The sequence below is a fragment of the Nicotiana tabacum genome, chromosome 20 (genome assembly GCF_000715075.1).
Source record: "Nicotiana tabacum cultivar K326 chromosome 20, ASM71507v2, whole genome shotgun sequence".
NCBI classification, from domain to species: domain Eukaryota; kingdom Viridiplantae; phylum Streptophyta; class Magnoliopsida; order Solanales; family Solanaceae; genus Nicotiana; species Nicotiana tabacum.
The window spans coordinates 35,011,310-35,083,398 of NC_134099.1; the positions used below are offsets into that span (position 1 = coordinate 35,011,310).

The 72,089-nt window shown below is 39.4% G+C and overlaps 3 protein-coding genes across 3 annotated transcripts; all 3 read left to right on the forward strand.

The window, feature by feature from the left end:
- The first annotated feature begins 22,476 nt into the window (after positions 1 to 22,476).
- On the forward strand, positions 22,477 to 25,392 carry LOC142174338 (uncharacterized). Its single transcript, XM_075240116.1, has 4 exons — positions 22,477 to 23,381; positions 23,487 to 23,568; positions 23,672 to 23,674; positions 25,096 to 25,392. The coding sequence occupies exons 1-4, from the start codon at positions 22,477 to 22,479 to the stop codon at positions 25,390 to 25,392; spliced, it is 1,287 nt and encodes a 428-aa protein (XP_075096217.1).
- A 15-nt stretch (positions 25,393 to 25,407) lies between these two features.
- Positions 25,408 to 27,019, forward strand: LOC107782049 (uncharacterized). Its single transcript, XM_075240117.1, has 2 exons — positions 25,408 to 26,424; positions 26,498 to 27,019. Exons 1-2 carry the CDS (start codon positions 25,408 to 25,410, stop codon positions 27,017 to 27,019), a joined length of 1,539 nt encoding a protein of 512 aa, XP_075096218.1.
- A 192-nt stretch (positions 27,020 to 27,211) lies between these two features.
- On the forward strand, positions 27,212 to 28,399 carry LOC142174339 (uncharacterized). The gene is made up of 2 exons (XM_075240118.1): positions 27,212 to 27,595; positions 27,941 to 28,399. Exons 1-2 carry the CDS (start codon positions 27,212 to 27,214, stop codon positions 28,397 to 28,399), a joined length of 843 nt encoding a protein of 280 aa, XP_075096219.1.
- The last annotated feature ends 43,690 nt before the right edge of the window (positions 28,400 to 72,089 follow it).

Sequence of the window (72,089 nt, forward strand, 5' to 3'; positions counted from 1 at the left end):
ACTAATTGCACTAGACACAAAAACAAATCATGTATGCCATGATCGTTCTAATCTACATAAGGATTTGCCGAAGATTTATTTAATAAATTTCTTGGGAACCTTAATATGCTTTAGAACAATTTAAATCCTTCAAGGATTTTCATTATATACATATCAAATGTATTGTCAGACTAAAATCTGAAATGACTCCATTCACCACAAGAGAACATGTCTCCATGTAATTAATACCTGGATATTTATGAAAATCTTGTGCCATAAGTCGTCTTTATGTCTATCGACTTGATTTTTCATTTCACTTTTTGCAGAATGGACTATCCGTCCAATTTCATATTTTTCAGGTGAAGTCAATTTTCATTGCGAATTTTATATTTGGCCAATAATTTATCTATTCAAAGTCTATGACAGATTTGAGCTCAAGATCCTCGTCAATATTAATAATATTGAATGCTACATTATATCAACAATATCGTCGACGATCATTTTATATCGGTTCCATCATCACTCAATAAAGACATAACTTGTCGAGATCTCATTATTTTCAGATACCTGAGCCTCTCCCATGAGGTCTTATAAAGTGTTATGTCGTGGTGCTCTTATAGAGTACTTGCCTCCTTAGTGTGACCATCTTTATCATTTGCTCATCTCCTTCTTCAAGGAGTTTTATCTTTGGAACTGATTAGTCTATTACGTTTCATACGTTCCATAGACTATGTCCATCATGGAGTTTATTATATTTGGAGCATTAGCAGATGAAATATAACATTTAGCTTTTGGGTCAGCAAATGCACCTGGCAATATTTTACAAATAAATTATCACTTGAACTTCAAGTTCACATTTTCTTGTATGAGGATCTAGGTGCACTCATAATAATTCATTCCATATTTTACTTTTCCAGCTGCCCATTTTCTCCCCCTAATGCTGGGATCACCAACACATTTCCCAACCTTCTTTGGGAACCCATCTTTATGCATTGTGGTGGGATAATTAAATCGTATAGCACATACATATCTCTAGATGGATATTATTTGGTTCCTGACCCTAAATCAATTGTGATAGGGAGAATTTATCATAACTTGTTGGCAAGATGCGTACAAGTGCTGTTGTATCTTAAATAATACACCTCATACTAAATTTCTATTTGAGAGTTTTGTTCTCATAACTAATGGTTTAGCTTAATTGGAGGCATACAATTTTTATTAAACCAACTTGGATTTAAACCAGCATTATCAAGATAAATTATTATAATTTATATTCTGGAACTATGCTCTAATAATTTGAGCAAGTAATCTTGCAAAAACCAAACTGCAAGTTGATAGCAAACACACATGTGACCATACAATAGATGCATCTATTAAAATTATATAATGGTAAACGGTCCACATGGCAGGTGATTGGGCAGCTACATCACCTTTTATTCGTTCTAGATATCAAAGGACTCAATCCAATCTTAACTGGTATATCATGAGAAAAAACAGCACAAGAGAATTCTTAAAGAATCTTCTATTTCTTCAATATATGCGAATGTAAATTCTTAATTAATTTTCACATCAATAAACCGGGATGGCCAACCGGTCATGCCAACTAATATTTGTTTCAGCAAACCTCTTATTTACTTGTGGCATGTGGTTCTATCATCATGCTTATACATGTGTAGTACAAATAGAAGAAAATTCGGGTAACCTTTCATATTTATCTAGTATGATTATATTAATATAATGTGATGACCCAAAAGTTCATCACTTGTATTAAAAATAAATTCTATATTTCGAGGCCTTAGAAGCCTCTTTCTTCCTCACCTCAATTTGCATGCACAGTTCGGGCGTATATCCGGAACGCTTTTATGTGGAAATGTGATGAAAATGTTAATTTGACCTTTAAAACTGAATTTAAGTTGGCTTCGACCAATATTTTGGGTAAACAGAGCCGAACCTGTGATTTGACGTCCGAAGGGTCCGCAGGAAAATATGGGACTTGAGCGTATGCCCGGAATCGAATTCCAAGGTCCCATTCCCGAGAAATGAATTTTTGAAAGAAATTGTTTTACTGAAAATATAAGAGATTTTTGAAATTTGATTATATTTGAAATTTATGGTATTGGGCCCATATTTTGGTTCCGGAACCCGGTATAGATTCAATATGACATTTAAGATACGCCTGTGAAATTTGGTAAGAAACGGAAGTCGTTTGATGTGATTCAGACCCACAGTTGTGAAATTTGATACTTTGAAAGATTTCAAATTTTTCTTAGATTTATATGCTACATTCGTTGTTTAAGATGTTATTTTGGCAATTTGATCGCACGAGTAAGTCCGTAGGATGCTTTTGAGGTTGTGTTCATGTTTGGTTTGGAGCCCCGAGGACTTGGATGAGTTTTGGATAGGCAGTGGAGTGTTTTTGGACTTAGAAAACCTTGTGTTTTTGTTGTTTGTTGGTGTCCAGGTTTTTGTGCTATGCGATGGCATAGGTAGGTTTGCGATCGCATAGAGTAGTCTCAGGGGGCCCTATTTTTGTGCTATGCAATCGCATAGAAACTTCCGCGATCGCATAGAGTTAATTCTAGGGGTCACCATTTGTTCTATGTGAACGCAAGGCTTCTCACGCTATCGCACTGAGTTAACTAGGTTTTCCTCTATGAGATCGCACTCCCTGCCCCGCGATTTCAATGCCTATCCCCTCATACCCTATGCAAACGCATTCAATTGTGTGTGAACGCATAAGTTCCCTGTCCAGTTATTTTAAAACAGTAGCAAAACGGGATTTCTTCCAAACTTCACAACTTTTTCACTTAAACTCAAACTTGGGCGATTTTTGAAGACGGATTTCACCAGAAAACCATAGGTATGTGTTCTTAGACTTGTTTTCTTCAATTTTCATTAATATCCATTAGATTTCTCGGCCTAAATCATGTCCTTAAGGGTAGAAAATTGGGGATTTAGGTAGAGTTAGGGCTTTTTAAATAATTGGAATTTAGACCTTATTTTGGGGTCGAATTCCGAAACTAATTACATATTCAGGCTCATGGTTGATTGGGCGATCGGATTTTGGTCTAAACCTTGTGTTTTGACCAAGCGGGCCCGGGGTCGATTTTTGACTTTTTGGGGGAAAATAATAGAAAACCTATAATTAAGTGTTGCGTATGAATTCTTTAGCATTTATTGATGTTGTTCAATTAATTTGGACTAGATACAAGTAATGTGGAGGCGAGTTATAAAGGAAAAGAGGTGTTTGAGGCTTGAGTTGGCCGTGGAAGTTTGAGATAAGTGTTTGGTCTAACCTTAGCTTGAGGGATTAGGAGTTGTGTCTTATTTTCTATGTGTTAATTGTAGATTACGACGTATAGGCATGGTGAAGAATATCTATACGTCGGTGTCAAGCATGCCCGTGAGTCTTGTATTGTAATTGTTGTGACTCCGTTGTGGTTTATTGTGCTTCATATAAGGATTATCATTATTGTTTCCTTGCCGGAATGTTGTTGTTATATTATTGTTCCCTTGCCGAGATGTTGTTTTGATATTGTTGTTCCCTTGCCGAGATGTCGTTGTAATATTATTGTTCCCTTGCCAGGATATTGTTATTATGCTATTGTTCCCTTGTCGGGATTCTTTTATGATTGGTGTTGATAAATGAAATGGGAGCGGGTTGCACGTCTGCAACGGTAATATATGAAATGGGAGTGGGTTGCACGCTTGCAACGGTAATACATGAAATGGGAGAAGGTTGCATGCCTGCAACGATAATATATGAAATGGGATCGGGTTGCACGCCTGCAACGGTATTACCTGTGTACTTGTTTTCTTATTTCCTTATCTTTTGCTGGTAATTGATTTATGGTGTTCCTTACATTTCTCTACTGTTATTCTGTGGTTATTTGTTACTCCCAACAGCATGTTTCCCCTGCCCAACTTTAGCTGTAATTATCTCCTTTTATTTCTGATGTATATGATTTAACTGCACAGGTTTATTTGGTAGTCTGGTCCTAGCCTCGTCATTACTTCACCGAGGTTAGGCTAGGCACTTACCAGCACATAGGGTTGGTTGTGCTGATACTACATTCAGCGCTGTGTGTAGATATTGATACCGGAGAATTTGTACCGCAGTGAGGGTGCTGTCTTATTCCACTCAAGCAATCTGAGGTAGACCTGCAGACGTCCGCGGACCTTGGCGTCTCCTTCTATCTTTTCTCTTTCTGTTTTTACTTATTCAGAGATAGACTTATGTATTTCCATTCAGCCCTTATTTGTAGTATTCTTGGATAGTCCGTGACTTGTGACACCAAATTCTAGGTAGTATTGTACTTCAGATTATGTAACAGTGTTTGGCTGAATTATTAAGTTTTCGTCTTCCGCATTTCTGGTTATTTAATTTATTTTGTTGTTTAATCATTTATTAATTTAAATTGTTGAACAGGTTAAATAAAAATGGTAATGATTTTATAATATTTGGCTTGCCTAGCTTCCACGAGTAGGCACTATCACGACTCCCGAGGGTGGAAAATCCGGGTTATGACAAGTTGGTAGCAGAGCACTAGGTTACATAGGTCTCACAATTCACGGACAAGCTTAGTAGAGTCTGAGGGATCGTTACGAAGATGTCTGTATTTATCCTAGAGGCTACAGAGTTAGGAAAAAGTTCACATCTATTCTTTCCTGTTGTGCGGTTTGGTTTCTCAATGCTGATTGAATTTCTACTCTGTTATTTCGCAGATAGCGAGAACACGCGCTTCCTCATCCACTGATCAGCAGCCTGAGCCCCTAGCAGCAGCTCCCATGAGGGGCAGAGGGCGAGGCTGAGGCCGTGCTAGAGGCCGAGGTAAGGGCGGAGCTCAGCCTAGAGGAGCAGCACCAGTGGCGGAGCCTCAGGTTGAGTATGATGATGAGGTTCCGACCCAGGCAGTTTCGGTGGGCCCAGCTCAGGTCCCATAGGGGGTTCATTGCTACCCAATATACCAGGATGCTCTGGTCCGTCTAGTGGGCCTTATGGAGAGTGTCACCCGGGCAGGCTTGCTTCCTGTAGCACCAGCCGTCTCTTAGGCTAGAGGAGGAGCCTAGACTCCTGCTACTCGCACTCCGGAGCAGATGGCACCCCAGTTTCAGACTCCAGCAGCTCAGCCAGTTGGAGCAGTTCAGCCGGGTATGGTAGCTTAGACCGATAATGGAGTAGCTATGTTTGTTGATGCCTTGTGGAGATTGGACAGGTTCACCAAGATCTTCACTACCATTTTCAGAGGTGCATCTTCTGAGGATCCCTAGGATTATTTAGACAGCTGTCATGAGGTTCTCAGGAACATGGGGATAATAAAGACCAATGGGGTCGACTTTGCTACTTTTCGCTTATCTGGATCCGCCAAGACTTGGTGGAGGGATTATTGTTTGGCTACCCAACTTTGACTTGGAATTAGTTTTCTCAGCTATTTTTGGAGAAGTTTCTTCCTATCACTCAGATAGAGATCTATCAGAGGTAGTTTGAGCGTCTCCAGCAGGGTTCTATGACTATTACTCAGTACGAGACCAGATTTATTGATTTGGCCTGTCATGCTCTTTTTATACTTCCCATTGAGAGAGAGAGAGTGAGGAGGTTCATTGAAGGACTCGTTTAGCCTATTCGACTTCAGATGGCTAAGAAGATAGAGAGCAAGATTTCTTTTTAGGATGCGGCCAATGTGGCTAGGAGGGTTGAGATGGTTCTATCACAGGGAGGTGGTCAGGGGTCTGACAAGAGCCCTCGTCATTCAGGCAGATTCAGTGTTGCCTCGTCTAGAGGCAGGGATTCATATGGTAGAGGCCATCCTCCTAGGCCTTTTCAGTCAGCACTTCAGGTTTCTTACGGTGCTTTACGTGGCTGTGGTTCTCATATGCAGTATTCTGATCAGCAGTCGTACAGTGCACCACCAGCTCCTATCAATGCACCACCACTTCAGAGTTTTCAAGGTCTTCAGCCCCAGCAGCCGAGAGCTTGTTTTACTTGTGGCGACACGAGGCATATTGCTAGATTTTATCCTCGAGCACCGAGCAGTTCTCAGCACCAGGGTTCTTGTGCCATGGTTTAGGCACCGAGTGCTCTACCGCCTGCCCAGCCAGCTATAGGTGGGGGTAGAGGTGCTATAGGTGGAGGTAGAGGTACTAGAGGTGGAGGTCAGACCACTAGAGATAGAGGCCAGCCATCAGTAGGTCGTCCTAGAGATGTAGTTTAGAGTGGTGGGGCCCAGCCCCGATGTTATGCTCTTCCAGCCAGACCTGAGGTTGAGGCTTCCGATGCAGTTATCACAGGTACTATTTTGGTTTGTAGTAGAGATGCTTCATTTCTATTTGATCCAGGATCTATGTACTCCTATGTGTCATCTTATTTTGCACCATATCTGGTCATGCCTAGTGATTCCTTGAGTGCTCCTGTATATGTGTCTACACCGGTAGGTGATTGTATTGTGGTAGATCATGTCTATCATTCTTGTATAGTTGTGATTGGGGGTCTTGAGACCCGAGTAGACTTGTTACTTCTGGACATGGTTGATTTTGATGTCATATTGGGGATGGACTAGTTATCACCTTATCATGCGATCTTGGACTGTCATGCCAAGACTGTGACCTTAACCTTGCTGGGGTTGCCTCGTTTAGAGTGGAGAGGGACTTCTAGTCATTCTACCCGTAGTGTTATCTCATATATGAAGGCCTGACATATGATCGAGAAGTGGTGTTTGGCTTATTTAACATATGTTCGTGATTCTAGTGTCGAGGTTCCTTTTATTGATTATGTGCCTGTTGTTCGTGAGTTTCCTGAGGTATTTTTTTCAGACCTTCCGGGTATGCCATCCAACAGGGATATTGACTTCTGCATTGATTTGGCTCCAAGCACTCAGCCCATTTCTATCCCGCCATATCGATGGCCCCGCCTGAGTTGAAAAAATTAAAGGAGCAATTGCAAGACTTACTTGAGAAAGGCTTCATTAGACCTAGTGTCTCGCCTTAGGGTGTGTCGGTGTTGTTTGTTAAGAAGAAGGATGGATTGATGCGAATGTGTATAGATTACCGGCAATTGAACAAGGTTACAATAAAGAATAAGTATCCATTGCCGAGGATTGATGATTTGTTTGATCAGCTTCAAGGTGTCAAGGTATTTTCAAAGATTGACTTGAGATCGGGCTACCATCAGCTGAGGATTAGGGCATCCGATGTCCCTAAGATAGCTTTCCACACTCGGTACGGGTATTATGAGTTCTTGGTGATGTCCTTCGGGTTGACAAATGCCCCAACAGCTTTTATGGATTTGATGAACCGAGTGTTCAGGCCTTACTTGGATTCATTCGTGATAGTCTTCATTGATGATATTTTGATTTATTCCCGCAGCCGGGAGGAGCATGAGTAACATCTGAGAATGGTTCTTCAGACTTTGAGAGATAGTCAGTTGTATGCTAAGTTTTCGAAGTGTGAGTTTTGGTTGAGTTCAGTTGCATTCTTGGGTCATATTGTATCAGCAGAGGGTATTCAGGTAGATCCGAAGAAGATATAGGCAGTCAAGAACTGGCATAGACCTGCATCAGCTATAGAGATCTGGAGTTTCTTGGGTTTGGCAGGCTATTATCGTCGGTTTGTGGAGGGCTTTTCATCTATTGCAGCCCAGATGACCAGGTTGACCCAGAAGGGTGCCCAGTTCAGATGGTCGGACGAGTGTGAGGTGAGCTTTCAGAAGCTCAAGACAGCTTTACGACAATGCTGGTGTTGGTTTTGCCCACATGTTCAGGGCCATAAACAGTTTATTGTGATGCATCTCGTATTGGACTTGGTGCGATGTTGATGCAGGATGGCAAGGTCATTATTTATGCTTTGCGCCAGTTAAAGATTCATGAGAAGAACTATCAAGTCCATGATTTGGAGTTAGCAGCCATTGTTCACGTGTTGAAGATTTGGAGGCATTATCTATATGGCGTGTCATGTGTGGTGTTCACGGACCACAAAAGTTTGCAATACTTGTTCAAGCAGAAGGAGTTAATTTTGAGGTAGAGGAGGTGGTTGGAGATATTGAAAGACTATGATATCACCATCGTATATCATCCGGGGAAGGCCAATGTGGTGGCCGATGCTTTGAGTAGGAAGTCAGCTAGTATGGGTAGTCTTGCATATATTCTGGTCGGTGAGAGACCGCTTGCTTTGGATGTTCAGGCTTTGGCCAATCAGTTCGTGAGGTTGGATGTTTCGGACCCCAGCCGTGTATTGGCTTGCACAGTCGCTCGTGCTTCTTTATTAGAGCGTATCCAAGATCGGTAGTATGATGATCCTCATTTGTGTGTCCTTAGAGACATGGTGTAGCACAGTGGTGCCAAGCGCATCACATTAGGAGATGATGGGGTTTTGAGGCTACAGGGTCGAGTTGGTGTGCCTAATGTGTATGGACTCCAAGAGTTGACTTTAGAGGAGGCCCATAGTTCCCGATACTCTATTCATCCGGGCGCCGCTAAGATGTATCAGGATTTGCGGCAGCATTATTGGTCGAGAAGGATGAAGAAGAATATTGTCGCATATGTGGCTTGGTGTTTGAATTGTCAGTATGTTAAGTATGAGTATTAGAGACCTGGTGGTTTGTTTCAGAGGATTGAGCTTCCCGTATGGAAGTGGGAGCGTATCACTATGGACTTTGTTGTTGGACTCCCATGGACTCAGATAAAGTTCGATGTAGTGTGGGCTATTGTTGATAGGTTGACCAAGTCAGCACATTTCATTCCTGTGGCAGTCTCCTATTTTTTCGAGAGGTTAGTTGAGATCTATATCAAGGTACGCAGTTTACCTCGCATTTTTGGAGAGCATTTCAGCGTGAGTTGGGCATGCGGGTTGAGTTAAGTATAGTGTTTCATCCTCAAACGGACGAGCAGTCCGAGTGGACTATTCAGATTTTGGAGGATATGCTCTGAGCTTGTGTTATTGACTTTGGAGGCTCGTAGGATCAGTTTTTGCCTTTAGAAGAGGTTGCCTACAACAACAGCTACCAGTCGAGTATCCAAATAGCTCCTTATAAGGCTTTATATGGTAGGCAATGTCGGTCGTCGGTTGGATGGTTTGAGCCAGGAGAGGCTCGGTTGTTGGGTACAGATCCAGTACAGGATGCCTTGGACAAGGTCAGGATCATTCAGGATATGCTTCGTACAACTCAGTCCAAGCAAAAGAGTTATGCCGACCATAAGGTTCGTGATGTGGCATTCATGGTTGGCGAGCGGGTGTTGCTTCGAGTGTCGCCTATGAAGGGCGTGATGAGATTTGGGAAGAAGCACAAGCTTAGCCCTAGGTTCGTTGGCCCGTTTGAGATTCTTGATCGACCGGGAGATATGGCTTGCAGACTAGCGTTGCCGCCGAGCTTATCAGCCGTGCATCCAGTGTTTCATATGTCCATGCTTTGGAAGTATCACAACGATCCATCCCACGTGTTAGACTTCAGCACCGTCCAGTTGGACAAGGACTTGTCCTACGAGGAGGAGTCGGTAGCTATTTTAGACCGGCAGGTTCGTCAGTTGATCGAAGAGTTTCCCTTCTGTCTGTGTTCAATGGGGAGGTCAACCTGCTGAGGCATCAACCTGGGAGTCCAAATACGACATGCGGAGCCGTTATCCCCATCTTTTCCCCGACTCAGGTACTTCCTTCTTATGTCCGTTCGAGAAAGAACGATTATTTTAGAGGTGGAGAATGTAATGACCCAAAAGGTCATCACTTGTATTAAAAATAAATTCTGTGTTCCGAGGCCTTAGAAGCCTTCTTCTTCATTACCTCGATTTGCGTGCGCGGTTCGGGCGTATATAATGCTTTTATGTGGAAATGTGATAAGAATATTAATTTGAACTTTAAAATTGAATTTAAGTTGACTTCGATCAACATTTTGAGTAAAAGGACCAGGACCTGTGATTTGATGGTCCCGGAGGGTCCGTAGGAAAATATGGGACTTGGGCATATGCCCGTAATTGAATTACGAGGTACCAAGCCCGAGAAATAAATGTTTGAAAGAAATTGTTTTACTGAAAATATAAGAGATTTTGGAAATTTGATTATATTTGAAATTTATGGTATTGGTCCTGTATTTTGGTTTCGGAGCCAGGTACAGGTTCAAAATGACATTTAAGAAGTGCCTGTGAAATTTGGTAAGAAATGGAAGTCGTTTGATGTGATTCAGACCCGTAGTTGTGAAATTTGATACTTTGAAAGTTTTGAGATTTTTTCTTAGATTTCTATGCTAAATTCGTTGTTTAAGATGTTATTTTGGTGATTTGATCGAACGAGTAAGTCCGTAGGATGATTTTGAGGTTGTGTTAATGTTTGGTTTGGAGCCCCAAGGGCTCGGGTGAGTTTCGGATAGGCGTCAAAGTGTTTTTAGACTTAGAAAATTTGGTATTTTTGTTGTTTGCTGGTGTCCAGGTGTTTGTGATATGTGATCGCAATAGTGTAGTCTCAGGGGGCCCTATTTTTGTGCTATGCGATCGCATGGAAACTTCCGTGATCGCATAGAGTTAATTCTGGGGGTCACCATTTGTTCTATGCGACCACAAGGCTTCTCACGCTTTCGCACTGAGTTAACTAGGCCTGGGGGAAGAAAACCTATTTTCCTCTATGCGATCGCACTCCCTGCACCGCGATCGCAATGCCCATCCTCCCTTACCCTATGCGAACGCATTCTATTTTGTGTGAACGCATAGGTTCCCTGTCCAGTTATTTTAAAACAGTAGCAAAATAGGATTTCTTCAAAATTTCATAACTTTTTCACTTAAACTCGAACTTGGGCGATTTTTGAAGAGGGATTTCACCAACCATAGGTATGTGTTCTTAGACTTGTTTTCTTCAATTTCCATTAACACCCATTAGATTTCTAGGCCTAAATCATGTTCTTAAGGGTAGAAAATTGGGGATTTGGGTAGAGTTGGGGCTTTTTAAATAATTGAAATTTAGACCTCATTTTGGGGGTCGGATTCCAAAACTAATTACATATTTGGGCTCGTGGGTGATCGGATTTTGGTCTGAACCTTGTGTTTTGACCAAGCGGGCACAGGGTCAATTTTTGACTTTTTGGGGAAAATGATAGAAAACCTATAATTAAGCGTAGGGTATGAATTCTTTAGCATTTATTGATGTTGTTCAATTAATTTGGACTAGATACAAGTAATTTGGAGGCGAGTTCTAAAGGAAAAGCGGTGTTTGAAGCTTGAGTTGGCCGTGGAAGTTTGAGGTAAGTGTTTGGTCTAACCTTAGCTTGAGGGATTAGGAGTTGTGTCTTATTTGCTATGTGCTAATTGTGGAGTACGACATATAGGCATGGTGACGAGTATCTATACGTCGGTATCAAGCATACCCGTGAGTCTTGTATTGTAATTGTTGTGACTCCGTTGTAGTTTATTGTGCTTCATATGAGGATTATCATTATTGTTCCCTTGTCGGGGTGTTGTTGTTATATTATTGTTCCCTTGTCGGGATATTGTTATTATGCTATTGTTCATTTGCCGAGATTCTTTTATGATTGGTGTTGATAAATGAAATGGGAGCGGGTTGTTTTGATATTATTGTTCCCTTGCCGGGATGTCGTTGTAATATTATTGTTCCCTTGCCAGGATATTATTATACTATTGTTCCCTTGCCGAGATTCTTTTATGATTGGTGTTGATAAATGAAATGGAAGCGGGTTGCACGCCTGCAACGGTAATATATGAAATGGGAGTGGGTTACACGCTTGCAACGGTAATACATGAAATGGGAGCGGGTTGCACGGTTGCAACGGTACAATATGAAATGGGATCGGGTTGCACGCCTTCAACGGTATTACATGTGTACTTATTTTCTTATTTCCTTATCTTTTGCTGGTAATTGATTTATGGTGTTCCTTACATTTCTCTACTGTTATTCTGTTGTTATCTGTTACTCCCCACAACATGTTTCCCCTGCCCAACTTTAGCTGTAATTATCTGCTTTTATTTTTGCTGTATATGATTTAACTGCACATGTTTATTTGGTAGTCTGGTCCTAGCCTCGTCACTACTTCGCCGAGGTTAGGATAGGCACTTACCAGCACATGGGGTCAATTGTGCTGATACTACATTCTTCACTGTGTGTAGATACTGATACCGGAGCATTTGGACCGTAGTGAGGGTGTTGTCTTCAATCCACTCAGGCGACCCGAGGTAGTCCTGCAGACGTCCGTGGGCCTTGGCGTCTCCTCCTATCTTTTCTCTTTCTGTTTTTACTTATTCAGAGACAGACTTATATATTTCCATTCAGACTTTAGTTGTAGTATTCTTAGATAGTCCGTGACTTGTTATACCAAATTCTGGGTAGTATTGTACTTCAGATTATGTAGCAGTGTTTGGATAAATTATTAAGTTTTCGTCTTCCGCATTTCTGGTTATTTAATTTATTTTGTTGTTTAATCATTTATTATTTTAAATTGTTGAACATGTTAAATAAAAAGGTAATGATTTTATAATATTTAGCTTGCCTAGCTTTCACGAGTAGGCGCCATCACGACTCCCGAGGGTCGAAAACCCGGATCGTGACATATAAAAATATTCAATCTTCCTTTCATTTATAGTCCCAATATGCCAACCACTTTGGCTAATACATTTGAAACTCAAAAAGTTTCTTTTGAGACTTACTAGAATATCAATGTCATGCACAATTTCACTCATCTGGGTAGTAACAAATTAGTTCTTCCAGAGCTCTTAATTAATTTTGTACTACAAGACTTTTTTCTCGCCATCTATATGGTAAATGTCTCCCTCATGGAGAAAAAATTAATATTATAGTCATGGTCAACCATCATAAGCAAAATCAGTTCTTGTTTTACTTTTGCCTTTAATAACTTTTTATAAGGCATGTCAAAATATTTTTGGTGTTCAATGACATATATATGTAACCACACATTAATATTCATTATCTTTCTTTCTCTCAAACCTCCCTTAGAGGTGAGTTGTGGTATGTATTCAATCATGCATTGCACATCTTTATTCATTACTTTTATTACGTATTGTTACATTCACTTCAGTAATGAATCTGCATTCTCATTGCTTATCACAAGTCACATTCTCTTCAAAGAATGGAGTATAATTACCGCGACGTGCTTTATAAATTTTTCATACCAATTTGATGGTAAATATTTCCTTCACCTTTTGAAGGATTACTTCGAGGACCCTTATTATTCTCTTTTTATAGTTACCATAGTGATGACAATTATTATTTCGTCGCTTTTTATGCCCTAGTACATTCATACAGTCATGAAAGATTATTTTCATTAGTCATCATTAGATCATCAATATGATGCATTGGGACTCAAACCCAATGCCTTACCTATCGCGCCCCTTTTTTCCCCTCCTCGCGGAGAGAGGTCTGGGTTTCGACATTCACGTGGTGTAATGACTCATTTCCTTGTAGGGAATTGGGTATTTGAAGAGTCTCCACCTAACAGATTATGGTGCATTAGGGCACCTAGAGTGATTAACCCTTGGGTTGGTTTGCATCACCAGATAATAGGGTAAGGGCTCAAGATAACTTCGAGGGGAAGGTGTTAGGCACCCCTCTTGATCCATAATTGTGGGTCCCGAACGAACTTATATTTACAAATTAGTCCATACAAATAGTTGAATCAAAGAAGTTGCAAGTAAAGCACTTTGGATAATTCAAGTAGTAAGAACAAGTTGTAGAATATAAAAGTTTTGAATAGAGAAAGGATTAGGTAAAGAGGGGTTCTAGGTTGATTGTCCTATAGGATCATCCCACGCAATGTCCGATAAACACTCCTCGGCGAGGGGCTACACGTGACATTAGCGCGTAGTCATCATATCCCATGTCTACCTTTCCCATCCCTTAATTGGTCATGCAAAGCGAACGTTTGGTCACTGATTCCTATTGCGTGCTGCTACCCGTCCCTTCTTAATAGTCCCGGGGGGAGTTAGGACCTCTTCCTATAGGTGGTTCTAGACGTACCCCTAAGGTTTTAAAGGCAAAGATCTAAGGCGACAGTCAAAAAGCATCTAGTACTTTCACATAATGGGAGCAAGTAAAAGGCTCATAGTTTCCTCCGCAAACAAACATACAGGCAGCACGACTCAAACACAAGTAAGGTCTTTATTAATCAAAGTCCTAAAGCAGGATTTCTAAGTGATTATGCAGAAAGAGACCACTTTCAGATCCAGAAGTTATAACCTAGCAGTTGCCTGGGGATTCTTTTTAAAGTTATTAGAATCAGAGACGTTGAATAACAGAAACAGCTTCAAAGAAATGCAGGTTTTGAAAATGCCCTAAGGATTACCTATATGCAGTACTGTGTCTAGGTTAATGCAAAAACAAACAAGTTTTCGAAATAGGCCCTTTTAATACCTATAGGCAGGATATCTCATGAGATTAAAGCAATTTTGAAAGGACTAGTTTTAGAAATGTCATCGCTTAGTAAGGCTAGTTTTAAGAAGTAAACAAGGCAAAATGAAATGGATTTATTAAGCTAATTGGATTTTCAGACATAATTGCGAATAGAAATCCCTATAGGCATGGTATCTAGGCATATTACTGGTTTTAGTCAATTTACAGTAACATATGAAAGACTGATTAAATTTGAATCAGAATTAAGTCCTATAGGCATGGCATCTATACTTGAACATATTAAGACATGATTGTTGAAAAACCTATAAGCATGATTTCTAACATGACAAAAATGCAGAACCTTAAGAACATGATTTCTACTTGATGCAAATGACATTACAAGTGAAAAATCTATAGGCATGATGGCTATTATGCAAACGAAATCAGATTCAACAAGAGTAAAACCCTATGAACATGTTTTCTATTGAGTAAAGCAGACAGATTTGAAAGTAAAATCCTAAGAGCAGGATTTCTACACATATTACCCCATAAAGTACACATTTACCCACCCTTCTTACTAAGTACCCCAAATATCTATTTACAAATTATTACAGGCTAATGAATGAATTACATAAGTAGAAATAGAAATCAAGAAGCTATTCTATAGGGAGCCTGCAATTAGGCCCAAGTTTCCCAAAGCCTCCAATGGTCTCACAAGCCTCATTTCCATAGACAAATCAGAGTCTAGGTGCATCAAAGTTCCCTAAAGGTCTCAAGGACCCCAGAAAATGCTTACACCTAGACTTAGCAACCAAGAATTGAACCAGTGCAATATGAAAAGCCAGCCTCAATATGCCAAAGTTCAAAGGGTTCTCAAGAGGATCCCAAGGTCGTATACATACTAGAGGGGAAGAACTTATTAACTAAGAGTAAAGTGAAAATGTAGGACACATGTTGAAAGAAGTTTATCAAAGACTGGACTTAGAAGTATATTTTGAAAACAGTCAGTAAGGTAATGGAGATTGTTTGAAAAGGTTGGAGTGATAAACAAAATTAAGAACTCAAGATAGGATCACACACAGAACCCAATGAGTTCAATAGTCACACAATGGGTCAAAGAGCTTGGGGATACACAGGCATTTGACTGCAAACATATAACCCTGGCTAGGGTATTTGGACTGGTTTGGACATGCTCAGCAACAATTGAAACTGGCATAATCACAAACTAATCAAGGAGAATATAAACACATAGGGGGACAGGGATTTGGGACTCATAAGAATGGTAACCACATAGTAGGTTCAAAAACAATTGTCCAGGCATGCTTGAATCATACAAGAGAATACATGAATTTGAAGGGAGTGGAGTCATACTAGCATGCATAACTACAAACTTCACAACAGAACCACAAGTAAAAGTAGGCTAGAAGTAAAAGAAACTGAAACAAGAAGATAAACATGTTGTTGTTAAGGCTTTAAATTAAACTAGGACATACCAGCGAAGGTAGAAGTAAGCAGAATGAAAGAATCCAAAGAGCACGGATGATTAGCCTTGGCTTGCAGCCGGCTAATAGTAGCAAAATAACGCAAGGAAGAAGGGAGAACAGAGATTTTAAATTAGAGAGGAGTTTTTGAAAGCCAAGTGTCTGTGTCTTGTTTGTGAAAGACTTAGAGTATTTATAGTTGAAAGTAGGTAGTCATATAAGGTAAAAATCATAGTAATATACTAATTTAAGAACTTAGAATTAGTCAATTAGAGAATCAAGGAAGTACTTCCTTAAGTTAAGGGAATTAAGATCAAACAGAAAGATTCAGTACCATATAAAGCAGGAAGAAGAATCAGTGCATGATTAAATAAGGAAGGGGTCAAGGTTCAGTAGGCATAGAGTAGTCAATTAGGACCAAATTCAAAAAAACCCAATTAAGGAAAGACTAAGTAAAACAAAGTACCATAGTAAATAAGGTAATGAAATCAGTTAATTCAAACAGGTGAGTAGAATTATAGGGCTTTGAAGGAAAATCTTTCAATTACCAACAGTTAAGGAAAATCAGAATCAATCATGGGGAGTCATGATTCTTCATATTTTCAACATATAAACTGAGACGAATGAACAGAAGTAGCAAACAAACAAGGTCAATCATATAGGCAGAAAGAAACAAGAGATGAGCAAACACAATCATATAGAGGTGATATAAGTAAAGCTAAAGATTCAGCAGAACATATTCGAAGTATAGTGACCACGAGAGATTAACAAGAACCAGGTAAACAGGCTAACACACAGAAACAAAGTAAAGAAAATCATGCTAACACACATAGAAACAAAGTAAAGAAAATCATGCTAACACACATAAAAACAAAGTAAAGAAAATCATGCTGACACACATAGAAACAAAGTAAAGAAAATCATGCTAAAACACGTAGAAACAAAGTAAGGAAATCTTTAAAAAAATAAGGGCTTTTAACAGGGTCAAGTTAAAAGTAGTAGGAACATAAAATCGGTCAAAATATACGAGGGAAAAAGGTTTAATCAGTTAAAACAGGTGTAGAAAGAACTCCGAGAAAACCCTAATTTTCAAAGAAAGTAAAAGCGGTTAAGAGTAGAGGATCTTTCAGAAGAAAGCTCGAGAATAAGCAAATCATAGAAGGAAACAGGCTTAAAGCATGAAAATAACATAGATCTGAGAGATTCAGCAGAGAGTTAGGGTTTCAAAAGGACACCCAAGTAGAAATCGAAAGAACTTGTTGTAACTTCACAAATCGTAATACATATGGTGTGATTTTGCCCAAATTACGGAGGGATAGAAATGAGTTGAGTGCCCGGCAACAGATCAATTCCAAAATCAATATCTCTATCAGGCGGCATGCTTGGAAGATCAGCTGGAAACACATCGGGAAAATCCCGTACTACTAGGACTTAATCAACTAAAGGGGTATCAATACTGACATATCTCACATAAGCTAAATACGTATCACACCCCTTCTCAACCATACGTTGAGCCTTAAGAAAAGAAATAACTCTACTGGGAGTGTGATCTAAAGTACCCCTCCACTCAACACACGATATAGCAGGCATAGCCAGCGTCACGGCTTTGGCGTGACAATCAAGAATAGCATAATGGGGCAACAACCAGTCCATGCCCAGGATAATATCAAAGTCAACCATGCTGAGTAACAATAAATCGGCTCTGGTCTCGAAACCACTAAGAGCAACCAAACACGACCGATAAATGCGGTCCACAACAAGGGAATCTCCCACAGGAGTAGAAATATAAACAGAGGAACTCAAAGAATCCCGGGGTACACCCAAATGTGGAGCAAAATAAGAAGATACATAAGAGTAAGTGGAGCCTGGATCGAATCGATGCATCTCTGTGACAAACCAGTATAATACCTGTGATGATAAAATTGGAGGCAACAGCCTCGGTACGGGCAGGAAGGGCATAGTATCTAGCTTGGCCTCCCCCTCTAGGGCGACCTCTACCTCCCCAACCTCTACCTATAGCTGGCTGAGCAGGTGGGGTAGCAACTGGGGCTATAACCATGGCCTGAGAACTCTGCGGGGCACGCTGTGGCTGATAAGTCTGTGGAGGTGCACCCCTCCCAAGTCTGGGGCAATCCCTTACCATATGGCGTGTGTCACCACACTCAAAACAAGCTCTAGGAGGATGTGGTGGCTGTGACTGGCTAAGGCCAGGTCTGCTGGACTGACCTTTGAAAGCACCCCGCGCAGGAGGCGCGCTAGAAACCGGAGGTGTATAATAAGTCTCCTGAGGCCTAGGAGGAGTTGGAATACCACTGGCTGCTGGAAGAGTTGAATGAACAGGGCGAATCATATAACCCCTGCCATGACGACCTGTAGCTGGGGCACGAGCACTAGAATAATGGCCCGACTCTCGATACCTCTTAGCCTCCCTCTCCTCTCTATCCCTAGCATGCATACCATCAATCCTCCTAGCAATGCTCACCACCTGCTGATAAGAAATATCCATCTCCAACTCATGAGCCATGCTAGACCTGATGCTGGGAATAAGCCCCTCAATAAACTGGCAAACCCTCGAGCGAACAGTAGAAACCAAGGCTGGGGCATATCTAGCCAAGCTAGTGTAACGGACAGCATACTCCGAGACAGTCATAGTACTCTGGCGCAAATGTCCAAACTTTGTGCGTTAGGCGTCCCTGAGGCTCTGAGGGACATACTCTCTCAGGAACATATCTAAAAACTAAGTCCAAGTCAGGTAAGCAGCCTTATCCGGACTGTCTAACTCATAGGAGCACCACCACTCATAGGCGGCTCCTCAAAGCTGAAAGGTAGTGAATGAAACCTCGCTCGATCCTGATATACCCATGGTACGAAGAAAATAGTAGCACTCATCTAGAAATCCTAGATCATCATCTGATGCTAGACCACTGAATACAGGAGGCTTGTACTTCTTGAACCTCTCAAGCCTCACCTGCTCATCCTCGGAAATTGCTGCCCTATCATCGGGCTGATCTGGAACTGCAGGTTGTACATGAATAATCTCTAGAACCTGAACAACATGTACTCGCTGCTCAGGACGCGAGACTCTAATAAACCGGCTTGTGATTCATGACTCTTATGAACCTAGAGCTCTGATACCAACTTGTCACGACCCCAGTTCACCCTCCATGAACTATCGTGACGGCACATATTCTCTACGACTAGGTAAGCCTAACAAATACAAAAAAAGAACAATTGCAAAAAGAAAGTAATTAAAAATCGAAATAACAAAATGAAACAGTGTTTAGGATGCCGCTTGGCATATAACAGTACAAGAATCTCAACCAAAACACTCCCAAAATACGGAACCCCATGAAACACATGCTAAGAGTTTACATAAAAAGCTCTAATTCCAGAAAATTCTATTAACAAGGAAAAACACAAAAGGGCTATACTAGTACTGAGAATAGAAAGGGACTCTTGGGTCTGCGGACACGGCAGATATACCTCGAAGTCTCTAAGAAAGCACCTCACCTCAAGCGTGATAAGACTGAGTGGAAGTACCTGGATCTGCACATGAAAAACATGCGCAAAAAGGGCATGAGTACACCACAACGGTACTCAGTAAGTGCCAAACCTAACCTCGGTCGGGTAGTGACGAGGAAAGTCAGGGCCCTACTGAGATTAAATGAAATATAAGGTATAACAGCATAGAATGAGACAGTATAACTAAGTGCAACATGAAGAAATAACACAGAATAGAAAGAGCAACGGCAGCTATAACATAGACAAAATAATCACAGAAAGGAGTACAGCTCAACTCATAGTTAACAATCGGGGATCTCCCAGGATACCGTCCTGTAGTCCTCAAATATAAATATCTAGTGGATCTCCCGAGTGCTTTCCCGTAGTCCAACTTATAATGCGCGGGGATCTACCGAAAATCCGATCCGTAGTCCCAAATGTAAATATCCAGTACATGGGAAATTTATCGAGTGTAGTCCCATAATTCCAATGTAAATGTGCAGGGGGATTTACCGGAATACAAATTTGTAGTCCCAATGTAAACACGCAGGGGGATCTCCCGGGATACCGTCTCGTAGTCCAAAGTAAACACACAACAACAACAAGAAGAATAGACAATTCAATTTAAATTCCATACCAAGGTAAAACAGGTATTTCAAGCCTAGCATGTTGCACATAATCCAAATAAGGTAGTTTGAGCAAGTAAAACAATTAAGTCAACTAGACATGCTTCCCTAAACTAGCAACAGGCTTGAATTGCAAGTAGTATAAACAGAAAAAGAAACACAATTATAATTACTTAATAAAAACCGGATTTTTCGAGAATTAGCACAAGTACGCACTCGTCACCTTATGTACAATGCATTTCAAATATCAATAATACCATATTCTAAGGGGAGTTCTCCCCCCTCCCCCACCACAAGGTTAGACAAGCCACTTATCTCGAACCGGCTCCAAAGTCAACCTGAAACCACGTTCTTGCCACGAGTACTCGACTCCAAATGGCCCAAATCTATTCAATTCAAGTGCATAATATAAATAACACTTCAAGTAACTGATTCTACAAATAAATTCTAAGCTAATACGGGAAATTAGGTAAAATGACCAAAATGCGCCTCGGACCCACGTCTCAGAATCGGGTAAAATTTACATTCTCAGAATCCTCATACTCTCACGAGTCTAACCATACCAAAATTATCCAAATCCAATTTCAAATTCCCAATCGAAACTCAAAATTTAGGTCTAAGAACTTTCTCCAAATTTTCCCCCAATTTTTATCCCAAATCCGAAATTAAATGACAAAACTAAGATTAGATTATAGGAAACTAGAAAGGAATTAGGAATCGTTACGCACTGATTTCCCCTTCAAAATCCTCCCAAAATCGCCCTCTCCCGAGCTCCAAATCAATTTTCCAACTTTTGAAACCAAACCCTTAAAAATCTTATTTTCTGTCCAGCAAATCCGCATCTGCGGTCCAATTTACGCTTCTGCGAACCGCTTCTGTGGTCAAGGTAACCGCTTTTGCGGTTTCCACTTAAATCCCCTTCGCCGCACCGATGACCTAGAATCCGAATCTGCGGTCCCGCAGGTGCGGTACAGCTTCCGCTTCTACGGTTTCAGCTCTTCTTCCTCTTGGCCGCTTCTGCCTCTTGATTCCGCATCTGTGGGAGTCGCACCTGCAGCCTCTCGAACGCAGATATGGTTATGACAACATCCATAACTTTAGCTGCAACTCCAAATTCCAAATCTTTCCGTCAACCATTCGAAATTACCCCGAGGTCCCCGGGACCTCAACCAAAAGCACAAACAAGTCTAATACCACTGTTTAAACTTATACGAATCTTTAAAACACCTCAAACAACATCGAATCAACCAATTAGCATCGGATTCAAGCCTAAGAACTTCAAAAACTCTCAATTTACGCTTTTGATCAAAAAGTCTATCAAACCCCGTCTGAATGACTTGAAATTTTGCACACACGTCACATTCAACACTATGGAGTTATTTCAACTTCCGGAATTCCATTCCGGCCACGATATCAAAATCTCACTATGGAACCGGAAACTTCAAAAATTCAACTTTCGGCATTTCAAGCCTAAATTAGTTATGGATCTCCAAAACACAATCCGAACATGCCCCTAGGCTCGAAATCACCCAACGAAGCTAATGGAACCGTCGAAATTTCATTCTGAGGTCGTCTTCACACTGCTCCGACTACGGTCCAAATTCTACAACTTAAACTCTTATTTAGAGACTAAGTGTCCCAAAACTCTCCGAAACTCCAAATAAATCCTCCCGGCAACTCACAATAGCAGAAACAAATACGGGAAATACACTTAATAGGGGATCGGGGCGTTAATTCTTAAAATGACCGGCCGGATCGTTACATTTACATTACTGAAATTTGGGATAGAGAGATAGAGAGAGACGTAGAGAGAATTCTCAATTCTTTGCAACAACATCCAATCCAAATAAACAATGTTTTTTGAAAACCCAAATTCGAATTCAAAGCTTCAAAGCTTTTTAATGGTTGTCAATGATGGAATTGCTGCTCTCTTGTGCAAGATACGTGGGGGAGGAGGGGGAGATATGTTAGAGTAGATTTAGGACACTAATTATTATCATTAATTCCCTTAAAATGTACATAAATGGTAATTGGGTATATAAAATATAATTATAGTAAAATTTGAGTAAAGAGGATAATATAATTTCATATAGTGTATAAGAATGTAAAATCCCCTAAATAATTATGGCCTTATAAGGGATATGTAAGAGGTAGGAATTAATAGGAATTTTTGTGGAAAGCCATCAGTGCATTTTGCACTTTCAGTTTATACAAATTATTAAACTATGAATCTATGAATGATTCTTTTATTGCAAGCACTCGAAGGGAGAGGAGGCGCTAGAGTAAAAATAGGTCATGTGGTAAGAAGAAAGGGTTCCAACTTTCAGTAACAGAAATCCAAGTTACAATAAAATTTCTTTTCTTTTTTCTATGAAACTTTGCTTTACTAAACCTTATATAACCACATAAGGAATGGAGTAAGAAATTCTTTTTTCTACGAAACTTTGCTTTACTAAACCTTATATAACCACATAAGGAATGGAATAAGAAAAGTTTTTAGTTGGAGAGAACTTATAATACGAACCCCACAAATCAAAGAACACTCGTAAAGAAAATTCATGGCCTCCAGTATTGCTTCTGATCCCGTCTCGGCGTTACCAGATGACATACTCCACCGCATAATCCTTTATCCTCTAACTCTGAAACAGAGAGCAATAGCATCTCTTGTTTCCAAAAGCTGGCGTCGCATGATAGCATCGTTCAATGACTGCAACTTTGCACAAACACATTCTACAAACAGTTACTGTGCATTCTGCTATCGTTATTTCAGTCTTGTATGCTGTGAGATTTGCTTTGGCCTCCACCCTGTTTTCAAACTTACTGCTGACGACAGTTTCATAGAATTCTATTTGTTCGTACCTCGTACTCATGCTTCTTTCAATTTGTCTCCTGCTATTTTAGAGTCAAGATTATTAACTTTCCTACATTTAAAAGGTTACATATTTGAGGAGAAAAACTTTGAGGAGTTGCCTTCATTGAAAGAGATATATTTTGATTACGTTTCTATCTCTCCTACAAATTTGTCCAAGTTTATCAGCGGGTGCCCTTCTATTGTGGAGTTAATTTTGAAAGATTGTTACAATGACAAATATTGCCTATCTCCTATCTCACTGTCGGATATGAATGAACTTAAAAAAGTTCATGTGAGTGGGACTGATATTGAGTCAATCGAAATAAAAACTCGAAATATGCTGGAGTTTCACTTGTTTAGTTTAACATCAGCATTAAAACTTGATTTACGTGCTTGTAGTAAGCTACAGGCCCTGAAAATAGATTGTGAATACATTCCCATCGGATTTCCTAAAGAGATTTCCTCAGCATTCCCGCGTCTTAATTCCTTATTTCTTCGTTTATGCAAAAGATTGAATAAAATCAAGCTTTTGAGTCCTGAACTGGAGAATTTGAACTTAAGTGACATGGTTGACTTGGATGATGCTATCATTGTTACTCCCAATTTACGTTCGTTCAAGCTAATAAATATTTAAAAAGTCCTAAGCTCGTGTCCAGTGGTTGGTTCAAGCCTAATGGAAGTTGAGATTGTATTAAAGCATGTTCATGCAATCAATAGGTTGCTTCAGTTGAGAAATTTTGCTAAAAATTTGGGCGAAAATTTGACCTTCTCTTTGACAACTAATGCAACTGAATCAAAGGTACGAACATGGCTAAATGATAAACCAATTGCTAAACTAGATATTCAATTTCCTCTTAGGTTTGACAATTCTTGTTGAATATAATTTGTCGTTGTCTATGAAGGAGGTGAGATTTGATTCGGGCAATCACGGAAGCAACATTCAACCACTTTGTATCAAACATATAAATTTGAAGATACTCTTTTCAGGGGTACCAAGATATGGAACTCTAATTGATGAATTATTTAGTTACTTCATCCGCATACCTTGCTAGTGGGAGTAAGTTCAGAGGCACACATTAAATATAACTTTATACAGGTATGCTTTAATGTTATGACTTCATTCTTCACCTTAATATTTTTCTATCTTCTTTTTTTCCATATTTTCCAATTTATGTATGAACTTGAAATAGGTCCTATTTTGCTAGATCTAGTTTTAATGATGCAAATAATATACATGTGCAGGAAATCAATTACAAGAAGTCAAGAAGATACCACAAGAATGATGGAGTCAATCATGATGAATAAGGGAAGAAATCAATTAGCAAAGATTACCATACAATAAGCAAATCTGGACAACTAAGGAAAGGACTCACAAATGTGGACGGAATCCAATCAGCAAATTAATCAGCAAAGAGCAACGTTGGAGAGAATCAAGCAAGCCTTAAGTTAAGGCACAAATCAGGGGCAGCATCCCGGAAGATCGAAAGTTATGAGAAGATTGGTACGCGACTAAGTTTGGAAAGATAAACAATCAAGGAGCAAGTCTTCACTCGTATCTCTACTGAAGGAAGGAAATCAAGGAGAAGCAACAGCTTACTATCTTATTCTTGGAAAGAATCAATTTCTTTCCAAGGATCAAATCTCTTGGGTTGTCAAGCCTCTACCATCCATCAAAGTATTTATATCCCGCCTTAAACCCTAGTTTGACATACTTTGATCAAACCAAAATCACTCTGTTTATTCTACTGCAAACAAACATTGTAGTTCACTAAGATCTGTTGTGTAACAAGTCAGGGGAAGAAAGAGAGCATAACACTGGTGAAGCATTGTATCAAAAACGAGTGCTAGAGAAACTGTATGCAAATTCACTATAACTGTACTCGGAGAAACACATTTACTAAAAGAGAACTCCCTTGCAACCCAAGGGGACTGGACTAGGATTCACATTGAATCCGAAGCAGTATAAAATCCTGGTGTCTTTAATTTCTGCATTTACTTTCTGCAATTTACTTTCTTTTACTATATCTGTTGAATTATCATATCTAGTCGACTACTCAATAAATTAGTCAACTAATAAGCGATTAAGTTTAAATATTTACAATTCATCCCCCCCTCTTGTACTTTCAATTGGTATCAGATCTAGGCTCACATTTTACTTTTGCTTAACAGTTTGTGAGAAAAGATCATGGCAAATCAGGTTATCATAGGAGCTCTTTTTCAGGAAGGAACTTCACAAGTTAGACCACCATGCTTCAATGGACAACATTTCTCTCACTGGAAAGTACGAATGGAAATCTTTGCTAAAGATTACGATGTCAAAGTCTAGAGAGTCATCAAAAAGGGAAACTATCCCCTACCAGCTAGCACTCCACCACTTGCTGACCCTGAAGATATAGATTCATACTCAAATGAGCAACTGGAAGTAGTACAAGTGAAAAACAAGGCGAGAAATTTGCTTCATAACGCTATAAGTGGTGAAGAATATGAGAAAATATTAAGTTGTGACACAGCCAAAGAGATGTGGGACAAACTTGAGGTCACCTATGATGGAACCAGCAAAGTAAAGGAAACACATATCAACATGCTGGTTCATGATTACGAACTTTTCTCAATGAAAGAATGAGAATCCATTGAAGAGATGTTTTCCAAGTTTAGCAAAATAATTATCGATTTAAAGGCGTTTGGCGAGCCCTACACCAGTGGTAATCAAGTTAGAAAAATTCTCAGAAGTCTGCCAACCACTTGGCAGACCAAAGTAGTCACACTGGAATCTCAAGACCTAAACAAATTGTCCTATGATGAACTACGAGGAGAACTAATTGCCTTTGAAAGGACGCATCTCAAAAAGACAAATCAAGAGGAGAAAAAGAAAATAGTTGCATTCAAAACCTCTACTGAAATGGCTGAAAATGAAATTGATGATCCTGAAGCTCTGCAAGAAGAGATTGCTATGATGTCTAGAAATATGGATGGGCTAATGAGAAGATACAGGAACACAAAGAAAGGAAGATTTCCACCAAGACGACCCAGGCAATGCAACGAACAGGATAAGAATGATGGAAAATACTACGAATGTGGAAAATTTGGGCATATTCAAGCTGAATGTCCAGAACTAAAATGGAAGATCTCTAGAGGCTTCAACAAGAACAAATCTTTCGGAAGTTGGAATGATGAGGATGACTTTGACCATGAAGAAATAGCAAATCTCTGCTTCATGACAATTCTGGAAAATGAAATGAACAAAACTTCAGGATGCTGGACAGATGAAGATGTTTCAGATGACGAGAATGAAAACTGTTTCATGGCACGAGGTGAAACTAGTGAGGTAAGATCTTATGACTGTGAAAGATATAATGAATTGCAGGATATCCTTGATTCAACCTTGAAAGAGTCTCAAAAAATGATGAATGAACTTAAGAGACTCACTAGGGAGGTTAAAGACTGGAAACTCAAACATGAAGTATGTGAAATCAAAAAGGAAGTACTTCAAGAAGAGTTTGAGGATTTGCAAATGCAGCTAAACAGCATGCGCAAATCCACCAATCACAGTTCTGTTAGGTCAAACAAGACGACTTACAAGTCAACTGGAAAAGAACCTGCTAGAACCAAGTCGACTAGTTCCAATACCTATGAAAGACCTATAAGCGGGTCTGATGTTAATTGTCATTACTGTAATAAAAGTGGGCATAAATATTTCTTTTGTCATTTTCATAAATCAAATGTGTCAGGATGGGTTTGGAAACCAAAAAGTTTTGAACCTAGTAACACTAACCCTCCAGGACCCAGACAAGCTTGGTTACCTAAAAGAAAGTAATCATCTTGTCTTGCAGGAACACCACGAAGTAAGCTGCAAAGGAAAATGGTATCTAGATAATGCGTGTTCCAGTCACATGACAGGTGACAAAAACCTGTTCAAAGAAGTTACAAAAATCGATGGAGGAAGTGTTAAATTTGGGGATGATTCAAAGGGCAAAATAGTTGGTACTGGCACAATTTCCTTTAATAACAATTGTGACATTAATGAAGTTTATCTCGTCGATGGCCTCAACTACAACCTCTTGAGCATAAGTCAACTCTACGACTTAGGATATGAGGTAAAGTTTAAGAAAACGGGATGTGCTATTGAAGACGAATCAGGTAAGATAATTCTTCCTGGAAAAAGGTATGGAAATGTTTATATACTTGATGATTTTGAAAAGATAGATGGTCATATTTGCTTATCCTCTATGTCTGATGATCCATGGCTATGACATAAGAGATTTGGTCATGCTAGCATGCATTTAATAGAAAAACTATCCAAACATGAATTAGTTGTTGGTTTGCCCAAATTGAATTTTTTTAGAAATCATATTTGTGATACATGTCAAATGGGTAAGCAGACCAGAAATTCTTTCAAAAATAAAGATATAGTGTCTACCTCAAAACCTTTGCAATTACTTCATATGGATTTATTCGGGCCTACTAGAACTGCTAGCATAGGAGGAAAGAGGTATACCTTTGTTATTGTTGATGATTATTCACGTTTCACTTGGGTAATCTTCTGGTCTCATAAGGATGAAGCATTAAGAAATTTTGAAGTTTTCTGCAAAAGGGTTGAAAGAAAAAGGGGACATTTGATTTCAACAATTCAGAGTGACCATGGAGGAGAATTTGAAAGCAGAGCATTTAAAGATTTTTGTAATGATCAGGGATACACTCATAATTTCTCTGCACCACGCTCACCACAACAAAATGGGGTTATGGAAAGAAAGAAAAGAACCCTCCAAAATATGGCAAGAACCATGCTACTAGAAAACTCATTGCCAAACCACTTCTGGGCAGAAGGTGTAAGTACAACATGTCACATCCTCAACTGTTGCCTCATAAGGCCAATACTGAAGAAGACCCCATATGAACTTTAGAAATGTAAACATCCAAATATCAATTACTTTCATCCCTTCGGGAGCAAATGTTTCATTCACAACAACGGTAAGGATAATCTTGGAAAGTTTGATCCAAGAAGTGATGAATGTATTTTTTTAGGTTATTCATTAAATAGCAGATCTTTTAGAGTCTATAATAAATGTACTTTATGTGTGGAAGAATCTGTACATGTTATATTCGATGGAAATAATCCCTTGGTCGAGAAAGGAATTACTGTAGGTGACGAAGATCAAACTCAATAAGCTCAGGATAAAAGCGAATCACAAGAGTCGATTAATACACCAGCTGCGACTGAGTCAACTAGTGAAAATAGTAGCAATATGCCAGATCCACAAATCAAGTCGACTACAAATGCAGTTCCTCCAAATGAATGGAGAAGCGAGCCTGAATATCCTCAGAAATTCATTATAGGAGATCCAAACGAAGGAATAAAAACCAGGGCATCTCTCAAAAAGAAAGCAAACATCGCTTTGATCTCTCAAATTGAGCCAAAAAAGATAGAGGAAGCACTGAAAGATTCAAGCTGGGTGCAAGCCATGCAAGAGGAGTTAGATCAGTTCAGCAAGAATCAAGTGTGGAAACTAATACCCAAACTTGATAATGTGTCTGTAATCGAAACAAAGTGGGTGTTTAGGAACAAATTGAACGAAGATGGAAAGATCATAAGAAATAAAGCCAGACTAGTTGCTCAGGGCTACTCACAATAGGAAGGAGTTGACTATGATGAAACTTTCGCCCCAGTAGCTCATTTGGAATCTATACAAATTCTTCTGGCAGATGCATCTTTTAAAGGTTTCAAACTGTTCCAAATGGATGTTAAAAGCTCTTTTTTAAATGGATTCATCGATGAAGAAGTATTTGTGAAACAACCTCCAGGCTTTGAAGATTCAAAATTCCCATACCATGTATACAAGCTCACTAAAGCATTGTATGGGTTGAAACAAGCTCCACGTGTCTGGTATGATAGGCTAAGTACCTTTCTTGTTGATCATGGCTTTACAAGAGGTAAAATTGATACTACCCTGTTTATTAAACGATCATCAGAAGGTAACCTCATTATTCAAATTTATGTTGATGACATTATATTTGGTAGTGCTAACCCTCTTATGTGCAAGGAATTTTCAAATCTTATGCAAAGAGAATTTGAAATGAGTATGATGGGTGAGCTCACATTCTTCCTTGGGCTACAAATTCAACAATCTGAAGAAGGAACCTTCATATGTCAGACCAAATACACAAAAGAGCTGATTCAAAAATTTGGTATGAGCAATGCAAAATCAATTGGCACTCCAATGAGCCCCTCTACGAATCTAGACAAAGATGAACATGGCACTCTTGTTGATGAAACCAAATATTGTGGAATGATTGGATCACTACTATATCTGACAGCAAGTCGATCAGACATCATGTTCAGTGTATGTAAATGTGCCAGCTTTCAGTCAGCTCCCAAGGAGTCATATTTGACTGCTGTAAAGAGAATCATTCGATATCTCATTGGAACTGTATCTCATGAATTATGGTATCCTCGCTCTAACTCATTTAAATAAGAAGGTTTTTCAGATGATGACCTTGCAGGTGATAAAGAGGATAGAAAAAGCATAAGTGGTAAATGTCAATTACTAGGAAAGGCATTAATATCCTGGAATAGTAAAAAGTAAGCATCAGTCACATTGTCCACTACGGAAGCTGAATGCATTGCTATTGGACAATGTTGCGCACAACTACTATGGATGTCTCATCAATTGGGTGACTATGAACTTTCGTTTAAGCCTATACAAATTTTTGTGACAATTCTAGTGCTATTTGTCTTTCAAAAAATCATGTGCATCATTCTAGAGCAAAGCATACAGATATTAAGCATCATTTCATTAGAGATCATGTTCTTAAGGAAGACATAGAAATATCTTTTGTTGGAACTTCTGCTCAACTAGCTAATATTTTTAGTAAGCCTTTATTAGAAGAAAGATTTTGTACTTTAAGAAATTTACTTGGTATTATTTGCACTTCTAATAACTCTTAGGACCTATGTGCTCCGTTAATTTTATTTTCTATAATTGTCCTTTTCCCATGCTTTAATTACACCTCCATTTTTTCCCTCTCTTTTCACTTCTTTCACATCAGTTCGTAGTTCGAAGATGAAAATCCAATCATCACGTCTTCTCAACTGACAACTTTTCCTTTCCTGTGATCAATCGTTAAAACCCTCTTCTTAAGACAGAAAACCCCTTCAATCACTCTCATCTCCATATCTTCTCCAAAAGTTTCAATCAAAGCTCCTTCTCTACAATGGCGAAACACTCCAAAAATCCCTCTACTTCCACCAGAAAGAGCACCTGTTCCAAAGCAAAACCCCCTTCTGCGCCCCCTGAACAAGTAGACCTAGGGTCTAATCACTCTGAAAGCTTCACCTCATCTCAGGGAGATTTTTCTGAACACTCACAACTTCTAGGAGAAAAGGCTTTAGGCAAGCAACCCATGGAAGAACCCCCTATTTCGTCCACTCCAAAGAAATCAAAGGTTGATTTCTCTGCCTTTCTTGAATCTGACCTAAATTTCTAGGATTCCCCAAATAGAGATCTTTTTATTGCTCTAAAAGACAAGCTCATTTCTCATGGAAGGGTTGTCGATCTTGATGACATGGAAGCCCTTAAATGTAAGGTCAAAGAACTTTTCGTTTATCAAGGTGGGCAAAGTTCTTTTCTATTCCTCCTCCTAAGGTATATGAACCCCTGGTCAAAATATTTTATGCAAATCTTCGTCCTAGTAAACCTGATAGGTTGGAATCTCTAGTGCTAGGTAAGCGCATTGTTCTTGATTGTGCCCTGTTTGACTCACTTTTTCAGTGTCGTTGTTCTGGTTTTCCTACTTTGTTTAAAAACATCTGGCCTGATGACTTCGAAATTACTTTTGACCAAGCCAAATAGTGTATTGCTGAGTGTCCCTCTGAACCCCTTCTAAACCAACTATGTCCCAGTAATGTCAGTTTCGAAAGTCGGATTCTGGCCCACATTGTGGCAACCACATTACTTCCCAGTACTGGCTCCTTTTCAACCTTCTCTCAAAGAGACACATTCTTTGTCTATTGCCTTGTAACCAAACTCAAAATCAAGCTTTCCTCCTAGGTTATCAATTTCATGATCGATAGTGTTGAAGATCCCACTAGTCTACCCTATGGCATGGAAATCACTCATATTCTAGAAACCCATAAAATTTCCTTGTCCAACTATCCTTTCATCATTGTCTCCAAGTCTTACAATTCTAGAGCCTTTGCTAGTATGGGCTATATGAATATCAAGGGCTCCTAGGTTAAGAAGAGCGAGAGTGAAGCAAAGCAGGCCCCTGTAGAACCCAAACCTTCACCCTCTGTTCCTCCACTTAATCTTGACACTTTTGAGCTTAGTGAAAAGCTTTGTGCTATTAACTCTCAACTCTCTGAAATCAAGAACATTCTCACAACTACTCAGTCTACTGTTGGTGTCATTCATGTTATTTCCAAAGAAACAGGGTCTCACGTGTCCAAAATTAGAGTTGTTGTTCTCAGAGTGAGGGAGAATGTTTTCAATGCTTTTAGGGAGATTCATGATAGGTTGGATGGTGTGAGCATCTCTGCGAATTCAAGCTTCGAACAGTTAAAGGAGGTCATCTGCAACACCCTTACCTATTTCCTGCGCCGCTATTGTGGTTGTAAGACAATTTGTTTTCTGTTGGTTTTGGGCTATGTTTTCAGCCTTTGGATGACTTTTATTTTTTGTTGTGCTGCTTTTGTGGGCTGTCTTCCCAGCCGTTGGATATTCACTTTATCTCCTCAGTTTTAATGCTATCTCTTTAGTTCTCGTCTTATTCCCTCTTTGCTGATGACAAAAAGGGGGAGAAAATCTATATTGTCCGGGTAGCATATGTATTTTTACAGGTACAACGGAGAAGTCGACTTGGTCACAGTCTAGTTGACTGCATCCATTGAGGGGGAGTATCATGGACCAGTCAATTCAACTGCATACATTAAGGGGGAGTGAAATACATGGAAGTCGACTGGTGTTTTCTTCTTTTTATTACTATATTATTTTGCCATCATCAAAAAGGGGGAGATTGCTAGATCCAGTTTTAATGATGCAAATAATATACATGTGCAGGAAATCAATTACAAGAAGTCAAGAAGATACCACAAGAATGCTGGAGTCAATCATGATGAATAAGGGAAGAAATCAATTAGCAAAGATTACCATACAATCAGCAAATCTGGACAACTAAGGAAAGGACTCGCAAATCTGGACGGAATCCAATCAGCAAATTAATCAGCAAAGAGCAACGTTGGAGAGAATCAAGCAAGCCTTAAGTTAAGGCACAAATCAGGGGCAGTATCCCGGAAGATCGAAAGTTATGAAAAGATTGGTACGCGACTAAGTTTGGAAAGACAAACAATCAAGGAGCAAGTTTTCACTCGTATCTCTGCTGAAGGAAGGAAATCAAGGAGAAACAACGGCTTACTATCTTATTCTTGGAAAGAATCAATTTCTTTCCAAGGATCAAATCTCTTGGGTTGTCAAGCCTCTACCATCCATCAAAGTATTTATATCCCGCCTTAAACCCTAGTTTGATATACTTTGATCGAACTAAAATCACTCTCTTTATTCTACTGCAAACAAATATTGTAGTTCACTAAGATCTGCTGTGTAACAAGTCAGGGAAAGAAAGAGAGCATAACACTGGTGAGGCATTGTATCAAAAACGAGTGCTAGAGAAACTGTGTGCAAATTCACTACAACTGTACTTGGAGAAACACATTTACTAAAAGAGAACTCCCTTGCAACCCAAGGGGACAGGACTAGGATTCACATTGAATCCGAAGCAGTATAAAATCCTGGTGTCTTTAATTCCTGCATTTACTTTCTGCAATTTACTTTCTTTTACTATATCTGTTGAATTATCATATCTAGTCGACCACTCAATAAATTAGTCAACTAATAAGCGATTCAGTTTAAATATTTACAATTCACTCTCCTCTTGTACTTTCACTATTGGATGAACTGAAAGACCGGGAAAGGGGATGCCACAAGTGTTGTAACATGTGTTGGCGCTATTGCTTGAAAGGCTTTAAGATCCTCAAATCAACTACAATTACAAGACAAGGCGCTGAAATTAGCCTGGAGTTCCAATGGTAGATGCTTCATAAGAGTAGTTCTATGTATCTACTCAAATACATACGTTGGTGGAACAGAGCATATTTAAGTTGTGCAAATTGTAAACTGAGTTTACTTTGGGGGTTTATATATTATCTCTTAAAATATTATTACAATAGGCTTATTATCTAAAATGAAACTTGTATTGTGGAGATTTGGAGAGATTTTTGCCTGCAATTTTGCTCCAGCGAAATCAGTCCTCATATTTGTTTTACTAAAACTACTAACTATCAATACTAGTATATCGCAAATAATTTTCATCCTATTGTGTTGTGTTTATCAGCTCTTTTTTTGGTCTATGGAATCTCCTCAATTATATTATGGTAAATAATTCTGGAAAACGCGGAAACAATTTGTAAGTTCATATGTTTGCACTATCTTATAATAATAACGCCATAATGGTTAAAAGGGAGAATATATTCCAGTCCTCTCACATATACTCTTTTTAGACCTAATCATGGTTAAGTAATATGTATTCTCACTTTAATTTGTTTATTCTTAAGGTTAGTATATATAGGTGCAGGTAAGTATTGTACATATTCCAATTATCCAAAGATATATTTATTAACTCATAAAATGCAATAAGATAATTAATATATTTTTTAAAAAGAATAGAAAGGTATTAGAAAATAATAGCAAAGGAGAACACGAGATATAAACAGCAAATTGAAGAGATTTTATTCTCAAATATATACTAATACAATTGAGACAAGATAGAGTTGCTAAAGTGGTAAGCATTCTTCGCCTCCAACCTTAAAGTTATGAACTTGAATCATCAAAGGAGCAAAATAGGGAATTCCTAGGGAGGGGTAAAAAAATATGGCCTAAACAAAATAGAACAAAAGACAAAACAAGCAACCATAGGGAAGCTACAATAGAATTTGACGTAACATGATAGAATCAATGAAAAAAGGCCGAAACTATCCCTCTTTTAATGGACAAGGTATAAAGATACCTTCCATTCACCTATTAAGCTATAAATATCCTCACGGTTATCTTATGGTTCAAATATATCCCTAAATAATTGATAGAGTCCAAATATCTCCTCGTACTAACGGCGGAAGATTTATGAGTAGTTTGTGTATTCTAGGAGTAGGACGTGGTTCTTTTCTCTTTTCTACAAGCTTATGATTTTCTTTTATGGGCTAATTGCGGCCTTTCAACCTAACATCCTTGTTTTCTTCAAATCAAGGACATACTTCTTTTGAGAGATGGCTCTACTTCTTATAGACCTACTTTGCTACTTGAAATTTTCTCTGAAGACGGTACTTTAAATCGTCTGCATTTCACGTCCCAAATTTTATCTCTTCTTTTATTGTTAACCATTGCATCTTGTGTGTCGTTAAAGTGTTCTTCTAGCTAGTATTTCCATCTTTAATATCTTTTAACAATTTTATATTGATAATATTTCCATTCAATTTTCATATAATTTTGACAATTCATGTCTCTTCATTTATTGTTGGCTGTTGCATCTTGTATGTCGTTAAGTATTCATCTAATAGTAATTACTACTTCCATCTTTAATATTTTTCAACAATATTATATTAGATAATATTTCCATTCGATTTCCATTTACATTTGACAATTAGTGTCTCTTCTTTTATTGATAATTGTCGCATCTTGCATGTCATTAAGTGTTCTTCTAGTTAGTACTTCCATTTTTACTATTTTTTCAACAATTTCGTATTAGATAAAATTTCCATTTAAGTTTCTATTTAGTTTTGACAATTTGTGTAATACTGTATTTCGTTGTCTATGAAGGAGTTGTTGGTATTATTAATCTTGATAATGCAAAGCCAATAATTTCATTGTAGTCCCTTTTCCTTCTTTACTTCTTTGTCTTTTGTGAAAGACAAAGTGTCCATCATTGATTGTGGAAAGTTATTTTCTTCTCTTTATATTGAATTTTTCTTTGTTGGGATTGTAAAAAGCTAGTAAGAGGGAGTGGTCTCGTGCACATGAGAAATTGGTCTTGAAGACAAAACGGGTCAATTTGCCTCCCCCTCCCCCTGCGCACGAGAAATACGTGAGGCCTAATAGAAGAAGTAAGAGGCATAGAATTGAATCTAGCTTTGGACCTGACTTTATCACTATTTTATTGACTGAAAATATTGATCTATATTTTGAATGATGAATTAGTGTCTATCTTCTTAATAGAAGAAGACCCTAAGACTTATAATGAAGCAATGAGGTCAATAGATGCTAGTTTTTGGAAAGAGGTCATTAAAAGTGAATTAGACTCTACAGTTTCTAATCACACTTGGGACTTGTCTGATTTGCCTAAATGTTATAAACCCATAAGTAGCAAGTGGATATTTAAGAAGAAATTGAGACCTGATGGTACAATTGAGAAATATAAGGCTAGACTTCTTATTAGGGTTTTAACCAAAAGAAAGGCATTGATTACTTTGCACTTATTCTCCTGCGACTAAGATAACAACTATTAGAACTCTTGTTGCTTTAGCCGCTATTCATAATTTAGTGATACATTAAATGGATGTTAAAATGGTTTTTTTAAATAGTGATTTAGATGAAGAGATCTATATGTCTCAACCTAAGGAATTTGTGATCCAAGGACATGAGAATAAAGTATGCAAATTGAGAAAGCCTCCGTATAGTCTAAAGCAGGAACCTAAGTAGTGGTATGAAAAGTTTAATAGCACATTAGTGGGTAATGGTTTTTTTGTTAATGCATCTGATACTTGTGTTTATTCCAAGATGATATGATCAGATTATGTTATTGTATATCTGTATGTGGATGCCATATTAATCTTTGGCCCTAATGTAAATGTTGTTAGTGAGACTAAGAATTTTTTGTCTTCCAAATTTGAAATGAAAGATCTTGGAGAAGCAGATGTGATTTTAGGGATTAAAATCAAAAGAACTTCTAATGGGTTTTCATTATCTCAATCTCATTATATTGAGAAAATGTTGAAAATGTTAATTGTTTTGATCTGGCACCTATAAGAACTCCTTATGATCCTAGCATACACTTGAGAAAGAATAAAGAATCTAGTGTTTCTCAAACTGAATATGCTAAGATAATTGATAGTGTAATGTTTCTCATGAATTATACACGACCTGATATTGCTTATACTGTTAGTAGATTGAGTAGATATACTCATGACCCTAGTAGTGAAAAATAGACTACTCTTCATCGTTTGCTAAGGTATTTGAGAGGTACTATGGATTGATGTTTGCATTTTCATAAATTTCCTGTTGTTTTAGAAGGATTTTGTGATGCAAATTGGGTTACTAACAATGATGAAGTTAGCTCCACCAGTGGCTATGTGTTTACTTTAAGTGCAAGAGCTATTTCATGAAAGTCCTCAAAACAGACTTGTATAGCATGATCTACTATGGAGTCTGAATTCATTGCTCTTGAGTTGGCAGGTCAAGAAACCGAATGGTTGAGAAACTTATTGACAGACGTGACTCTATAGGGAAGACAAGCTTCACTAGTTTCTCTACATTGTGACTCGCAGACGGCAATTGAAATTGCCAAAAATAGTGTGTACAATGGAAAAAGAAGACATATCTGCATCAGATATGGTGCGGTAAAACAATTGTTAAAATATGGTGTTATTCATTGGAATATGTAAGATCTGAAAGAAATTTGGCGGATCATTTAACCAATGGTTTGGCAAGGAGAGTTATCCTTGAAATGTTGAGGGGGATGGGGTTAAAGCCCATGGATTGATGAAGTATGATGGATACCCGTTTATGGTCAAACAGAGCCATATGAGACCTCAATATGTACTACATTTCCTATCCTTATGGCGTGTGGTAGTGATTTATAAGGTTGATGTTTACCCTTAAAATTGGATAACAATAATACTTATGATGTGGTTTTAAGGACACGTGATTTCACCTAATACCAATTGATAAATGTAAATAGTAATAATAGAAATTAACAATAATATAAATCAAACCAATGTTTGAACGAAATTCAGCCTCGAGCTTCAATACCCTCGAACTAATTTGTGCAAGAACATTAAATATAACAAGCTGATGAACAAGAATATGAACTATAGAAAAGGCATTATAGTGCTTTGATATCTCAGAGTGTGGTATGCTTACAAAATGAGTAGGACTCTCTTTATATAATAGAGAAATCCTATCTATGGTACAATTAAAATTACGGAAGTAAAATCCTATGATTAGCCTAAACAACTACCTTTGATTTGATCCGTTCCGAAATTTCTGCCATGATCTTCAACAAGTCACAGATATCTCACTTTTTTGTTATTGTGCTTTACTCAAAGCCTACCCTATTTGGTCTTGATCGCTTCCGGCCTCGATCTCGACAGGCACCTCAATTCTCGAACTCGGTACCTTGTCCTCGCATTTCGATCTGATCCACCACGAGATGACCCTCGATGCAACTCTCTGGTCTCGATCAAATAGTAAAATCGGGTAGGCTCAATTTTAACCGTATACAGTTCAACTTATTTTGCTCTTAATGATTCCATAGCCTTAAGTTGTTCTATATATAGATAGACTTGATAGAATCACCTACGTGAGTGTAAAGGGGAAATGGCCTATAATGAAAGACTTGGAGTGTCTTTCTAGAGCACTCATGAGACCCAAGGTATGTGCATGACCATAAAAACACTTTGTTTCCATCGCGGAGTTTGCATAAAATTAAGGATATAATATGTATTGTGGGGGTCTCAACTAATGTTCATTCAGTTCAAGAGTACTTCACTTTGTGGATGTTAGTTGTTGCCTCGTTTCACTACGTGTCAATTCAAATCGAAAGATATTGATACCTATGTACATGTTCCTTCTTTTGCGCAGAATTGTTCTTATTCTATTTTTGCCTTTGTATTAGTAGTGGTATTATTAATCTTGATAATGCAAAACCAAAGATTTCATTGTGGTCCCTTTTTCTTCTTTACTTCTTTGTCTTTTGTGAAAGATAAAATATCCCTTATTGGTTGTGGAAAGTCATTTCCTTCTCTTTCTTTTAAATTTTTCTTTGCTGGGCTTGTAAAGAGCTAGTAAAAGAAAGTGGTCTCAGGCACATGAGAAATTGGTCCTGAAGGCAAAACGAGTCGATTTGTCCACCCCTTCCCCTCCTCTCCATCCCTCCCGCGCAAGATATACTTAAGGCCTAATCCAAATCTGGTTTTGCTAAAGTTTACTTTTTTTATTTTTTAGCTTACCAGAAAAGTGTCCAAATACATGCTTACCATAATATGTCTCCTTCTTGTAACTCCTACTTAAATCATGTAACAACTTTTATTTCATAGCCCCTAAATTAAACTCTCCTTCTTGTAACAGCTATATTAGGAGCTGTTTTGTAAAGTTTTTAAAACACAAAAAAAACACCTTCATCTCTCTTCTTCTTCAACCGAATTTTGGGAAAATGTTTTGTGCAAATTCCAAACTTCTAGCTACAAGTATATGTGTTTGGAGGTGCTGTGGAACCTTGGAGAGCGACCAGTCTTAACAATTTGCACACAGTCGGGCCGAAATCGCTTTCATGATAGTGGCTTGCCACAACACAATATTTATCAATAAGTTGTTCTTGTTTCCGTTTTTTCCTTGTCAATATCATCTACTCATTTATCTTATAGGAGGTAGGATTATACTTGAGCAATCTTAGGAGCAAAATTCAGCCACTTTATATCAAGCACATAAATTTGGTAATACTCTTTTCGTATGAACCAATCTATGAATCTTAAATTGATGAATTATTTTGTTACTTCCATCTGGATACTCTGCTAGTGAACATGAATTCAAAGACACTAAAGTTAGGGGCAGCTCTAAGGTAAGGCGGATAAAGCCCTTGCCATATAGGACTCAAATACTAAGGGCCCCAAAATTTAAAAGTACTATATTAGTATTATATATAACATATCATTTATACAATTATTAGTAAATAATTCAGATTTTTACATTTTTAAAATTTGATTGAGGTTGTATGATTGAGTGAGTAAATAACAATAAATTTTTTCTCTCAATAACTTACATAATATATTACCTTCTTATCATATCTTATTTTTTCTTCTTCTATGTATACTTTTTTTTACCTCATGTTTTTACAACTTTCATTCTCTAGTTTCAAATAAGATTTTCCGAATTAACCATTTTTTTAACATACTTGATTGATCCATACGTCAGACTGCAAGTTCTTTTGTGTCTCATATTTTTTTATCGAAGAAATTCCCGAGGGTAGTGGCACAAGATTCGAGCTTAATGAATAATGATCCCACCCCTCTATATGTTTTCACTTAAATATCATACGTTTGTCCACGAGATGGTGCGAAACCATGAAATAAGCAACCTACACACCACGCACTGCGCTCTTACCTTAGACGAAGGGAATTTGGGTTTCTTTGGATCTCATTATCGTATGACTTTTATTAAAATTTATGGGCATTTTTTTACGACTTTTTTCTCCACCTCAATATTTTACTATCTTCATTTCTTTTTCTCCGTGTTTTCCATTGTACTTATAATATTATGATTTTATAGGTTTTATTGGATGAACTGAAAGTTCGGGAATTGAAAAACAGGAAGTTTGTTTTCGAAGAATCAACCAAACAGCCGCTCATCCAATCACTTAAACTAAAAATAGTTGGTGGAAGTATAATATACGCATAATTTATGTATTATATGTGTATAATTATGTATATTATTGTATAATTTTTGTATATTACTAGAAAAAGTAAATAATAAATATGGCCGACTATTTGTGTAAAGATCCCTTTGTTTTTTGGCCTATTTTGTTTTTTGTGTGTGCAATAAATGTGCTTTCCATCTCTTTCCCTATAAATACACTTTCCTTCTCTTTGCCCAAACTTTACTCTTAATCTCTGCTCTAATCTTCAAGTTTTTTTACATCCTTTAAGCTTTTCTGTTCTGCATAATTTCTAGGTTTCGTTATCAACCTTCCCTCAAAACATCAGGCCTTATTATCTTCTTATTTCTTTAAACTTATACAAAATGGAAAAAAATCAAAAACCATTCCTCAAAAAGAAAAAACTTCTTCATCGCGACCGGCCGGTGGTAGAACACCGGTGGCACCGCGCCTTGAGGAGTGTGTTCCCAGGGGATGTGTCCTTACTTCCGACTTCAATGTCGATAAAACTTCATCGGTCCCTGGTCGATGTGAGACAATGTTGAGATATATATGCTCGATAACCTAGAACGACCTTAAACAGGTAAAAGAAGACTGCCATTAGGAAGACAAAGAGGTGGTGATCCCGGCCCCGAAGAAGACATCACTACCCATGTAGAATGGTTTCTAAGTGTTCACACTTACCCTTTCACGCTGGGCCCTGTCGATCCCATCATCATCAATTTTTGCCGCCAATACAAAATAACCTTAGGTTAGATCTGTCCCTCTTTTTGGCAGATTGTCATTCTACTCTAATTCTTCGCGAGCAAAGTCCATGTATTTCACCCTCGACCATCTCATTAGGTTGTACAGTCTCCGTCTCTATTGAGGTGGGTTAATAAGGCCTCAGCATCGAGCTACCAAGGTGTTGTTCTCGAGCATAAATGAGGACAAGGATCGAGGATGGATGGGCTGGTTCATTCAAGTGAAGGCTTTCGACCTAATCCCGGCTAAGAAGATTCCATTACCCAAGAAATGGAATATGAAGCGTAAGTGTAATCCCACTTATAGCTTCTATTTATTGTTTTGTTTCCTTTTCTTTTTCTCATCGTCATCCCTTTCTATGATGTAGCGGTCTCTTGGATGCCCGTGCAATTCCTAACCTGAAGAACTAGGTTCAGAACCTAGCCTCAACCTCTTCGTATGCCGAGCGCTCATAGCGTGATTTGGCAAGGGGTCGATGGGAGGCCAAAAATCATGGCAAACCCCTTTTCACATATTTGATGATCTTTGCTGAAATGTTTCTGTTCATACTCACTTGGTTCCTTTCATACAGGCTTCGGAGAAAATGCCGTCATGAGGCCCCCATCCGGGGAGGAAGAGTTATCGCCCTCAGCTCTAAAACCGGCGAAGGATAAGAAGAGAAAAAAGGGCTCGACCTCCGAGGACCAGAAGCCTAGGAAAAATGAGGCTCGTAAGCCGAAGAATGACATTGTCCCTCTGCCAGTTGATGTAGCTCAGTGATTAAGAGAGGAAGAAGATAAAGATGATGGCTCCGAGCTGGTTGCTCGAGCGAAGAAAAACATCGAGGCTCCAAAGGCCGTTGAGTCGGTGAGGGTTGATAACATTCAGCCTCGAACCGAAGAGATCTTGAAAGAGGTCCCGAGAAAAGTCCTCGAGTCGTTGGAGGCTGAAGAAGCCTCCCGCCAAAATGAGAAATCGGTGGGTATGCCTAAAGGGGCTGGCTTGGAGGCCCTTCGAAATGAAGAGAGCGCCCCAAGTGACTTGCTTGGGGCAATAGAAATTGGCGATTCTCCGACCCTCCCTACAATTTCTGAGGGGACAATTCATGAAGCCTAGGCCATGGGGACACCCGATGTAGAAGGAGCCCTCGGAGGAGAGGACCTTTTTCGTGGTTGTTTTATAGGAGTTGAAGATGCTACCGACCTGAGTGAGGCATCGAGTATCTTTGATGAGGCTCAACGACTCCTGAGTCAGGTAAGTCTCAACTCCCCTCCTCGATATCTCACTCGTATTTATTTCTTCTTGTCTAATTTTCTTTCTTCTTTCTGTATATGCCTTGATAATCCATTAGGATGTGTTTTCTAAATCTTGGGCAGAGCTGAGGCGATGCGAGGCCGGTCTTCGAAGGCTCACGGAGGAGAGAAATGCCCTCAAACTTCCTAGCGGGTAAAAGGAAGAGGAGATCAAGGACCTCTGAGCCGAACTGGCCACGACTCATAAAGGGAAGAACAACCTGATTGAGAAGGTAATGAAAATCTTAGAAGATCAATGTATCAGTTTGGGGATGATGACTAACACTTAGATTTTACAGGTTCAGTAGAAGGCTGAACAGATCGAACAACTCCATGAAGAGGTTAACATGATGAGGGCAGAGACCTTGGGGGGAAACAAAATATGGACCACCTTGCCTCGGAGAAAGATGCTGCTCGAGCCCAGCTGTTATCGGTCTAAAGTGAGCTTTAAGGCATGAAGGAGGAAAGCTCAGTCCGGGCCAAGAAAATAGAGGAGTTCGAGGCTCGGTTGGCCGCCGAACTTGCAACGGCTAAATCTGAGGCAGAAAAGGTAAAGGCTGAAGTGGAGGAGATCATGGCCATCTACTAATCTGACGTTGAATCTGCTCAAGCCCAAGAAAAAGAATTTACCAAGGTTGCTCAAAATCAGGCTCTTTAGGTCACCGAGCATGTCAAGTGCCAGTCTCGAAGAGAGACTCTTGGGGAGATACATGCTCGTGGCTTTAACCTTGTTGTTGAGATCGAGAATGCGAAAGAGTTTGAGGCTGAAGCCAAAGTGTTGCTCTATTCTGATGATGATAATTCCAGGAGCGTGAGTTGATCCGGGAGCGTAGGAGATCCCGATGGCGAAAATTTAGTTCTCGAGGAAAGTTAGGCATTTAGGATTTTTCTTTTTTGAATTTTGTGCGGGATCCTGATCGGTCCTTGTAAATGTTTTAATATATATAAGAGATCTCTTTGCTTTTTGACTTGTCTTTATTTCAATTTCTACTTTGTGAAAATTCTATTTCGTTCATGCCTTGTTTATAAGTACAAGGTTTAGGTAATTTGTTCGAAGTTAGACTAAAGTAGGCTTTGTAATCGAGTGAGTACTTTGTTTGAACTCGAAGAGTACAAGGCTTAGGCAATTTGGTCAAAGTCGGACTAATGTAGTCTTTGTAATTGAGTGAGTACTTTGTTTGCACTCGAAGAAGGACGACCCTTAGGTTTTAGTTAAGTGAGGTTGACTTCTCCAACTCAAAAATAAAATGGCCCTTAGGCTCTTGAATTAGGCTGATATGGCCTTAAAAAGAATGGCTTTTTTCCCTTTTCGGCTTAAAAAAGTTAAACATATAAAAATTTATTGTGCATTAGAACGAGATAAATTTGTACCCATTAGGGTTTTCGAGGGTTAGTGTTATCGAAACCATTTGCTTCGTTACGCCTTAGCGTGAAATAAGCTTGTTCGATAGTTCGAACAATTCGGTACCCCTTAGGATTTTTGAGGGTTGATGTGATCGAAACCCTTTATAAATTTGCCGATGGTAGCCTTTTGAACCGATTTTATGAAAATATTCGAAGGCCTATTTTATTACGGAATTCCGACGTCTCCGAGCCGTGTTGGTTTGGCCGTAGCTTTTAACTTGGGATTTGCCACTTGGGATTATTTCTCGATTACATTTCGAACTTGATCGAAGTGTCAGTCCCCGAGTGGGGTGGCCGTGACCTATAAAAAACGATAATTTCCTTTTTAAGGTCTTATGATCTCGAGATTTTAGTAGTTCGATTTGATTGATTTTTTGGACGACAGTCCCTGAGTACTGGATAAGTTATTTGAACTTCAGTTGTGATCGGCCCTTAATCCTGATTCCACAATAGATCAAAAGTATGAAATTGTAAAGTAAAAAATTTCTTTAAGGCAAAAAATATTGACAAGGAAAAATGCTTCTTTCAATAGATTATACACGCGTACATGTTTGCCTTTAGGGCTCAAGTGATCTAAACGGGCATGGTTCGTTTGACCGTTTGGCCCTAATAAGGTTTTACCTATCGAGACTTTGTTGACACAAAATACCTTCCTTCTAACAAAGTTAACATCCGAGGGTGATTCCCCCTAGTATTCGAGGTTGATTGTAGAAGACTCAGATACTATTGAGTTGCTCTAAGTTAGCACGAACAATGGTCGCCTCATTAAAAACCTCGCCAGAAAAACTCATTTGGGATAAAAACCGGTCTAAGGAAAAAAGAATGAAACACGTGAATTCATACCTAAGGTCTTTGTGATGAAGGATCATTCGATATCTTAGGTTGAACATCTACAATTTGTTAGCATAAAATGTAAATGAAAATGGAGAAGGTCATACCTTAGTAGTAATATCGTTTGAGAAGTGATATGTTCCAATTGTTTGGTAATTTCTCGCCATCCATCGTGCCAAGTTTGTAGGATCTTTTCCGACGATATCAAGGACCTAATACGACCCTTCCAGTTTGAGCCAAGTTTCCCTTTGTTCAGATCCCGAGTATTAATGGTGACCTTTCTCAGAATTAAGTCCTCGATTTCAAGTGTCAAAGATTGGCTCTTTGTTATTAATACCTCCCGAACCACTGTTTCTCTGCGGCCATTCGAATGCGGGTGGCTTCCCGCCTTTTATCTAGCAATTCAACACTCATATTCATAGCCTCGTGGTTTGCCTCTTCCATTGCATACCGAAACATAAAGCTAGGTTCCCCGACTTTAACCGGGATCAGAGCTTTGACACTGTAGACTAAAGAGAACGGTGTTTCCCCTGTACTAGATTTCGACGTTGTTCGATACGCCCAAAGGACCTCGAGCAATACTTCTCGCCATTTCCCTTTGTCTTCGCTCAATCTTTTCTTCTGATTTTGGAGGACGGTCTTGTTTGTCGATTCGGCTTGTCCGTTCCCACTAGGATGATACGGTATTGACAAGATTCGTTTTATTTTGTGATCTTCAAAAAACTTTGTCATTTTGCTGCCGGCGAATTGCTTTCCATTGTAGCATACGATCTTGGCAGGCATTCTGAATCGGCATATAATGTGATCCCAGATGAAGTCTATGACTTCGTTTTCTCTGAATTTTCTCTGACTTTCTAAGTGCTTCAACCCACTTAGAAAAATAGTTAGTCATAAACAAAATGAATTTAGCTTTACCTGGAGCCGATGGTAGGGGGCCAATGATATCCATCCCTTATTTCATAAATGGTCATGGGGATAGGAATGAGTGGAGTTGCTCTCCTGGTTGGTAGATCATTGGCGGATACCTTTGACATTTGTCGCACTATCGAACAAATTCTTTAGTGTCCTTTTCCATATCGGCCCAAGTATCCTGCTCTGATGACTTTGTGAACGAATGATTCAGCACTGAAATGATTTCTGCAAGTGCTCTTGTGAATTTCTCATAGAATGTAGTTTTTGTCCCCTGGTCCCAAACATTTTGCTAACGGTCCATCGGACGTTCTCCTATACAGTGTTCCATCCTCGGCCAATGTGAACCGTATGGCCTTCGTGCGTAGAGCCCTCAATTCTTTAGGATCCGATGGAAGCTTCCCGTTCTTTAGGTATTCGATGTATTTATTCCTCCAATCCCAGGTTAAACATGTGGTGTTTATTTGGGCATGTCCTTCTTTGATTACTAAAGTTGAAAGTTGTATGACAGTCCCTGCACTAAGTTCATCATCTTTGATCGACGACCCCAAATTTGCAAGGACATTGGCCTCGCTATTTTGTTCTCGAGGTACGTGTTGTAGCGTCCATTCTTTAAATCGATATAGAGACACTTGTAATTTTTCTAAGTACCTCTGCTTTCGATCTTCCTGAACCTCGAATGTTCTGTTGAATTGATTCACCACAGGTTGGGAGTCACACTTGGCCTCAATGACCTCTGCTCCCAAGCTCTTAGCTAGCTTGAGACCTGCAATCATGGACTCATTCTCGGCATCTTTGTTAGTCAATTTTGAATTTTTGATAGTCTATCTAATTTTATTTTCTGTGGGTGGCTTCAAAACGATGCCTAGTCCGGACCCCTTCACGTTCAAAGAGCCGTCTGTGAAGAGGGTCCACATCCCTGATAATGCACCCAATTTTAATAATAGTTCCTTTTCAACCTCGGGTACGAGGGATGGCATGAAGTCGGCCACGAAGTCTGCCAAGATCTGAGACTTGATGGCTGTTCGGGTTTGATATTCGATATCGTACCCGCTAATCCCGACGGCCCATTTGGCCAGTCAGCCCGAGAGTTCGGGCTTGTGGAAAATGTTTCGAAGGGGGTAGGTGGTTACAACACAAATTGGGTGACATTGAAAATATGGTTTTAATTTCCTGGAGGCGCTTATTAAAGCAAGAGCTAATTTCTCTAAGTGTGGGTACCAGGTTTCGGCTTTACCTAGGGTTCAACTAACATAATAAAACAGAAATTGCATACCTTGTTCTTCTCGAACTAAGACTCCACTTACCGCTATCTCCGAGACTACTAAGTACACGTAAAGTTGGTCGTCCACATTTGGGGTGTGAAGCAATGGCGGACTCGACAGGTATTGTTTGAGTTCCTCCAAAGCCTGTTGACCTTCCAGGGTCCATATGAAATTGCTCTTTATCTTAAGCAGTGAGAAGAACCGGTGGATCCTATATGAAGACCTCGAAATAAATCGACCCAGGGTGGCTATGCATCCTGTTAACCTTTATATATACTTGACATTATCACTAACTGTGATGTCTTCGATTGCCTTGATTTTATCGGGGTTGATTTGATCCCCCGATTTGATACCATAAAGCCGAGGAACTTGCCCGAGCTGACCCCGAATGCATATTTCTCCGGGTTAAGATTCATGTTATACTTTCTTATTGTGCCTAAGGTCTCCGGTAAATGTTTCAAATGGTCCACTACTCCCAAGGACTTAACTAGCATATCATCAATATAAACCTCCATTGATTTACCTATTTGTTCTTCGAACATTCAATTTACTAGGCATTGATAAGTAGCACCAACATTTTTTAGTCCAAACGGCATTACATTATAGCAATAGGTGCTGTACTTAGTGATGAACAAAGTCTTTTCCTGATTCTCCGGGTTCATCTATATTTGATTGTACCCGGAATAGGCATCAAGAAAACTAAGGATCTCGTGGTCGGCCGTGGCATCGATTATGCGATCGATATTCAGCAAAGTTTAGGAATCTTTAGGGCATGTCTTGTTCAAATCCTTATAGTCTATGCACATTCTAAGTTTGTTTCCCTTTTTAGGGACTATAACTATGTTTGCTAACCATTCGGGATATTTTACCTCTCGAATGGATCTTACCTCGTCCTTAATGAATACATATTTTACCTCGTCCTTAATGAATACATGTTTTACCTCGGACAGAGGTCTTCTCTTTGTTTCACCAGGCGAAACTTTGGGTCCAAGCTCAGTCGATGCGTAGTGATCTTCGGTTGGATCCCTGTCATGTATATGTGGGACCAAACAAAACAATCCATGTTATTTAAAAAGAATTGAACAAGTTTTTTCCTAAGCTCGGGAGTTAACTCCGTGCCCAGGTATACCTTTCGATCGGGCAGATGCTCAATCAGTATGGCTTGTTCCAGCTCTTCGACCGTTGACTTTGTTACATCGGAATCATCGAGGATTACGAAGGTTCGTGGTATCATATAATCATCATCCTCGAAAGTTTCCTGCTCCTCCAATCAGGTCGAGGCCGGGACTTTGGTTGTTATTTGTCTTCTTATTTTCCCTTTGATTTTGATCTCTTTGTTGATGATAGCATTGATATCGGTATCACCTCATCGATTACAAACATTTCCTTGGCGGCTGGTCGTTCACTGTACATCATTTTGATTCCTTCTGATGTTGGGAATTTAAGACTTGGTGAAGAGTTGAGGGCACTGCTCTCATATTATGAATCCAAGGCCTTCCGAGTAGCGCGTTGTACCTCATGTCACCTTCGATCACATAGAACTTTGTTTACTGGATAGTCCCAGCCACGTTTACTAGTAGAATGATTTCCTTTTTGGTGGTTTTGCTTGCCATGTTGAAGCCATTAAGCACCCAAATTGCGGGCACGATCTAATCCTAGAGGTCGAGTTTCTCTACGACCCCTGAACAAATAATATTTTTCAAGCTACCTCGATCAATCAACACACGTTTAATTTGAATTTTATTCATAAGGATAGATATTACCAGTGCGTCGTTGTGAGGTTGTTCGATCCCTTCTTCGTCCTCATCGTTGAAAGACAAGATTTCTTCTGGTAAGTAGTCCCGAGTTTGTTTTTCCCTCATGATTTTCACTTTGGTACGGTTGAGTATTGGTCCTTAGGGGATATCGACCCCACCAACGATCATATGAATTACGTGCTATGGCTCTTGATAACTTGGGAATATGATGCATTTTACACTCCTCCATGCTCAAGTTTTGATTAGAAATGTGTACAAAATAGTCCCAAAGACTAACTAGTTGTGCTTGATTGCAGATTTGATCAACAAGGTAACAAAGTGTCGAAAACTAGCTCAAAAAGGAGTGAAACATGCACAAGTACCAAGACAAGACAAAGCTCAGTCAAACAGGGCCAATGCGGCCGCACACCATTCTGTGCGGTCCACACAAGTGATGTTCAGAGAGGTTGTTGTTCAGGCCAAAAGGCAATGCGGCCGCAAGGGGTTTTGTTCGATCCGCATTGGGATCATTGCGGCCGCAATCGATTTAGTTCGGTCCACGAAACCAAGGTTCAAGGAGTGGTGTTTTTGAGGTTGAAGCTCAATGTGGTCCGCGGTCCTTTTTGTGCGAACCTCAATGGAAACCATCGCAGCCGCATTCGATTTCATGCGGTCCGCATTTCCCAAGTTCAGAGAGTTGAGTATTCAAGTTCAGAACCTTAGTGCGGTCGCACTCGTTTTTGTGCGGTCCGCTAGCCCCACAGGGGTATTTTTGTCTAGATTTTTCAGCCTAGTATAAAAAGATTTGTTTCCCATTTTTAGGTCATGAGATAGTTTTTTACTGAGCTGCGCTCGTGACTTCGTTCATTTTAGCTATTTCGAGTAGTTTTAGCGTGATTTCAACATTGGATCATCAAGTTTAATTTAGCAATTAATTACTATGAGTTTCTTTTCATCTATTGCTTTGTTTTATTCTCTAATTATGAGTAGCTAGACCCATAAGCTAGGGTTGTGGCTCAACCCTAGTGTGGGTAATTAATGGGTCTTGTGTTTTGATGCTTGATTGTCTATAGGTGTTTGATATTTGGGCTAATTTAGGGTTTTAATTGTGAATTAGTGGTTGCAAACACTAGTTTATGCCTAGTAGACTTTGGTTCTTCTTGAGAAAGAGAGCCTAAGTCCATGAAATTAGTCCAACAAGGAATTGGGGCGTACTCAAGAGATTGATAGCCCCAATTAAAGGGTTAAACCTAGAGATAGTAATACCCGACATGAACCTTTATTGCTTGTGCAAATTTGCATACCCAATTGATCTTGAGAAAGTCAATTCGGGCAAAATCATTTGAACTACCAAGAGGTATAGAGTGAGTAGAATCATGTAATGGTTATATCATACTCCCCAAATGTGATATCTAGCTTTAGACTCAATAATCCGTCAATTGACTACCTAGGCGAAAGTTACTACCCTAGTGCCTTTTAATCATTTGAACAACTCACAATAGTTTAACCTTAGCTTATTTTAGTTTTATTGGGCATTGTAGTTTCATAAAATTAGAATCATAATCAAAACCAAAAATGTGTAGAAGTGCAATTAAGAGCAAATACACAACTCCACTTTAGATAGACACCCGACTCCAATATCTAGCTCCCTGTGGAAATCGATCCCGACCTTAATCGGGTAAAAGTTGCTTCGACCTCTCTCACTACTCCATAATAGTGCAGTGTTGGCCTCGATCACTTTTTGGCGCTGTTACCGGGGAGCTAACAGTTTTGGCTATCTATCTAAATAGTTTTGTGTATTGTTCTTCTTTCCTTCTTTGTTACTAACTTGTTTGTGTTGCAACTTCAGGTACAAAATGGCAGCGAATGCTAATGACTCTCTTGGAAATGTGATTGCGGGGGAGGAGGTAGATGATGTTGAAAATGATGAGGTGCCTCTTGTACCTCAAGTACAACGTAGAGGCCTCCAGGCCAATGCTAATGCCAATGAAAATATTCCAAACCCTCCTATGCCACCTCCAAGAGTGGCTCCGAGAGTGCTTCCAAACCAAGGCTATGCTAGTGTAATTGTTCCACCCCGGATCCGGGCGGGCAATTTTCAAATAATCAATGTGATATTGACTTTGCTGGAGCAACGTGGGTATTTCACGGGCACTGCGAATCAAAATGCTTACAAACATCTCAAGGGGCTCGTGGATACCTGTTGGTGGATTAAGCAAACTAGTGTCTGAGGATGCTCTTCGGTTAAGACTTTTCCCATTTTCACTTAGAGGGAAGGCATTAGATTAGCTTGAGCGACTTCCCAACCATTCCATCACTACTTGGGATGAGTTGGCGGATAAGTTCATTGCAAAAATTTTCTCACCGGGGCATATGGCTGCATTGAGAGATGAGATCTTGGCATTCAAGCAAGAGCCCATGGAACCTTTGCATGAGATTTGGGAGCATTATAGAACAATGGTGAAGGAATGCCCCAAAAATGATATGACTGAGGCGATGATCCAACAGACTTTCTACCGGGGCATTAATACAAAAAACCAATGCATAGTGAACCTACTTGCTGGGGGAAATTTTATGAAGTTGTCTTATGATGAGGCTTGTGACATTCTTGACGAGATGACTGACACTTCTTATGCGTGGCAAAGTAGAGCTAACGTGCCCCAGGGTGACCCCACGGTCACTCATTTGCATAAGGATTTACATGATCATGGGCAGGCTATAGCTGAGTTGAAAACTACTATGAACCAACTAGCAAAGGCACAGTTGCAACAAGTTCAAAATTCTCGCCAAGTGAATGCCATGGAGGGTGTTAACATGCTTGTCAACAAAAGAAGACAAAGAGGTCAACTGCAATTTGACAATGATTGTGGTGGATTTCAAGATGATGGTTTTGATGGGCAGAATGAAGAGGTGCAATACGTGAATAATTATCAAGGCCAAAGGGGCAATTCTTCCAACCAACAAAAATGGAGACCCCAAGGAAATTGGGACAATCAACAACAACAAGGCAATGGTAATTGGGGGAACAACAATCAGAACAACAACTGGGTAATCAGAACAACAATCAAGGAAATTATAATGGTAATAACAACAATTGGTGTGGTAACAACAATCAAGGTGGATGGAATAATGGCAACCAAGAAAATCGGGGGCAAGGCTTTCAAAGGCCCCCAATGTACCAACAACCGAACAATCCACCCCCATTTCCATCCCAAGCTCCTAGTTATTCTAGCAATATGGAGAAAATTGAAATGATGTTCGAACAAATGATGAAAAATAGTGCGGATTCCGATGCTCAGTTGTATTCCCACAATACGTCGATTCGGAATTTGGAGGTTCAGTTGGGCCAAATCTCACAGTCCTTGAATACTCGCCCTAAGGGTGCTCTGCCAAGTGATACGGTAGGGAACCCGAAGGGTGGAAACAATCATATTATGGCAGTAACTACAAGGAGTGGACGAGGCGGTGATGTGAATGCCTCCAAGCAAAGAAAAAATTTGAGTGGTAATGTTGAGTTGCAAGAAGATGAAGTTCCTTTGGTGGTTGAAAATGTGATATATGAGAATGTGAATAAAGAAGTGAGGATTGATATTCAAGATACCGAGGTGGAAACTCAAAATGATGTGAACCCGTCTAAGGAACACATAATAGACATGCCGAAGCTGGTTGTGCCTAAAGCCAAGTCTCCTTTGCCAAGGCCACCTCCACCTTATCCTCAAAGGCTCGCAAAGCAGAAAAATGAGACTCAGTTTAAAAAGTTCATTGACATGATGAAGAGCTTATCCATTAATGTGCCTTTAGTAGAGGCTCTTGAACAAATGTCGGTCTATGCTAAATTCGTGAAGGACTTGGTAACAAAGAAGCGGTCTATGGATTGTAAAACTATAAAGATGACTCACCAAGTTAGTTCAATAGTGCATTCAATGACCCCAGAGCTTGAAGATACCGGTGCTTTGACCATTCCTTGCACCATTGGGAGTGCAGATTTTGCTAAGGCTCTATTTGATTTGGGGGCTAGTATCAATTTGATGCTCTACTCATTTTTCAAGACTTTAGGTATTGGGCAACCGAGGCCAATTTCCATAAGATTACAAATGGCGGATAGAATGATGAAGAGACTATTGTGTATTATTGATGATGTGCTTGCCCGGGTGGACAAATTTATCTTGCCAGCTAACTTTGTGATCTTGGGTTGTGAGGTGGATTATAAAGTTTCTATCATATTGGGTAGACCTTTCCTTGCTACGGGGAAGGCCTTAGTTGATATAGAAACGGGGGAACTCACCTTCCGGATGGGTGATGAAAAAGTGGTCTTTCATGTGTGCAAGTATATGAAGCAACCCAACAGTTCCGAGGTGTGATCTTTTGTGGACCTTGTCACGGCAGTGATAGTTGATGATATCAGTGCAATGATCAATGTGGAGGACCCTTTGAAGGTCGTATTGTTGAATCTTGATGTCAATGATGATGAGGGCCAAGTGGAGTGTGTGAATGCTTTACATGGAATGGGCTCTTACTCTTATGATCCTAGGAAACTCTCTCTGGATCTCGAGAATAGGAAGACTCCACCAACAAAACCTTCAATTGAGGAGCCTCCGGTGTTGGATTTGAAACAGTTGCCTTCACACCTTAGGTATGAGTTCTTAGGCCCTATTTCTACTTTGCTAGTTATTCTTTCCTCTTGTCTTACTAACATGCAGGTTGATGCCATATTGGCGGTGCTTCAAAAGAGAAAAAAAGGCAATTGGATGGACTCTAGCTGATATTTGAGGGATAAGCCTCGCATTTTGTATGCACAAGATTATTCTGGAAGATGATGCAAAACCCTCCTTGGAACATCAAAGGAGGTTGAATGAGGCAATGCAAGAAGTTGTGAAAAAGGAGGCAATCAAGTGGTTGGATGCCGGGTTGTGTACCCCATCTCTGATAGCTCTTGGATTTCACCGGTGCAATGTGTACCGAAGAAGAGTGGCATGAATGTGGTTGCAAATTCACAAAATGAGTTGATTCCTACCAGAACCGTCACCGATTGGAGGGTATGCATGGACTACCATAATTTGAATAAAGTGACCCGCAAGGATCACTTTCCATTGCCTTTTCTCGATAAGATGTTAGACTGACTTGCTGGGTATGCCTTCTACTATTTCTTGGATGGGTATTCTAGATACAACCAAATCTTTATTGCTCCGGAAGATCAGGAGAAGACCACATTCACTTGTCCATATGGCACCTTTGCCTTTTCTAGGATGCCTTTTGGGTTTTGTAATGCATCGGCTACATTCCAGCGGTGTATGATGGCCATTTTCACCGATATGGTGGAAGACATTTTGGAGGTGTTCATGGACGACTTTAGTATTGTGGGAGATTCATTTGATGAGTGCTTGAAAAATCTTGATAGAGTTTTGGCCCGTTGTGAAGAAACCAATCTTGTTCTCAATTGGGAGAAATGCCACTTTATGGTGGAAGAGGGCATAGTTCTTGGGCATAAAATTTCAAAGCATGGTATTGAGGTAGACAAATCAAAAATTGATGTGATTTCCAGGCTCGCTCCCCCTACCTCTGACAAGGGAATTTGAAGTTTTCTTGGGCATGCGGGGTTCTACCGGAGATTTATCAAAAACTTTTTGAAGGTAGTGAATCCTTTATGCAAGCTATTGGAAAAAGATGCCAAATTCGTGTTTGATGACAAATGTATGCAAGCCTTTGAACTTCTCAAGCATAAGTTGACCACCACTCCTATCATTACCGCACCTAATTGGAGCTTTCCCTTTGAGCTCATGTGTGATGCGAGCGATGTTGCGGTTGGGGCGGTTTTGGGTCAAAGAGTGAACAAAATGTTTCATCTGGTATACTATGCGAGCAAGACAATGAATGATGCCCAAGTGAATTACACGGTGACCGAGAAAGAACTTTTGGCAATTGTATTCGCAATGGAGAAATTTTGGCCGTATCTCATGGGTGCCAAGGTCATAATCCATACCGACAATGCTGCACTCTGGTATTTGATGACGAAAAAGGATTCCAAAGCTAGACTAATGCGATGGGTCTTGTTACTTCAAGAATTTGATTTGGAGATTGTGGACCGGAAGGGTAGTGAAAACCAAGTGGCGAACCACTTGTCATGCTTGGAGGAGGAGGATAGGCCTCGTGATGGCCTAGAGATCAATGATTCATTTCCCGACAAATAACTCATTTCGGTGTCGATGAATGGTATGTCATGGTTTGCGGATGTTGTAAATTTCCTTGTGGCTGATATAATCCCGTGTGAGCTCTCTTCTAACCAAAGGAAGAAAATCAAACGGGATAGTTTGGATTTCTATTGGGATGAGTCGTACTTGTTCAAGATTTGCACGGATGGTGTAATCCGAAGGTGTGTCCCGGAGAAAGAGCAATTGAGTATCTTGGAGGCTTGTCATTCCTCTCCCTATGGTGGCCATCATGGTAGGGCGAGGATGGCTTCCAAAGTTCTTAGTTGTGGGTTTTATTGGCCAACTTTGTACAAAGATGCAAGTGAACTTGTGAAGAGGTGTGACGAATGTCAAAGAGCAGGTGGAATTTCGAAGAAAGATGAGATGCCTCTCAATACCATCCTCGAGGTTGATATTTTTAATGTATAGGGCATTGATTTTATGGGCTCGTTTGTTAGTTCGTGTGGGAACACATACATTCTTGTGGTGGTGGACTATGTTTCAAAGTGGGTTGAAGACGTGGCTTTGCCCAACAATGAGGCCCGGAGTGTTGTTGCATTTCTCAAGAAGATCATTTTTACAAGGTTTGGCACTCCTCGTGCAATCATTAGTGATGGAGGATCTCATTTTTGCAATAGAGCTTTTGACACTTTGCTTGCAAAGTATGGTGTCAATCACAAAGTTTCTACTCCCTATCATCCTCAAGCAAGTGGTCAAGTTGAAGTCTCCAATTGGGAAATCAAGAGCATACTGTTAAAGATGGTCAATGCAAATAGGACCGATTGGTCGAAGAAGTTGGATGATGCTCTATGGTCTTATAGGACTGCTTACAAGACTCTGATTGGTATGTCTCTGTACCGGTTGGTGTTTGGGAAAGCTTATCATCTACCGGTTGAGTTAGAGCATAAGGCCATGTGGGCTTTGAGGAAGCTAAATCTTGAATAGGATGTTGCAGCCAATCTTCGTGTGGAGCAGCTTGATGAATTTCGATTCCATGCCTACTCCAGTTCTTCCTTGTACAAGGACAAGATGAAGTAACTTTATGATAAATATGCTCGTAGAAAGGAGTTCAAAGTAGGTGATCTGGTTCTCCTGTTCAACTCTCGGTTATGTCTGTTTTCGGGAAAGATCAAGTCAAAATGGAGTGGACCTTTTAAAGTGGTGTATATGACCCCGTTTGGTGCACTTGATTTAAAGAACAAAAATGGGAAAGTTTTCAGAGTGAATGGGCATAGGGTCAAGCACTACTTAGGAAAAATTGATGACAACCACGTGGTGGCACTTCTTCACCTCAAATGATTTGATGGTAACCTGCGTCGTGATGCGACGTTAAATCAGGCGCTTCTTGGGAGGCAACCCATGTGTTCTTTTTCATATTTTTCTTTGATTTTCATTGTAGTATAGGATTTATTTTTGGACTTACTGGTTGTGAGATGCTACAAGATTGTGTTGATGCAGTGCAGGACAAAATGGAAAAAAATTGTTCAAGTCTCTGAAGTTTGCAATGCGAACCGCACTACATTTTGTGCGACCAAAAAGAACTTAGTGCGAGGGCACAAAATCAGTGCGGACCGCACTGATGATGGATGTAACAACCAACTCTCTGAAGTTTGCCACCACATTACATTTTGTGCGGTCCGTGGTGGACCACTGCGGCCGCGAAGTATTTTGTGAGGACCGCAATGGTTGCCTTTCTCAAACTTGTATAATTCTATGTGGTGCGGACCCCACTGCATTTTTTGCGGTCCATGGTGGGTAGGTAAGCTGGGCCCCTGAACTTTTTCTATAAATAGTACGTGAGGTCCTCATTTTGAACTTTTCAATCTTTTAACTCTCAGAGCTTTAAAAATCACTGTTCCTCTCCAGTTATTGAACATAACTGATCACTAAGGCTTAATCATCATCACAGCATCTTACTTCGGGTACTTTCATCTCTTTTCAAGTGTTAATTTTATTATTTTCATTAAATTTTTGTTTTTCTTAGCTCTTCTTCTGTTTTTTCCCGTATTTCTTGTGATTTGGTAAGATTAGGTTAGTTACTTTCTTGTTTAAAGTGGGATTAGGTAGTTAAATGACTGTATCAACACTTAAGGACCCTTCAGTAGGTGAAAAATGGACTTCAATTGAACATCTCATAAACCCTAGGTTGGTGCTGTTTTTTTGGTACTCAGTGCGAACCGCGGTGGAATTTATGCGGTCCGCGGTGCCCTTGTGCGGTCCGCAATGCCATTTAGTGCAGACCGCGGTGAACAATGTTCTGTATGTTGATAAGTGAGGATCGCGGCTGCATTGCATTTTGTGCGGTCCGCGGTGCCTCAATGCGGACCGCAATGGCATTTTATGTGGTTCGCGGTGCATTTATTCAGAGAGTGGGTAGTCTGAACCCCACTTCTGTGCGGACCGCGGTGCCATTTTTTGCGGTCTGCATTGGCCTCTGTGCGGCTGCACTACATTTTGTGCGGACCGCATTCTGCAATGTTTTACTGTCTGCAACTATTTTTCCTGCAACTCTGAATTACATTGATCATATTGATACTAACAAAGCATGGTTGAATTTGTTTGCAGACAATAGTGAAACAAAGAGGCAAGGGTGCTAAACAAGCAGGTAGGGGTGGGAAACAAAAGATGATAAGACTGACCCCTCCCCCCCCCAAGCCCGGAAAAACATAAAAAACACAAGGAAACTCATCAGAGCTACTGATAGGACTATTGATCAGTCGGGGAGTGAGTATGAGCCCTCCCGGGAGGCATCATCAAATTTAGTGCCAGAGTACATTATTGACTGGCCAGAAAGAAATAGACTGACAGACACTCCTCCACCTTCCCCCACTGTCCAAGCTTCAGTGCGTGTATCTTCTAAGTCGTTTGAGGGCTCAGCTGCCAGTAGTAGAAATGAATACTCCACCTCTCCCACAGCTTCATTATCAGGAGAGGGTGCAGAAGGAAAAGAAGAGGCAGTAGGAGAAGGGGGTGAACCTAAGGATGGAGGAGTAGCGAGAACTAGAAAACCGGAGGTGTGGCAAGACCGTTTTGTGAGTGAGGTAGCCTACCATAAGTTCAGAGAATGGTGGCCTGTGAGGAAACTGATTTCGGAGCGAAGTTTTGTGAATAGAGACCTCTTGCCTCACAACCCTACTGTGAGAAGACAGTTTAGAGAGAGAGTAGGCTGGGAGTACTTCTTAAGCAACTGTGTGGATGCAAACGAGCACCTAGTCAAGGAATTCTACTCCAATGCCGCCCACATCAAGAAGGGCACCAAAGTGACCATGGTGCGGAATTTGAAAGTGCTATTTGATGGGAAAGCAATAAATGACTACTTGGGTTTCAATGAGGAATATGAATCATTGTATCTGGATAAGATGGCATTAGGTGAGGACGTTCGTCCTTGGTTGGCACAGTACCTGGCAATCCCAGGTACAACCCCCGATTGGTTGAATGTAGGAGTGAAGATCTTAAGAAGAAGTTTGAATTTCGAGGCTAAGGGGTGGGAAACATTCGTGTGTAGTAGACTGGACCCCACTATCCACGACAACTCACTCCCTCTTCACTGGGTAGTACTGGTAGCATCAATTATGGCGGGGTACCCGATTAACATCGGGAATGTGATGTCTCGTGTAATTACGCAAGTAGTAAGTGAATGTGATAGAAACTACCCCTTCCCCAGCTTCTTAACCATGTACTTCAGGGACCTAAAGGTGGAAAAGTGGAAATTTGATATCAAAGTGAAAGCAAAGGCCCCGTTCTCATGGTACAACATGCAGGGTGATGACAACCCTAAAGGCAAGAACTACAAGGGAATAGCCACTGCTTCAACTGGCCAGTCTGAAGAGCCAGTAGTGGTAGTGGCTCCTACTCAGCCTTCTTCCATTTCAGCGGGCATGCCCCCTGGTCCATCCACTTCAGCAGTTCCAAACATACCATCCACTCTGGCCTACCCAGTGACTGCACACTGTCTGAGCCAGGCCCTTCTCAACATCAATAACTGGATGCAGACAGCTTCCTCTAAGTTGTTTGTCCTTACTACTATAGTGGTAGCTTAGTCGGTACCTCCGCCTCCACAGGTCCCACAGTCTATTGAGGACACCCTCAAGGATATTCTGGACAACCAGAAGAAAATCTTTGACACTCAGAAAGTGCTAACGGACGCTGTAGATTCTCATGGGAAAACTCTCAAAAAGCTTGCTAGGGAGGCCAAGAAGATGAGGAAGACGAGGGCTTCCAAGGAGTCCGTGAAAGAGTTGCGGGTTGAGGTTGACAGGTTGAAGGCAGATCACGTGCCTTTGGATTTATTGCTACATGACCTGATGCCAACAGCCCATCCCCAGCCAGTGCAGTCAGAGAGGTCTCTCAAGAAGAAGAGGGTAATTCCCCGTGCAGATGACGCAGTCATAGAGTTGAAGGACCCGTAGGGAGATTCCTCCAGCCAGCCCCAGGAGTTAGCCCAGGCCTCGGTCCAGGTCCCAGTAGAGCAGCAGGTCATAAGGATCCGGTCTCAGGTTCCCGAGCTTACAGAGGACCCAGGGACCACTCAAGATCCCATGTCGACAGACGGGCCATATGGAGCTTCTGTATCCTCTTCCCTTTATTTTTGGTGTTATTTTTGCTTAGTTGGCATTGAGGACAATGCCAGCTTTCATTTGAGGGGTAGGCCCTACTTTGATTTAATTTGGATGACTGTATATATTTGACAGATTTTATGTTTTCTTTATTTTTCATCTTTGGTATGTATATAATTTCAGCACTTCATTACATTTTTCTTACTTTTTATCTTGGGTCTGTATATAAAAGTCATGTTACATTGTATATATTCATTCCCCTATTGTATATTCAATTAAATCCCCTTTTGTAAATATTCATTTTATTTTCCGCAGTTTTTCTTTCTTAGCTTCTTATTTATATTCGTAGCTTCTTGTTTTGGATTTTTCCAATAAGCCTTTGATTTTCTTAATGCCACGGTTCTTTCCAAAGGTGGAATTTGTGTGAACCGGGTGGCTCCTCCCGATGATGGATGGCATGATTACCTTCTTAAGGGTTTGAGTCTGTTTTTCTCTTCTTTTTTGATTTTTAGTAGTTAGTGGTTAAGGGTGCCTCAAGTATTCACTTGGGCCTAGCACATTTGCCTTTGATCTCATCAAGTGGTTTTTTGAGACCATTGTGTGCTCCCGACTCTATGTCTTTAGCAAACCCATTATTTAGCAATCCTATAGCATGTGTGGTGAGAAATTGCATTGCAAGTCCAAGTACCGAGCCATTGATCTAGAACTTACCCTGAATGTTTGTTGAGGCGAAATCCTATGTGAATTTTGACTTGAGACATGATTATAGGCTCTTCTTGATCCAAATGATAGCTTGAACACTTCCATAACCTATAATGATAAAATCCCTAGTCAACCCTTTTGAGCCTTAGACCTTTTTCCTTCAAGAACCACAATACAAGCCTTTACCCATTCTAAAAGATACCCTCTCTTGGCACCCGATCTTTCCTTAGCACATGGAAAAAGTATAAGTTTGGGGGGAGAGATGGGGAATGCAACAAAGTGGTAAAAAGGCACAAAATGAAGAAAAGGAAAGGCAATGAAAAAGAAAGAAAAGCAAAAAGACAAAAATAATGTTCAATGTAGAAATGAATAAAAGGGATTCAAGAAAAGCAAAGAATGATAGTGTGTCTCTCTAACCCCTCAGAAAAGATTTCAAATGAATAAGGTGTGAAAAATTGATAAAGGAGAAAAGATTTCAAATGAATAAGAAAGAGTGATAGTGTGTCTCTCTAACCCCTTAGAAAGAGGTGAAATGAATCAAAAAATCAAGTGAATGTGTTCCAAAATGAAACAAAAGAAGTGCTTAAGGGAAGATGGAACCTACTTAGACCAAATATTACCTACCCTAAGCCAAAAGCCTTCACTATATCTCCACAAAAGTCCTATATGATATTGAGTTGAATGAAGCTTACATTAGTGTTGTAAGCACGTGATTTTTGCCCTATATGAGAATTACTCCCAAAAAATTAAAAAATAAAATAATTTTCCTTGGTGTGCAATTTTGTGATATTTTGTGATATTTTTGAATAATTATTTGTATTTGTCTGTGCATGTTTATTTTTTAAATTAATAAAAATACAAAAATATGTCGCATTTTGCATGAAGGATTTAATTATACAATTGTTAGTAATTAAGTTTGTTTTACAAAAAATAGGCATCGTTTGCATTTTTAGCATTGTCCAAATATACAATTTTATGCTTAATTATTACTTAATTGTGCGTTAATTATTATTTGGAGGTAATTTGCGCTTTTATAACTTAATGTAGTTCTTAATAATAGTTTAAGTATTTTTATAATTTAATTTTAGAAAAAATAAAAGAAGAAAAGAGAGCAAAAAATAAAGAAAAATCGGAATTGGGCTCAAATTTAAGTCATAGGTCCAAAGAGACCCAATCTTCCCAAACGACTAGCTTTTCACCACCTCCGAACGACCCCCAGCCACGCCGGAACAACACAAAACGAATCATGATGCCATTGTTGTCCGCTCACGCAGCTGCTACTGCTGCTAACCAGCTGCTATTGCTTCAGTTTTCTTCGTCACCTCCAGCTGCTGCTGCTTCGTTGTTCAACTTCAAGCCCCCGAGCTGCCTCGACCAGCTTCTGCCTCATCGTTCATGGCTGAACGTCCACCATGACAACCCAAGCCATGGCTACCCCGTCACAGTCATCATTCACCCCCAGCCACGCCAGAAAAAACCAAACGACCACCTCCCTCCCACAGCTCACTCGCCGGCGTACAGCAGTCCGTTGACCACACTGCCGTGGTCCGCCATGGACGAAGCATGCATTGATGCTGCGTTGGCCAGCTGCGTCTACTTCAAGTTTCTGCTTCATGCTCCTTCATTTTCTTCGTGCTTCGTCGTTGTTTTGAACCGGTTAGTTGGTTTATGTTTCAATTTCGTCCATATTTTGTTTGGTATTTTTCGGATCCAAAATCGATAAATGATTCAATTCTTGTTTTGTTTGTTCATCGTTGAAATAGTTTTCTAGTTTGTTCATATGTTTTGTTGATTTAATTTGCAGATTCAAATGGAACTTTGATTAATTAATTTTTCAGTTTGTTTCATGTTTGTTTCATTGTTCTTATTTATTGTTTAGGTAAAAGTTGTTAGGTTAATGTTGGTTAGATACAAATTGAAGTTTAATTAATTGTTTCATCAATTTGTTTCATGTGTTTTATGTATATTTAGAAATTGTTAATATTGTTAAGTTCAAGTTTAAATTCATAATTATTTTTCTTAGGTTTTGTTTTGTTATTTGCCTAAAAAAAATTTATTTGTAATAGGGAAGTATGTTGGTTTAATCATGTGAATCCGTCATGTTTTGTTGTTTAAAAATAGATTTAATTCATGTTCATATTATGTTTGGTTGATCTTGAATCCGAAATTTGTATAGTTTGATTTCTTGTTTATCATTTATGATTATTTCTTGAATTTGTCTCATAATCTTGTTTAAGTTTAATATAGGAATTGTTTGTTGTAATGTTGTTAGAGTTGATTTTAAGTTCAATATTATTGAATTTAGAAATCTGAATATACTTGTTTGTTGTTGTTGTTGTTGAATCTGAAAATAGGTTTGTTTGTTGCTAAAAATATTGTTCAATCAAATTTTAGTTGTTCTTGGTTGTTCAATTTGTGTTCATGTGATTTGTTGTTGAAATGTTGAAGAAATCATGTTCATGTGATTTGTTGTTTGAATTTGTGTAGAAATTGGTCATATTGGCTATATTTTGGTTGAGTTTGATTAATTGATTGGTTATAGCTGATGAGGGTAGTTTGGTAAATTGTAGTACGTTCGGGGGTAAAATAGTAATTGCAATAAGGTCGGAGGGGTAGTTTAGGAATTGTACATTTTGTAATTTTTTATGTTAAGCATGGGGGACAAAAAATAATGGGGTGTAAGTGATATAGTTGTTTAATATAAATGGGGGACAAGACAAAATATAGTGGAGAGGAATATGGTAATTGTTTATGGTAGGCATGGGGGACAAAATATAATGGGGTGGGGTTGATATACTTATTTAATGTAATGGGGATGAGTGGGAAGAATAATGGTTTGGTAGGAAAAAGTATTGATTTATTAGTTAATTAAAGGGTTTGGGAATGTGTTATAAATAAGAAGTCTTGAATCAAAATAGGGGAACCAATACAGAGAGAGAAAAAATAAGAGAGAGAACAAGACAGAAAGAAAAAACGGACAGATAGAGAATAAGAGATAGAGAAAAAAAAGAGCTGGATATTTAAGAGAGAAAGAAAATTCCGAAAAATATTTAAAATTTCAAATAAAAAAAACTAAAGAAAAAAAAAATCTTCTGCTTTCTTTCATTGTTTGAAATCAGCATTAATTGTTGTTGTTTGATCGAAGCTTGAAGCTTTTGTTTTGGGATTACTATTCCACCGGTTTGCAAACTCTTTTCCTGGGTTGTTACTGTTGCTGGGCTGTCGTTGCTGTGTTGTACTGTTATTACTGCTGCTGATTCTCATCTTCATTTTCTTTTGCTTCCAATATCAGGTACACAACTGACACACTGGTTATTGTAATCCGAATATGAAGCATGAATACGAAAAATGAAGAGTTGAAATTCTGAATTAGCTTTAATTATATTCTGAATTTTATTTGTATGTACAAATTATTTAGCTTGCAAAAATCAGAATCATGTAGCTATTTAATACATATAGTGGATCATCCGATTGATAGCTTAACGGACGAACTATCTATATATTGCTTAAAAAATAAATAAATGGTGTAGTAACTTCGTCTAGTTAATTCTATATTGTTGGATGATTACCATGTCTCAAAAAGTACGTTAATTCATCGAATAAACCGTTTCGGAACTTGTAGGAATATTGTTTAGCTAGATACTATTGGTTAATTTCAGCATGTAAATAAATTAGGGCTTTCTTCATTTTCATTTTTTTTTAAAGACAAATTTAATAGGAAAAGATGTAGGCACTTTAGGATTATCCTTTTAAAATAAATGGGATGAGCCTCGCCCAATAAAACGCACAAATTACGGGGCCCTCGATAAACATTTAATTGAATACTTAGACTTCGGGATGGGCCGTTTAGCAAATTTCACGGCCTTCCCCAAAGTAATAAAGCGCTAGACTCTTTAGGCACGATTTTAATAATATTACATCCCTAAACTCGGGTGCGCGTTTATGCGACCCAAATCCAAATCTCAACGGAGTCAAAATGTGTCAACAACCACGGGTGCATTGATTGTGACGTTGTTTGAAACACATTTTCACGACGTTGCAATTCTATTAAAAATAATAATAATAACGGTTTAAAGTTGATAAAAGCACATAAATTATAATATGTATTAAAATCAGATACCTAGCCATTACAACAGTTTAAGCGACCGTGCTAGAACCACGGGATTCGGGGGTGCCTAACACCTTCCCTCGGGTCAACAGAATTTCTTACTTAGAATTTATGGTTCGCAGACTTCATTTGGAAAGTCGAATATTTTCCTCGATTCGGGATTCAATCGGTGACTTGGGACACCATAAATCTCCCAAGTGGCGACTCTGAAATAAATAAATAAATCCCGTTTCAATTGTCCTTTAATTGGAAAAACTCCTTCACCCCTCGCGGGGGCGGAAAAAGGAGGTGTGACATCTCTGGCGACTCCGCTGGGGACAAAAGCCCAGAACCACTGGTTCAGGGTTCAAGAATTCGAGCTTAAAATAACTGTTATAGTTGGCTTTATTTATTATCTGATTTTTACATGATATATGCCTAATGTGCTAAATGATGTTTTTACCGCTTTAATATTATCTGAATTGTGTATATAAAACTGCTACGAAACCCTTCTTCTTTCTGAGTCTTCTGAATTTATGGTGTACACGTGCGCGTGTCCCACCTTTCTGTTAGAAGTCATACCAAATAAGATGAAGTTGGGACAAGTAACTAGGCCGGGTAGACTTTCGTGCTCCCGGTACGTCGCCCCCACTTCGGCTCAAGATGTCCACTTGGGTAAGCCAGGGCTAGAACAATATGCCTCAGGTTTTTCACTTAGAATAACTCAGCTTCATGCCGGATCCCTAGTAGGAACGTTTGTTTGCATCACGTGCATCTGACTTTGGAAGCTCAACACAGGGGCTGGGTCTGTCTAGGATAGGTGTACCCAAAAATGAAAATGACCATCCTGATGCATCTTACTTGCTGCTACTTGCGCATTTATTTGATTCGGACTTGTGTGTTAACTGACTTTTGAATATCAGGAATAATATTTTGAAATTGAAAAAAAAAATAGCGGTTAGGGATTTGATTGTTTATTTTTGAAAAAAAAAAACCAATGCCCAAATACTGTCAAAACTCTGCCGAAATTTTGAGAAAATGAAAAAAAAATGTTTTATTAGTTTGTTTTACTAAAAAGCAAAGGAAAAATAGTAGAAAAAAAAAGTCGTTGTTCTGTCTTATTTTTCAAAAAAAATTAAAAATAAAAAAAGGAAAATAATTTGTCTTCCCCTGAAAAATGACAATGAAAAAAAAGGGTCTTATTTTTAAAATAGTTTGTTTTATTTGTTTCTGAAAATGCCAAAATGAAAATGAAAGAGTCGTGCTTGGAAAGTGGTTTTGTTATGTGTTGCTGAAAAAGAAAAAAAAATCCTGTTTTAAAATAGTTCGGTTAATTTGCCCGAACTACGCGGGTTTGATTCTCACCGGATGTGAGATACGTAGGCAACCCTCATCGGGTCCAACCCCCTTTTTTTGCTAAAATAGCCAAAAACTAATAAATAAATAAAAAACGTGTCAAAATTTTAATTTTGTCATAAATAAGTCAGGTGGTGTCCAACCTCCCCTTTTTGCTAAACAATAGCCAAAAAAAAATATGTCAAATTTTAATTTTGTCATAAAGAAGTCGGGTGACGCTGTTTTATCAAGACATAGCCGAATGTTCCCGAAAGGGACGCCGGAAGGCTGACTTTACATAAACAGCCACCTTTGGGTCATTTTTTAAAATTTGGTCCGGTTGACCCACACAGCCTTAAAAATCTTCGTCCCCGAGGCGCTGAAGGGCCGTGTTTGCAACACCACGATTTCATTGTAATTTGAAAAAAAAACAAAGAGTCAGCGGTCAGGTGAATACCGTTTGGATTTTTGGTCAAAATAAGTCGAGCCAGCTTCGACCGCGTCTTAAACCGTTCTTGCCGAAATAGCCTTAGAGTATCTTTCAGTTGTCGAAAGGCTATTTTCGTAAAAGAATGAACAAGTTTGTAAAGTGTCATAAAATAATCCTCTCCGGCCTCAAAATTTGGAAGGGCCACATTTGCAAAAATAACCGTTCGGTTGCATTTGTCAAACGGAGAAAGGAAGCTGGCCGTTTGTTTTTGGAGTTTGTAAATCTTTTAATTAGAATATGTGGGTTGTTTGATTTTCGAGTTTGTAGGTCATCTTCAAACCTTTGAAACCCAGTTTATTTTAATATGAAAATTGAAAAAAAATGATTAGTATTGTTTATCTTTTATTGGTCCGAACTACGCAAGGTCTGATTCATGCGGGGTCATGATACGTAGGCAATCTCCATAAGATTCGACCACAACAAAAAATAAAGAAAAAATGAAGAAAAAAAATCGAAAAAAAAGAAAGAAAAAAAATGAAAAAAAGAAAATGAAAAAAAAAAAGAAAAAAAGATGTTGTTAATAATGAGGACCGACTGAGTCCATTCTAACCTGTTTTGTTTTGAATCGCAAAGAAAGATAGGTGGTTGGTTTCTGGTAAGCCGAAAATACAAGACCCAGAAGCACACTTTGCGGGGATCAGGCTTGATAACAGAAGCACTCGAATCCTATTGGGACTTGTTGACTAAGGTTGATGATATTGAAGTTGGCAATGGTCTTGACAATATTGATGTGAAGCTCAGTGGCTGAGATGCCAGTTTTGATAAAATGGGAGGACGCTCCGTTCCTTGGTTAGCAGGAGAGAAGTTTTTGGTGGCTTATTTTGTTGTCATTTCTGTTGTCCGGATTATTCTTAGGGTTGTAATCTGAATATTGTCTTGTGTCAAACTTTCTTATCTTTCCAGTTTGTCATATCAGTTTGTTTAAGTTTTGTCAAGGCTGTGTTAGGATTTTATTCTGGTTGTTTTGTTTGTTTTATTATTCAAACCATTTCGCTGGTAGTCTAATACAAAAGCCGATCTTTTATTGTTTCAAGTCATCTTTTTGTTTAGTTCTTTTATCATTTTTGTTCAGCGCCGATTCTCGTGACATGACATGCGCACACAGTTTGGGCCTAATCTTAAAAGTTAATCATATAACCCTCGGAAGGTGATCAAAGCATTTAAAGGAAATAAGAACGGTTTGAGATTATTTGAAGCCTGAGTCATGTGGAACTGGGGCAAGTAAAACGTAAAGAAAACCGTTAAATGCAAGATTCGCCAAATTGGCATGAGGGTCGTTCATGAGAATGAGAGTGTCGCACAGCAGTGCTTTAGAAATGACAGATGAAAAAGCAAGTGTTTAACACAATTGTCAAGTCCAGCACCATCGGAAGAGACTATAAATCTAGGATCAATTGTGTTGTTTGCACTTGGCATGTTTTGAAGACTGGAATGATGAAGGCATTTTGTTCTGCTACCTAAACACTTTATCCTTCGTTACCCCTTTTGAGCCTTATTTATTTTCTTTCATACCCCTCGTTCGGAATCAATAGCAACGACTAGGAAATATGAGCCTGGAAGGTAAAAAAAATCAACAAAAAACGAAAAAAAAAATAAGAATAGAAAAATGATAACAAAAAACAAAAGAAAGTCAAATGAAAAAAGAGGAATTGGGAACTACGTTTGACCTAAATCCTCAAAGAGGATACGTAGGCTCTTCACGGCTCGGTCATAGGGTGCACAGTGTGCATAGTGTGCATGGTGTGCATGGTGTAATAAAAAGTAAAAAAAATTGTAAATAAATAATCCCCAAGCAAGAAACTGGGGCAAGGGTTGCGCTTGTGGTAAGCAAAAATTGGTTCCGAAGATTGTAATTTTTAACCCCAAATTTATTTTGTTTTTGAGCCTTTAATACCCTTTCTTTCTAGCCTGTCCAAAAACCCACATTACGGTCCAAAGAAAGACCTTCTGATCAGTCTGCAAAAGATGTCAAGTCAAGACAAATGAGAGTCTTACAGGCGAACATAACATTTTGTTCCACAGCAGAAAGGACTCTAATCTCCAGCAGAGAGAGTCATACCGGCAACACTCCAAATCCCCAACTGGAAAGTGATACAAATGAGAGAGTATTATCGGTGAAAATCTTCACGGACACCATAAGGCGATGAAAGCTGAGAGAAAAACCAAAATGAGAGAGGCTTGATAGTGAAAACCCTTTGGGCACTACAAGTCGAATAAGATTAAGAATCAAATGGGGAATTGCCAATTGAAGGTCTTGAAAGACGATTGACGACGGAGGATAGGCCACATATGCATGTCATGACCATTAGAGTCGGTGTCTGCGTTTGATAGGTTTTTATTTATAGTTTCTTTTGTTAAAGAGACATCTTTTTCCGTTGTCTTTTATTCTGTTCCTTTTTATCTTTTCCTTTCATAGAAAATTCCCCAGTAGAGTCTGTCTGGTCAGAACAAGTGGGAAATGATTTCAAAATAGGCCATCAGCTATCCAATTATGCAAGACGAGATCTGACTAGTACATCCAAGTGGTATAGTCAGCAAGGAACAAGTGCGAGGCCAGTGTCAAGAAAGATATCCCCAACAAAAGGATTGACGAGTGTCAAGAGGGATATCCTTGCCGAAATCAAAGGTTATAAACCTCAAGGCCAAGGCCTGTGGACAAATTAAGGAGAGCAATGGGCATGATTTGGGAAATTCATACGAGACTAAAAGGTCGGGAAAATGAGAGTTTCCGAACTATGCCACAAAAGAAGAGGTTTATCCCCAGCAGAAAGGGATTATCCCCAGCAAATAATATCATCCCCAACAAGTTGTGGAACGCAGAGCAAGGAAGGAGAAAGGGAAAAGCCATCCCAGTGGAGTATCACAACCAACTACCACCCTTTAAACTAACAAATTTTGTTTGATTTGAAACAGGTAAAAGAAATAGCATTTATAACGGAAATGCAAACTGGGGCAGAAAATTTTCTTTTCAGTTAGAAAATTTTCTGGAAATCAGGTACCCATTTGGGGAAGAATAAAGATAGCACCAAGGAAGTGGTCTTTGAACCAGGGTTGCCCCCAACATAATAAGCTTCCAATGGAGGAAGTTGATCCCCAGCAGACAGAACCAAGGAGATGAAATTGGTGTTTAGAAAAAGCAAAAGTCATTATCATCCCCAGCAGCTTTCAGAAGAATGAAGCATCGATTTGAAGGGATAAAATTCCCCAGCAACGTTATTCTCAACAATGTTATCCCAAGAAGATAACACTTTTATCTCCAGCAGTGTTGAGAGAAAAAAAAATTGAATTTGAAGGAGGGGAAGAAAGGAGACTTCCACAGTGATATTATCCCCAGCAAGCAAGAACAAAGCAGCGCAAAGGAAAAAGAAAAGAAAGGAAGAAATTACGAAGGTAAGTTTCTCAAATCATTGATCTTTACATTTTCCTCCTAGGATAAAAGTCCTAATCTAATGAATTTCTTTCCCGATACAATCTTGGTCCGATGAAATTTTTCTCCCAAGATAAGATATCAAATCTTAGTCCGATGAATTTTTCTCCTAAGATATCAAATCTTAAGTCCGATGAATTTTTCTCCTAAGATATCAAATCTTAGTCCGATGAATCTTTCTCCTAAGATAGAAATCTTAGTCCGATGAAATTTTCTCCTAAGATAACAAATCTTAGTCCGATGAATCGTTCTCCTAAGATCATAACAAAATGGACCTAGTTTGACGATTTATCTCCTAGAGTCACAATCTTGGTCCGATGAAATTTTCTCCTAAGATACCAAATCTTAGTCCGATGAATCTTTCTCCTAAGACAGAAATCTTAGTCCGATGAAATTTTCTCCTAAGATATCAAATCTTAGTCCGATGAATCTTTCTCCTAAGATCACAACAAAATGGACCTAGTTTGACGATTTATCTCCTAGAGTCAAAATCTTGGTCTGATGAAATTTTTCTCCCAAGATAGTATAATAAAATCTTAGTCGGATGAATCTTCTCCTAGGATCAAAATCTAGTCTGATGAATTTTCTCCTAGGATAATTTGAAAAAAAGAAGAAGTTTGAATTTGAAAAAAAAAAGTTGTTGAAATCTCGCCAACCTAAAGAAAGGAATGGCATTTTATTTTTAAAGTTGAAGTCAGGAGCCCGCCTGAAGAAAGGAAAGGCGTTTTTAAAAGTTGTTAAAATCTCGCCATCCAAAGAAAGGAATGGCATTTTTGAAAAGTTGTTGAAGTCAAGAGCCCCCCTGAAAAATAGAATGGCGATTTATTGGTTGAAGTCAGGAGCCCCCTGAAGAATAGAATGGCGATTTATTGGTTGAAGTCAGGAGCCCCCTGAAGAATAGAATGGCGATTTATTGGTTGAAGTCAGGAGCCCCCTGAAGAACAGAATGGCGATTTATTTTTGACATTATTGGTTGAAGTCAGGAGCCCCCCTGAAGAACAGAATGGCGATTTATTTTTGACATAAATGGTTGAAGTCAGGAGCCCCCCTGAAGAATAGAATGGCGATTTATTGGTTGAAGTCAGGAGCCCCCTGAAGAATAGAATGGCGATTTATTGGTTGAAGTCAGGAGCCCCCTGAAGAATAGAATGGCGATTTATTGGTTGAAGTCAGGAGCCCCCCTGAAGAATAGAATGGCGATTTATTGGTTGAAGTCAGGAGCCCGCCTGAAGAAAGGAAAGGCGTTTTATTTTTAAAAGTTGTTGAAATCTCGCCAACCTAAAAAAAGGAATGGCATTTTTAAAGTTGTTGCTGAAGTCAGGAGCCCCCCTGAAGAACAAAATGACGATTTATTAGTTGAAGTCAGGAGCCCCCCTGGAGAACGGAATGGCGATTTATTGGTTGGAATCAGGAGCCCCCCTGAAGAACAGAATGGTGATTTATTGGTTGAAGTCAGGAGCCCGCCTGAAGAGATGAATGACGTTTATTTTTAAAGTTGTTGTTGAAGTTGGGAGCCCGCCCATAGAACAGAGGCATACATTTCAGTCTTTACGTTTCAAGTGTTGAAGTTGGGAGCCCGCCCATAGAACAGAGGCATACATTTCAGTCTTTTCATTTCAAGTGTTGAAGTTGGGAGCCCGCCCATAGAACAGAGGCATACATTTCAGTCTTTACATTTCAAGTGTTAAAGTTGGGAGCCCGCCCATAGAACAGAGGCATACATTTCAGTCTTTTCATTTCAAGTGTTGAAGTTGGGAGCCCGCCCATATAATAGAGGCATACATTTCAGTCTTTACATTTCAAGCGTTGAAGTTGGGAGCCCGCCCATAGAACAGAGGCATACATTCAGTCTTTTCATTCCAAGTGTTGAAGTTGGGAGCCCGCCCATAGAATAGAGGAATACATTCAGTCTTTTCATTTCAAGTATTGGAGTTGGGAGCCCGCCTATATAACAGAGGAATACATTCAGCATTAATTTTCAAGTATTGAAGTTGGGAGCCCGCCCATACAACAGAGGCATACATTTCTAGATAAAGTCAGAGGACAATAAAACAGAGGGTTACAACAGGAATCCCCAGCAGGAAACAATAAAAATCCCCAGCACTGGGAAGCAGAAGGTTGCAACAAAAGGTCCCAGCACAAACTCAAGTGCATGTGTCAAAAAGAAGAAAAGCACCGGAAAAAATGCAAGTAGACAAGAAAGCAAGGCAACAAGAAAAATTGCAGTCTAGCCTAGCTTCTTGTTTTCCTTTAAGCACGGTGTAACAAGGAGATCGGTAAGCAGTAGTAATAGCATGCAACAACAGTAACATTGCAGTCCCACGGTAGTCCCAGCTACCAAAACTTCCCGAACTACATTGACCTGATTCCTGTTTAGCCCAGGATATGTAGGAAACCTTTGAAGCAAAGGTTCGGTCAAATCTTTTTCAAAAAAATGCTTCACACGGAGTACTCGGATGGGCAAAAATCGCTCGCTTTATCTTTGCACGAAAACCCTTCGTGTCTTCGGGCAAAGAGGGGCAGCTGTAAGCACGTGATTTTTGCCCTATATGAGAATTACTCCCAAAAAATTCAAAAATAAAATAATTTTCCTTGGTGTGCAATTTTGTGATATTTTTGAATAATTATTTGTATTTGTCTGTGCATGTTTATTTGTTAAATTAATAAAAATACAAAAATATGTCGGATTTTGCATGTAGGATTTAATTATACAATTGTTAGTAATTAAGTTTGTTTAACAAAAAAAAATTTACAAAAATAGGCATCGTTTGCATTTTTAGTATTTAATGTCCAAATATACAATTTTATGCTTAATTATTACTTAATTGTGCGTTAATTATTATTTGGAGGTAATTTGCGCTTTTATAACTTAATGTAGTTCTTAATAATAGTTTAAGTATTTTTATGATTTAGTTTTAGAAAAATAAAAGAAGAAAAGAGAGCAAAAAATAAAGAAAATCGGAATTGGGCTCAAATTTAAGTCATAGGTCTAAAGAGACCCAATCTTCCCAAACGACCCAGTCCATTTCGAACTGGGTCGACCTAGTCCATTTCGAACTGGGTCGACCCAGTCCATTTCGAACTGGGTCGACCCAGTCCATAACCCAACATCGTATTATCTTACATTTTACCAAAAACAAAACAAAAGAAAACCCTAAAAATCAAAATCCAAACCATCCCCCCCCTCATTTTCCTTCTTCTTCCTCAAGCTCCCCTCCCTAGCATCAATGGCTGCCCCACCCCGTCACCACCTGCTGCTTCATCTTTTCCGTCCAAACGCCACCACCAAACGACCTTTTCACCACCTCCGAACGACCCCCAGCCACGCCAGAACAACACAAAACGAACCATGATGTCATTGATGTCCGCTCACGCAGCTGCTACTGCTGCTAAGCAGCTGCTATTGCTTCAGTTTTCTTCGTCGCCTCCAGCTGTTGCTGCTTCGTTGTTCAACTTCAAGCCCCCGAGCTGCCTCGACCAGCTTCTGCTTCATCGTTCATGGCTGAACGTCCACCATGACAACCCAAGCCATGGCTACCCCGTCACAGTCATCATTCACCCCCAGCCACGCCAGAAAAAACCAAACGACCACCTCTCTCCCACAGCTCACTCGCCGGCGTACAGCAGTCCGTCGACCACACTGCCGTGGTCCGCCATGGACGAAGCATGCATTGATGCTGCGTTGG

Coding starts and splice junctions, on each gene's coding strand:
- LOC142174338 (XM_075240116.1), top strand. CDS start 22,477: ATGGCCTCCAGTATTGCTTCTGATCCCGTCTCGGCGTTACCAGATGAC. Junction 23,382..23,486: donor GTTACTCCCAATTTACGTTC/GTTCAAGCTAAT, acceptor TGCAATCAATAG/GTTGCTTCAGTTGAGAAATT.
- LOC107782049 (XM_075240117.1), top strand. CDS start 25,408: ATGTTTTCCAAGTTTAGCAAAATAATTATCGATTTAAAGGCGTTTGGC. Junction 26,425..26,497: donor GACCTATAAGCGGGTCTGAT/GTTAATTGTCAT, acceptor CAAATGTGTCAG/GATGGGTTTGGAAACCAAAA.
- LOC142174339 (XM_075240118.1), top strand. CDS start 27,212: ATGGATTTATTCGGGCCTACTAGAACTGCTAGCATAGGAGGAAAGAGG. Junction 27,596..27,940: donor ACCACTTCTGGGCAGAAGGT/GTAAGTACAACA, acceptor CAATAAGCTCAG/GATAAAAGCGAATCACAAGA.